General features: G+C 40.2%; 3 protein-coding genes across 3 annotated transcripts; 1 reads left to right on the top strand and 2 right to left on the bottom strand.

Annotated features, from left to right (window-relative positions):
* Positions 1-18432: 18432 nt before the first annotated feature.
* On the bottom strand, positions 18433-36701 carry smarca5 (SNF2 related chromatin remodeling ATPase 5). Its single transcript, XM_079811898.1, has 24 exons — positions 36427-36701; positions 34937-35059; positions 34659-34825; positions 32455-32555; positions 32239-32339; positions 30613-30792; positions 30360-30515; positions 30144-30275; positions 29906-29974; positions 29622-29731; positions 29244-29470; positions 29037-29158; positions 28727-28879; positions 28413-28545; positions 26769-26917; positions 26539-26658; positions 26335-26442; positions 26115-26228; positions 22433-22555; positions 22114-22246; positions 21912-22030; positions 19564-19776; positions 18970-19080; positions 18433-18868 (listed from the first exon to the last, which is right to left on the bottom strand). Exons 1-24 carry the CDS (start codon positions 36505-36507, stop codon positions 18803-18805), a joined length of 3111 nt encoding a protein of 1036 aa, XP_079668024.1. The 5' UTR covers positions 36508-36701; the 3' UTR covers positions 18433-18802.
* Positions 36702-38893: 2192 nt separating this feature from the next.
* Positions 38894-62577, top strand: patl1 (PAT1 homolog 1, processing body mRNA decay factor). The gene is made up of 18 exons (XM_079811453.1): positions 38894-38992; positions 39769-39871; positions 43735-44132; positions 45308-45382; positions 45464-45664; positions 46134-46235; positions 46443-46529; positions 46719-46912; positions 46997-47147; positions 47489-47603; positions 47760-47857; positions 49324-49383; positions 51180-51325; positions 51875-52034; positions 52221-52346; positions 52436-52527; positions 56156-56305; positions 59709-62577. The coding sequence occupies exons 1-18, from the start codon at positions 38978-38980 to the stop codon at positions 59728-59730; spliced, it is 2295 nt and encodes a 764-aa protein (XP_079667579.1). The 5' UTR covers positions 38894-38977; the 3' UTR covers positions 59731-62577.
* A 6346-nt stretch (positions 62578-68923) lies between these two features.
* LOC307123206 (uncharacterized protein) lies at positions 68924-72057 on the bottom strand. The gene is made up of 2 exons (XM_079811655.1): positions 71959-72057; positions 68924-70116 (listed from the first exon to the last, which is right to left on the bottom strand). The coding sequence occupies exons 1-2, from the start codon at positions 71971-71973 to the stop codon at positions 69439-69441; spliced, it is 693 nt and encodes a 230-aa protein (XP_079667781.1). The 5' UTR covers positions 71974-72057; the 3' UTR covers positions 68924-69438.
* Between the last annotated feature and the right edge of the window lie 32 nt (positions 72058-72089).

The raw sequence follows: 72089 nt of genomic DNA, 5'->3' as shown, positions 1-72089 counted from the left end.
GATGAATGGACGGATGGATTGACGGTTGGACAGATGGACATATGGATGGACGGCGATTGGATAGACGGATGGACGAGTGGACAAATGGATGGACGGATGGATAAATGGACGGATGGATGGACGGATGGACGGACGGATAGACAGATGGATGATAGATGAACGGACGGATGGATGGTTGAACGGATGGACGGACGGACATATGGATGGATGGACAGACGGATGGATGGGTGAATGGACGCATGGAGAGACGGATGGTTGGGTGGAAGGATGGATGCATGGGTGGATGGATGGTTGGATGGACGGTTGAAAGGATGGATGGATGGATGGGTGGATGGACAAATGGATGGATGGATGGACAAATGGATGGATGGTTGAATGGATGGATGGATGGATGGATGGATGGATGGATGGACAGATGGATAGGTGGATGGACAAATGGATGGATGGATGGACGGTTGAATGGATGGATTGGTGGATGGACAAATGGATGGATGGATGGTTGGATGGACAATTGAATGGATGGATGGACAGATGGATGTGTGGATGGCCAAATGAATGGATGGGGGGATGGATAGGTGGATGGACAAATGGATGGATAGATAGATGAATGGATGGATGGATGGTTGGATGGATGGTTGAATAGATGGACGGTTGAATGGATGGATAGTTGGATGGATGGATGGATGGATGGATGGGTGAATGGACAAATGGATGGATGGATGGATGGATGGTTGGATGGACAGATGGATGTGTGGATGGCCAAATGGATGGATGGGGGGATGGATGGGTGGATGGACAAATGGATAGATAGATGAATGGATGGATGGATGGTTGGATGGATGGTTGAATAGATGGACGGTTGAATGGATGGATAGTTGGATGGATGGATGGATGGATGGATGGGTGAATGGACAAATGGATGGATGGATGGATGGATGGTTGGATGGACGGTTGAATGGATGGATAGTTGGATGGACGGTTGAATGGATGGATAGTTGGATGGACGGATGGATGGATGTAGTGAATTTTAATGCACAGAGGTTGTTTTAAGATTCATGAAATACTACACAAATTATTCTGTCTATAATTCAATTGATTTAAAGACATATTTCACCCCAAAAATGCCAAATGCCATTCTAAATCTGTATACAATAATAGTCAATAGGATCTCTAAAACAGTTTTAATTGCATGGACAAAAACAGTTTAAATATTCTTAAATATTCTAATAACTTGCTTTAGCATTACATCCTTTCACAGTGTATAACTCTGGCATCCCAACTGCAAAAGGCAAAGTTAACCCGAGTGGAAAGCAGTCAAAATGACGTGTGAAACGCTACATTGCAATGGTGTTGAAATAAACAGGCTAAAGCGGTTTCTGATCATAAATTAATAAGGGTCTATGTGTACACTTGATGGGCAATTCTCAAATTTTAGGTTTCAAATCAAATGTTTTGTATTAAATGAGAAAAGAATGCAAATGAGAAGCATTGTGTGTGTGTACGACACTATCAGACTCTATAAATAGATGTAATTTCACACACACATTTGCAGAGCATTTCAATTAATCACTGAACAAACTGCGTGCATCTTAAATTAAGAGCAGCAGAGTTAAGACATGAACCAAGAACACGAAGCACATCGTTTATCAGCCAATGGCTATATGAGAAACCCGAGAGCTCATTAAAAAGTTTATTCATTAAGTGGACTCTATTCACTGTTTGACTGTTATGGCGAGTGTTGCGCTGGAGTGCTGCTTAACAGGGCATTTAATTATAGACGCGTCAGTAAGCTGTGAAATACTGTCACATCCACAGGAGTCCCGTCACCAGTTCACCGGCAGAGGTCTCTACCATCAGAGTGCAGATACCGTCCCATCTCATCACTGTCACTGCTGCGGTATTGCACTTTGTGTATTTCTAGCCCCCCAATTACAATCTTGTCAACAGTTTTCTCAGTAATTCTGGGCATTCACCCTGCGTTTATTCCCAATTGATAATTTTTCTTCACAATTATGCCTCTGCGTGCATGGATATCATAATAAACTTGAGGAACTCTGAAAGTTTGGAGGGTTTGAACTAAATCCTGAATCATCCACGCTACAGTTACACGCTTTCTACACGGTACACTTTCATATCTGAGTTAAATGTTACAATTTGCAGAAGCGTGAGATTAATAACAATGATTAGACAAGAACATTACAAATTGTCCATCTGTTAAATAAATAAATAAATGCCACATTACACTCAGGATGTTATAGGCCTATTTCACAAAATGTTCTGTCATATCATTAAATTCATTTAACATTCACCAAAAAAAAATTGTAATTCGGTCATCATTTACTCACCCTTGTGTCGTTATTAACCTGTATGACTTTCTTTCTTCGGTGCAGAACGGTTCAACATAATGTAATTGGAAAAAGTTGTTTAAATATTCTTCAAAATTAATGTTTCAACTGTTTTTGTCTATGGTGGTGGATAGGTGGACGGACGGACGGATGGATGGATGGTTGGATGGAAGGATGGATAGACAGACGGTTGGTTGGATGGGTGGATGGGTGGACAGATGGACAGATAGATGGATGGGTGGATGGATGGATGGACAGACATAAAATAAAGGTCAATCAGGTCTAATGCAGTTTTAATTGTACAATAAACGGTTCAAAATACAGACGGATGGTTGGACGGACATAAAATAAAGGTCTATGGCTGTTTTAATTGAACAATGTACAGTTCAACAAAATATAATTGGACAAAAATGGTTTAAATATTCTTCAAAATCAAAGTTTCAATTGTTTTTTGTCCACACAAATGAATGGACGGACGGTTTGATGGATGAATGGGTGGATGGATGGACAGATGGATGGTTGGATGGACAGATGGATGAATGGATGGATGGATGGACAGATGATTGGATGGATGGATGGACAGACAGATGGTTGGATGGAAGGATGGATAGATGGATGTCAGATGGACGGAGGGACAGATGAATGGACTGTTGGATGATGGATGTTGGATGGACAGATGGATGGACTGTTGGATGGATGGATGGATGGATGGATGGATGGATGGATGGATGGATGGATGGATGGATGGATGAATGGATGGATGGTTGGAAGGACGGATGGATGGATGGATGGAGGGATGGTTGGAAGGACGGATGGATGAACGGACAGATGAATGGATGGATGGATGGACAGATGAATGGATGGATGGACGGATGGACAGACGGTTGGATGGATGGATGGACGGACATAAATTAAAGGTCTAATGCTCTTTTATTGAACAATAAATGGTTCCACATAATATAACAAAAAAATTTTAAAAAATATTTTTCACAATTAATGTTTCAACTGTTTTTTGTCCACACAAATGAATGGACGGACGGTTTGATGGATGAATGGGTGGACGGACGGACGGACAGATGGATGGTTGGATGGACAGATGGACGAATGGATGGATGGATGGACAGGTGATTGGATGGAAGGATGGATGGATGGACAGACAGATGGTTGGATGGACGGATGGATGGACAGATGGTTGGATGTAAGGATGGATAGATGGGATGGACAGATGGACGAATGGATGGATGGATGGACAGGTGATTGGATGAAAGGATGGATGGATGGACAGACAGATGGTTGGATGGACGGATGGATGGACAGATGGTTGGATGGAAGGATGGATAGATGGATGGTTGGATGGACGGAGGGACAGATGAATGGACTGTTGGATGATGGATGTTGGATGGACAGATGGATAGACTGTTGGATGGATGGATGGATGGATGGATGGATGGATGGATGGATGGATGGACGGATGGATGGATGGACGGATGGATGGATGAATGGATGGATGGATGGATGGATGGATGGATGGATGGATGCATGGATGGATGGAGGGATGGTTGGAAGGATGGATGGATGGATGAACGATTTGATGGATGAATGGGTGCACGGACGGACGGACAGAAGAATGGACAAATGGTTTGATGGGTGGACGGACGGACGGACAGCTGGATGGTTGGATGGACAGATGGACGAATGGATGGATGGACAGATGGTTGGATGTAGGGATGGATGGATGGGATGGACAGACAGACTGATGGCTGGATGGAAGGATGGATGGATGGTTGGATGGTTGGATGGACGGATGGACAGATGAATGGACTGTTGGATGATGTATGTTGGACGGACAGATGGATGGACTGTTGGATGGATGGATGGACGAATGGATGGAGCAATGATGGATAGAACAATGATGGATGGATGGATGGAACAATGATGTATAGAACAATGATGAATGGATGGATGGAGGGATGGTTGGAAGGATGGATGGATGGATGGATGGACGGACATAAATTAAAGGTCAAATGCTCTTTTATTGAACAATAAATGGTTCAACATAATATAATTGGACAATTTTTAAAAAATATATTTTTCCAAATTAATGTTTTAACTGTTTTTTGTCTTTTTTTGTCTTTTTTTGTCTTTTGTATTGAATGTTTTTGTCTATATAGTGAAGACATTCACTCTGAAACTAAATACAGCCCGTAAAAGCATCTACGATTATACAAAGCATGTGAATAATTAATAAAGCAAGTATGGTTATGATCAAACATTACTGAGTGCAGCTGCATTGACAAGGATCTAATAAATTAATAAAAACTGGAAAAATGTAAGCAGAATACAGGGCAAAAATGTTAAGGAATATTAATGAGGTGGCATGCAAATATGGTCATTTATCTTGGCTGGGGGAACTAATTGGGGTTTATCTGATGCCTGTAGAGCAGTCCATCTCCAGAGACGGTCATTTAGATGATCTCCGAGTTTAACGACTGCGCGGTAAATCCCTCGAAACTTCCAGCCCATTAACCAGGAGACACGGCAGCCATGCTCTGAGGAATAGCATCACATGCTAAGAGGCCCTGAGTTACTATAGCATTCCTGAACATGAATGCCTAAAAGTCATTTGGCTATTTCATGGAATATAGAAACTGAATCAACATTACTATTAGTTACAATTCATAACGTTATTCCCATTTACAAATAAAGGAACCAAAGCAAGATTCTAAAACTGATTGCTATTCTAAATACTAATTGCTTTTATTTTGCACAGGGATGGAGTAATGTATGTCCTTGTGCAGAACTCATTATCATTCCCTCGGCATGCAGGGAAAAATACAGTGTGAAATTATGGATTCTACACATATCCTTTATGTTATTTCTTGCCTTCCATAGCCTAGATTGTATCATGTCAAATCCTTCAGAGTGTTTGAATACCGGTACAGAGTCATTTTTGCTGATGGGGACTTTTCCTCTTTCTTCCAAGCTAACTGCCTGAAGAGTGTGAACCTATTAGATGTATTGAAAAAATATGATTAACATTGAAATTCCCTATTTTAAATGCATAAATCTGACGGTGAAAGGGCACATATTGAGTTTTAAATCATTAAAATGTTCTAACTTTAATTCTTTAACTTTTTATCACTTAGGTATCTCTTTTAACGGATGACATCAAGTTGAAGTCAAAGAGGCGATGGAATTGACTGTGTTGTCGCCTTGCGTCGGCACCTCCGTGAAGTTGGCACCCCATAAAACAAAATAATGCAGGGCTGATTTGAGATACTGAACATTTGACGTCACTCTCCACCCCATGTCGTTCAAATCGCTCCAAACCGTTTGCCAGGTTATGTTTTGTTTCAGATGGGCACGTCCAAGCCTGATACGAGGACGGAGAATGTCATCGCCCGAGAGCCACACAGAGGGTCTGACCAGGTGTGTGAGCCCGCAACACTGCGCATCGCAGAGGGAGCGTTAGTGGAGTACGAGGGCTGGGAGGGAAGCCCTGCCCACAACCCCACCACTGGAACATTTATTGGATTACTGGAGGAGTTTGTGGTTTGTGGTCTAGTTCCGTCCAGCCGTGACTCTCCTGTTTCCCATCTGGTTCCATCCATCCCTGACTCTCCTGTTTCCCATCTGGTTCCATCCATCCCTGACTCTCCTGTTTCCCATCTGGTTCCATCCATCCCTGACTCTCCCTTTTCCCATCTGGTTCCATCCATCCCTGACTCTCCTGTTTCCCATCTGGTTCCATCCATCCCTGACTCTCCTGTTTCCCATCTGGTTCCATCCATCCCTGACTCTCCTGTTTCCCATCTGGTTCCATCCATCCCTGACTCTCCTGTTTCCCATCTGGTTCCATCCATCCCTGACTCTCCCTTTTCCCATCTGGTTCCATCCATCCCTGACTCTCCTGTTTCCCATCTGGTTCCATCCATCCCTGACTCTCCCATTTCCCATCTGGTTCCATCCATCCCTGACTCTCCCTTTTCCCATCTGGTTCCATCCATCCCTGACTCTCCCGTTTCCCATCTGGTTCCATCCATCCCTGACTCTCCCGTTTCCCATCTGGTTCCATCCATCCCTGACTCTCCCGTTTCCCATCTGTTTCCATCCATCCCTGACTCTCCCGATTCCCATCTGGTTCCATCCATCCCTGACTCTCCCATTTCCCATCTGGTTCCATCCATCCCTGACTCTCCCGTTTCCCATCTGGTTCCATTCATCCCTGACTCTCCTGTTTCCCATCTGGTTCCGCCCAGCCCTGACTCTCCCATTTCCCATCTGGTTCCATCCATCCCTGACTCTCCCGTTTCCCATCTGGTTCCATCCATCCCTGACTCTCCCGTTTCCCATCTGGTTTCATCCATCCCTGACTCTCCCGTTTCCCAACTGGTTCCACCCAGCCCTGACTCTCCCGTTTTCCAGCTGGTTCCATCCATCCCTGACTCTCCCATTTCCCATCTGGTTCCATCCATCCCTGACTCTCCCATTTCCCATCTGGTTTCATCCATCCCTGACTCTCCCGTTTCCCATCTGTTTCCATCCATCCCTGACTCTCCCGTTTCCCATCTGGTTCCATCCATCCCTGACTCTCCTGTTTCCCATCTGGTTCCACCCATCCCTGACTCTCCCGTTTCCCATCTGGTTCCATCCATCCCTGACTCTCCCGTTTCCCATCTGGTTCCACCCATCCCTGACTCTCCTGTTTCCCGGCTGGTTCCACCCAGCCCTGACTCTCCTGTTTCCCAGCTGGTTCCATCCATCCCTGACTCTCCCGTTTCCCATCTGGTTCCATCCATCCCTGACTCTCCCGTTTCCCATCTGGTTCCATCCATCCCTGACTCTCCCGTTTCCCATCTGGTTCCATCCATCCCTGACTCTCCCGTTTCCCATCTGGTTCCATCCATCCCTGACTCTCCCGTTTCCCATCTGGTTTCATCCATCCCTGACTCTCCCGTTTCCCAACTGGTTCCACCCAGCCCTCACTCTCCCGTTTTCAAGCTGGTTCCATCCATCCCTGACTCTCCCATTTCCCATCTGGTTCCATCCATCCCTGACTCTCCCATTTCCCATCTGGTTTCATCCATCCCTGACTCTCCCGTTTCCCATCTGTTTCCATCCATCCCTGACTCTCCCGTTTCCCATCTGGTTCCATCCATCCCTGACTCTCCCGTTTCCCATCTGGTTCCATCCATCCCTGACTCTCCCGTTTCCCATCTGGTTCCATCCATCCCTGACTCTCCTGTTTCCCATCTGGTTCCACCCATCCCTGACTCTCCCGTTTCCCATCTGGTTCCATCCATCCCTGACTCTCCCGTTTCCCATCTGGTTCCACCCATCCCTGACTCTCCTGTTTCCCGGCTGGTTCCACCCATCCCTGACTCTCCCGTTTCCCATCTGGTTCCATCCATCCCTGACTCTCCCGTTTCCCATCTGGTTCCATCCATCCCTGACTCTCCCGTTTCCCATCTGGTTCCATCCATCCCTGACTCTCCCGTTTCCCATCTGGTTCCATCCATCCCTGACTCTCCCGTTTCCCATCTGGTTCCATCCATCCCTGACTCTCCTGTTTCCCAGCTGGTTCCACCCAGCCCTGAATCTCCCGTTTCCCATCTGGTTCCACCCAGCCCTGACTCTCCTGTTTCCCAGCTGGTTCCACCCAGCCCTGAATCTCCCGTTTCCCATCTGGTTCCATCCATCCCTGACTCTCCCGTTTCCCATCTGGTTCCATCCATCCCTGACTGTCCCGTTTCCCATCTGGTTCCACCCATCCCTGACTCTCCCATTTCCCATCTGGTTCCACCCAGCCCTGACTCTCCTGTTTCCCAGCTGGTTCCACCCAGCCCTGACTCTCCTGTTTTCCAGCTGGTTCCATCCATCCCTGACTCTCCCATTTCCCATCTGGTTCCATCCATCCCTGACTCTCCCGTTTTCCCATCTGGTTCCATCCATCCCTGACTCTCCCGTTTCCCATCTGGTTCCATCCATACCTGACTCACCCGTTTCCCATCTGGTTCCATCCATCCCTGACTCTCCGGTTTCCCATCTGGTTCCATCCATCCCTGACTCTCCCGTTTCCCATCTGGTTCCACCCAGCCCTGACTCTCCTGTTTCCCAGCTGGTTCCACCCAGCCCTGAATCTCCTGTGTCCTCGCTGGTTCTGCCCAGCCCTGACTCTCATGTGAGCCCCCACAGCCTCCCTCTCCCTCCTCCTCTAACAGCCAGTTCCTCAGCCCGCCTCATCTGGTTCCCTTCAGCCCCTCTCCATCTCCTGCACAGAACTGTGAGGATCTGCATTGGTCCTTCAGGCCAGCAGCTCCACCTAGTCCAGAGGATCCCCTGGCTCTGCCTCCAGCCTATGAACCCAATACTCCACCGTGGCCTGTCGACCCATCGTCTTCGCCTTGGCTCCTCCCTCCCTTGGCTCCACCGGAAACCATCATCCTTATGACTTCACCAGGCTCCCTCGCCCCACTGGCTTCGCCTTGGTCAGACGTTGTCCTGCCTGCACCTTTGGCTCTGTCTGGCTCTGTCTTCCCCCTGGCTCCGCCTCTGTCCTCCGTCCCACTGGCTTCGCCTCAGTCTTCTGGTTTCCATGCTTCACTTCGGATGATTGTCACCGCGGCTCCACCTTGGTCTCCAGTTCCAGCAGTGTCACATTGGCTCTTCGGCTTGTCTGCTACACCTGGATCCCCATCTCCAGTGGCAACGTCTCCATCTCCAGTCAACACCATGGCTCCTTCCTCCCTCGACTCTGCCATGGGGCTTCATCCTGGCTGGTCTCTGGACCAACATCGGGCTCCTCCTAATCCAGGCTCCCCCTTGGCTCCTTCCACCCTCCACTCACCCATGGACTGTTTTGTTTTTTATCAACTGGTTTTGTCCCTCTCCTCTTCCACGTCATCCTCCAGAGCCTCCACCCTCCCTCCTCAGTTGAACACTGTATCTATTTCCTTTGTAGGCCACATAGGCCTATAGTTATTCAGGAGCTGTGACGTCACTCTCCACCCCATGCTGTCCAAATACTAGCAGCGCTTGCATACCATTATCAATAATGAGGAAATCAATGTAAAATTAGAACAGCCTTCAGATGGTGCTGTCTTGACTTCTTAGTCACTTTCATCACTTTCACTTTTACTCGCTCGCTAAACTGAACAGCCAATCAGAGCTCTCTCTCTCTCAACGAAGGCCCGACGCCCGAACTGCTGCCGACGTGAGCCCGACTAGAGCTGACGTGTGGAAGACACAGTAGAAACTAGCCTGAAATATGCCCACAGTCAGCTTGGTCTGTCACAGCCCTTATTCTAGACATTTTTCTGCTCAAAAGAGGTAATGGTTACATAGCTTACAGCAACAATCCCTATTCACACAGGGAAATTTGCTTAGTTGCTTAGTTGGGGATACTTATTCAACAATATTATTGATCTGGATTAGAACTGAACTCAGCTGGATGACGACATCACTCGTTTCTACATAGTTGCTTTATAGATTAAATGAACTAATTGAATTTACACTAGAACTGAATCAACTTACTTCAGCTGAACGATGACACTATTTTCTGCTATACAGCCGAATTGAACTATGTATGCATCATTTAATCATTTTCCTGTTATCACTGTAAAGCTGCTTTGAAACTGTATTGTATAAATCTCTATATAAATAAAGGTAAAAGAAATCCATCAAATTCATCAAAATTTCCAGTTCAAGTTCAATTTGTCAGAGCATTCTCCTACTATCTCATGTTGCAGGCTATTACAGATCATTTTGCTATTCGCCACACAATCTCTTTACTTTCAGGACCCTGGGGTCACTTGCTAAATCCAGGATGTGAATAAGTTGCATTAGATTTCACACTGTGCCAAGTCATACACTGCCAGTTTCTATAATGAATGGGATTGCAGAAGCCTGGTCTGCAGAAAGGAATCCTGAACATATCCTTTGAACATCTGTTATTATCAAATCCACTTGTAAAGGCAGTAATTTTAACCAATGTACAATTTCTTAGTGCCCTGGAGATTTGGGAGTTTTCAAGAAACTGAATGAATAAATGTGTTCTGCACATGTTTTTTTACATAACAGATCAATCCCAGCCAGATGATCAGGACTTGGAAGTTGTACAGTCAGTTTAAGGTCTTTCTCTAAAACCAGAGAAATACAGCGGAATTGGTGAGTTTATTAAAATAATACGTTTTAAGTTTTGTCCAAGCTGTGACAAAAATTTTATTCACGGAATATGAACCAATAAATTTTCATACTTATAAATAAAATAAATAAATATTTGTATTCCATCCATCCATCCATCCATCCATCCAATGTTTGCCATTCATCCAATGTCTGTTTGTCCATCCATCCATCCAATGTTTGCCATTCATCCAATGTCTGTTTTTCCATCCATCTAAAGTCTGTTTGTCCATCCATCCAATGTCTGTTTGTCCATCCATCCATCCATCCAATGTCTGTTTGTCCATCCATCCATCCAATGTCTGTTTGTCCATCCATCCAATGTCTGTTTATCCATCCATCCATCCATCCATCCATCCAATGTCTGTTTGTCCATCCATCCATTTCATTCCAATCGATCCGTCTGTCCGTCCGTCGTCTGTTTGTCCATCCATCCATCCATCCATCCATCCAGCCATCCATCCATCCAATGTTTGCCATTCATCCAATGTCTGTTTGTCCATCCATCCAATGTCTGTTTGTCCATCCATCCAATGTCTGTTTGTCCATCCATCCATCCATCCATCCATCCATCCATCCATCCAATGTCTGTTTGTCCATCCATCCATCCATCCATCCATCCAATGTCTGTTTGTCCATCCATCCAATGTCTGTTTGTCCATCCATCCATCCATCCATCCATCCATCCATCCAATGTCTGTTTGTCCATCCATCCATTTCAATCCAATCCATCCGTCTGTCCGTCCGTCGTCTGTTTGTCCATCCATCCATCCATCGTCTGTTTGTCCATCCATCCAATGTCTGTTTGTCCATCCATCCAATGTCTGTTTGTCCATCCATCCATCCATCCATCCAATGTCTGTTTGTCCATCCATCCATCCATCCAATGTCTGTTTGTCCATCCATCCATCCAATGTCTGTTTGTCCATCCATCCAATGTCTGTTTGTACATCCATCCATTTCAATCCAATCCATCCGTCTGTCCGTCCGTCGTCTGTTTGTCCATCCATCCATCCATCCATCGTCTGTTTGTCCATCCATCCATCCATCCATCCATCCATCCATCCATCCATCCATCCATCCATCCATCCATCCATCATCTGTTTGTCCATCCATCCATCCAATGTCTGTTTGTCCATCCATCCATCCATCCATCCATCCAATGTCTGTTTGTCCATCCATCCATCCAATGTCTTTTTGTCCATCCATCCATCCATCCAATGTCTGTTTGTCCATCCATCCTTCCATCCAATGTCTGTTCGTCCATCCATCCATCCATCCATCCAATGTCTGTTTGTCCATCAATGATCCATCCATCCAATGACTGTTTGTCCATCCATCCATCTAATGTCTGTTTGTCCATCCATCCATCCATCTAGATAGATAGATAGATAGATAGATAGATAGATAGATAGATAGATAGATAGATAGATAGATAGATAGATAGATAGATAGATAGATAGATAGATAGATAGATAGATAGATAGATAGATAGATAGATAGATAGATAGATAGATAGATAGATAGATGGATGAAGGCAGAAATGTTTATAACACACACAGATCACTCAGCAAACACTTACCAGCAAAAGGTCAACCCAAAGCTGCTGCCGTTAAAGCTCAACAGGTTCAGCCTGCAACATCAGAAGCTCGTGGCTGAACACCTCGGGGCTTTGGCTCTTCGCCTCCAGCCAGACTGGGATTAAAAATAGAAAGTGACCAGAGAGGATGCCAGAGGGTCCAACAGGGGAGTCTAAAGGCTTTTTACAGCTAAGGCACAAACTAAATGGACCATGTGGTCCACAAAAGATTTGAGGATGCTCTTGGCAAATAAGCTTTCAAAGCGAAGCACGCAACGGACACACTGCATTATTCACTATAGCGCAGGTGACTGTAAACAAGATAGCGAAGAGAACAGGAAGAAATGGTTCAGCCAGGACTAGGATAATGAGGGAAAAGTGCAGAAACAGTGACAGATGATACACACAGGAAGAGCGAGACTCTTTTAATAGCATTTACAATAACAGCGCTGACTAAAAGTTGCCCGATTCGACACCCTGACCCCATTACTGAAGGCCGGTGGAATAAAGATGGTGAAAAAGACATCTCTAAAACAAAAAACATGCCCTCTACTAAAAAGACCCACTTGATTTACCATGTTGGTCCAATGCTGGTCAACATTCATCACATTAATATCTCAGATTTTTCTTCCTAATCAACTTTATTAATCAACAATTGGCTCTTTCATTTAGAAGGTGGAGCTCATTCACCATATTGGGCGTTGCACTTTCTCCCATTCATAAGTAATCTGAGTTTTCCTATATATAAAGTCTTTGATTGTATCCAGTGTAGACAGCGTCAGTGATTTTAATGAGTTTTACCGATTTCGAATCCATTCAGCCGATCTCCGGGTCTGGCGGTAGCACTTTTAGCATAGCTTAGCATAGATCATTGCATCTGATTAGACCGTTAGCATCTCGTGAAACCAAAGAGTTTCGATATTTTTCCTATTTAAAACTTGACTCTTCTGTAGTTACATCATATACTAAGACCGACGGAAAATGAAAAGTTGTGATTTTCTAGGCCGATATGGCTAGGAACTATACTCTCATTCCTGCGTAATAATCAATGAACTTTGAGCCGTACCATGAGTGCAGCGGTGCAATGATATTACACAGCGCCTGAAAAGAGTCCCCAGTGCTCTCTGGGCAAGCAGGTTGTCACGTTGGTTGTGTGGATGGAATTAAGCCTATTTTCGAGTAAGAGTCGAGTTTTAAATAGAAAAAATATATCGAAACTCTTTGGTCATTTTTGAGCGAGATGCTAACGGTCTAATCAGATTCAATGATCTATGCTAAGCTTTGCTAAAAGTGCTCCCGCCAGACCCGGAGATCGACTGAATGGATTCGAAAATGCTGTTTAACTCTAGGGGAGCTGGAAAATGTGCCCATTTTCAAAAATAGTGGCGTGTTCCTTTAAATGTTAAAAGATCAAGACAAAGTTGATTTCTCATGTCATGACCCATGTCATAATGTTTGCATTAAAACATTTAATAGTCTTTAATACTTGTGTGCATGCTTTTGAAACATTTATCGTCATTACATGTCTGTGGGACTGATTTGTGTTGTGACTGATTTTTTATTTCTAGAACACCTACTTGCAAAGTGCGATACATTTTACTGGTGGACTGGCAGCTTTCTGGTGAAGCTGCTTACCTCAAGTAGTCTGGGTGGTTAAGCTAGTTAAAAGCTTGGTGGAGACACGGGAGACCGGATATAGCTGTAACACGGGGAGAGTTGTAACACTACCAATTCCACGAATCACGGATAAGATTCAGTCATATGGAGTCATATGACAGTTTCAGTTTCCTCAGGCTTCCTTTACGATCCCACATGGAGGTTTTCCAGTCTGTGTTGCTATATCTCCTGAAGCTACAGCAGAATAGCTAATTCTGAGGTAAGAAAGTAAAAAAAAGTAACAAGATAATATTTTGTTTAGTACTTCTACCGTTGTAGATTATGTTGTATGAGTTATATCAGGTCAAAGTGTAGTTTCTCTAGTAAAGAATGGTGTATCAACATCCTGCTAATTTCAGAGCACCATGCTAATACAGCTAGCTAAACAATGGGTGACAGTGGCGGGGTAGGTTGTAACACGTGTTTTCAAACAATCGTCCACTTACATACAACTAAGAACATCATTGTGATTTTAATAATACTACAGAATGCCTATGTTTATGTTAATTTGCTCTCGTTCACACACACGCACGCACGCACGCACGCACGCACGCACGCACGCACGCACGCACACACACACACACACACACACACACACACACACACACACACACACACACACACACTCATTTAAAATAAAACTGTTGTTGTGGCATTTCACTTGTTTTTTTTTTGCATTTTGTCTACCTGTTACAACTTACCCCAGTATGTGTTATCTACCCCACTAGTGGGGTAGGTTGTAACAAAGGACCAATTTGTATTTGTCATCATCTCACAAAGTCTGTGATATAGTTGAAGAAATTTAAATTGTTGCCATTTGTAGTAGACAAATGTGGGTTCTTTGCCTAAAAGTTTCAGACATGTAGCTAAAAAAAAGGGTAGTTTTAGGTGCTGAAGAAAAAAGTGTTACAACCATATTCCAGGTCTCCCCGATCCCATTCTAGGAATCATTTACATAATGGCAACTAACTTCAAAAGGGGCCGTATATATGAACTCATCCGGAGATTTTAAGTTCACTAAATATGCAGCGGGACATAAATTTTTCCTTTGAGTTTCTGGCATCAGCTTTTACACTCTGATATCCCACCACCAACAATATTACGAGGCAGAGCAAAATTGATCATGATTACTGTCTGCTGTCTTTTCCAAAATTGTGAATCCTGCTGTTTTCTTGTTCAGCCTCAGTTATTGCACAGAACACTGGCAGAAACAGACAAGCGGTCAGTGATACATTGCAGGGGTGTGTTTGATCAATGCGTCCCCTTTTTACCATTCACCGTGAGTTCTGTGCAGCATCTTTAATCTCATTCACTTCTTCAATGAGGAGCGATTGAATGGCTGCTGCTGGCTTTATTCAGCCATTCACCTCGAATGTAATGAGGGACAATGATGTACCACAGGCTTATTCGTCTGAACAGCCCAATCAATTCCTCGCGCCTTTAACGGGCATCGCCAAAACGGAAAAGATTGATAGCAAACCTCCTTTATTGTAGACATAAAGACCAGACATTTACAGATTTATTTACAGAGAGCATGCATCCATTACAGTTACAATTTAAAGAGTAAAAGAGCTAAAAGCAGGGTCACTCCGTGTCAAAACAACCACATTTCAGGAACATCCCCAGGTCCAATTTTTTTATTTCTTCATACTTTTTCTGAAGAAAGACCAACATAAATAGTGGTTAAAGCCAAAATATTAAATGTCATGGATGTATATTTAGTGAGTAATCCATTATTTTGTAGAGAGGGATCAAAATGACAATTTGAGATTTGGAGTCAAATGTATGGAAGCTTGTTTCCGCCATGGAATAAAACAATTTAAAAGATAACTGCAACTTTTTTATCTCACAATTCTGACTTTTTTTATCTTACAATTGCGAGAGAAAAAAGAATTTTGAGATACACCGATCAGGCATAACATTATGACTATATATTGTGTTGGTCCCTAGCCTAGAAATCTAGATGCACCCTAGCGGCAGCAGATGTAATTTGCAGCCAGGGTCGTCTAGCAACTCTCCGTTCGTGTGCGAGCTGAAAAAAGCAAACTCTGGTCAGGCCAATCACATCGTATATAGAGTCGGTGGACGGGCTTAATATAATGACGGCAGAGTTGCGGCGGTTCCATGTGCTACTCGTAAACAAAGAAGCTGGCGAACAGCGGTCTTTCGGAACGGCTTTGGCCGCAACTCTGGAAAACTTTGAGTTAAGCTTTTCTTTGAGAAAAGAACAAAGAACGACACTGAAGTCATTCTTAAGAAAGGAAGATGTGTTTAGAGTTTTGCCGACCGGATACGGCGAAAGTTTAATCCATCAACTAGCTCCGCTTCACCTTCTTCGTTGCTCTGGTTGGTTGTAGCGCTATCCTATTTTGTGCAGAGGGAATTTGAAAGACAACCATTTATCCCGCCCCTCGGATTGAGCCCTGCCATTGGTGAGTTCCCAGACCCAACATCTTGATGTGGGTCAGGCTTGTCAGGATAGTTGGTCCCCCTTTTACTGCCAAAACAGACCTGACACGTCAAGGCATGGACTCCACTAGACCCCTGAAGACCCCCATTGTGGGTCCTCCATGGATCGGACTTGTTTGTTCAGCACATCCCACAGATGCTCGATTGGATTGAGATCTGGGGAATTTGGAGGCCAAGTTAACACCTCAAACTCGCTGTTGTGCTCCTCAAACCATTCCTGAACCATTTTTGTTTTGTGGCAGACGCATTATCTGCTGAAAGAGCCACAGCCACCAGGGAATACCGTTTCCATGAAAGGCTGTACGTGGTCTGCAACAAAAGGTAGGTGGTACGTGTCAAAGTAACATCCACATGGATGCTAAGGTTTCCCAGCAGAACATTGCCCAAAGCATCACTGCCTCCGCCGGCTCGCCTTCTTCCCATAGTGCACCTGGTGCCATGTGTTCCCCAGGTAAGCGGCGCACACACACCCGGCCATCCACGTGATGTAAGAGAAAACATGATTCATCAGACCAGGCCACCTTCTTCCATTGCTCCGTGGTCCAGTTCTGATGCTCTCGGGCCACTGTTGGTGCTTTCGGCGGAGGTCAGGGGTCAGTATGGGCACCCTGACTGATCTGCAGCTATGCCGCCCCATACACAACAAACTGCGATGCTCTGTGTATTCTGACACCTTTCTATCAGAACCAGCATTAACTTCTTGAGCAATTTGAGCAATTTGAGCTCCAGTAGCTCGTCTGTTTGATCGAATCGGAAAACACAGGCCAGCCTTCGCTCCACACGTGCATCAATGAGCCTTGGCCACCCATGAGCCTGTCGCCGGTTCTCCACTGTTCCTTCCTTGGAGCACTTTTGATAGAGACTGACCACTGCAGACCGGGAACACCCCACAAGAGCTGCAGTTTTGGAGATGCTCTGACCCAGTCGTCTCGCCATCACAATTTGGCCCTTGTCAAACTCGCTCAAATCCTTACGCTTGCCCATTTTTCCTGCTTCTAACACAGAATAGTGAGATTAAAAAGTATTTTCATTGGCGGAAACAAGCTTCCATACAAATTACAGAGGGGTAAAAATTAAGATTTAGAATGATGACAGCATCATTATTTTATTTTTTACAGAGATTGTAAAAATGACTTTTCTGTTGACTTTAGCAATCTTTGTTGCATTATAGCCTATGCCAATGGTGACAGTTCAAAAATGGGAAGAAGCACTTGTTTGTATGCCTTTAACTAAAGTTTGAAAGATCTTTCAATATCCTTTTATATTTTGGTTTTCAACACTTTTTTTGGCATCCATATTTTAATGCCCTATATGGTTCAATTCCAGAGATAAATTGGATCTCAATATGGCTCTAAGATTAAATCGTTAAATTGTACACATTTTCAGTGCTCAAAAACCAAACGTGGGTCACTTTTCATAAAGCTGATACTTCTTGTCTGCTGTCGAAGAAGAACAGCTGAAGAATAAATGATGTTGAAAGTAGAAGCGTATCTTTTTTTCTGCTTTTACTGCAGGCCGTCTTCAGTGCTGCAGTGTTTCCATAAAAACAGAGCAACAGCGCCACCTTCTGCACCAACTACACACAATATCAATATCAGAAGAGATTATTTCCAATGGAATGCAGATATTACACAATGAATACGCACACACAAAAATACAAAGTTGCTCATTATTCATGACAATAGCTGATATTGTCCCTGATTTGAATGAGTTAAAAATGAAAAAAAAAAAAACTATTTATGATGTATGGTTAAAACAAGCATATTTAATACAAAAAAAAAAAAAAAACATTTGTTACTCCGTTTACTTTTTACCCAACTTTACCGGTTAAGATTTCTTTATGAACCACATTAGGTGAGACTTTTAGCAAGCATTTTAACCATTTTTGTTTAAAAAAAAAAAAAAAAAGCATTAACTTCTTGAGCAATTTGAGCTTCAGTAGCTCGTCTGTTTGATCGGACCACACGGGCCAGCCTTCGCTCCACACGTGCATCAATGAGCCTTGGCCGCCCATGAGCCTGTCGCCGGTTCTTCACTGTTCTTCCTTGGAGCACTTTTGATAGAGACTGACCACTGCAGACCGGGAACACCCCACAAGAGCTGCAGTTTTGGAGATGCTCTGACTACACGACTATACCAACACTACATCAATATACAAGCTGAAGATGTTACATTTATTTGGAGGAAATGGACTGAGCAGTGTTTATAAAAAACAACATTTATTAGTCACGTTCCAATTGACCATTCAACTGAGGGTACAGAGACGATACTGAAGATGCTAATAATGAGAGGAAAGACGGCAAATCAAATTGATACAAGCAAATGGAATGTGGTGTAAAAAACAAAAGTAGGCATAAATACAAAATACAACTGACAGCACAGCCGTAGTACATAATATAACTAAAAGAGAGATCTAATTTACAACTCTACACCTTGTTGAAAAGGTCAAGCTACGCGGAGGCGAGGTTCAGTGCTGCAAATCCATACAGTACATGAGTGGGACCCGTAACAACAAATGCAAGTATTGCTGTACTGAAGGTCCTCGCCAATGTGAGGTGTGACGCCTGGCTGTTCACAATTTGAGCTTTTTCCTGCGGCCACGTCCATCACTGGTCCCGTCCTGCTTGCGTTTCTGGGCCTAACGGGAAAAGAAGCACAGGTCATTAATATTACTCTCCGACTTATGAGCTCATCTTCAATATTTCCAGCAATTGTTGTGATTGACTGGCACAAGCTCACCGAAGACGTGCGAGGACCTCTCTTCTTCTTCTCTGCTTTCTCTCGCTCCTCCAGCTCCATGTTCTCACGTTCAATGAGCGTGATGAGTGTGTTACATCTCCTCTGGAGCTCCTGGGGTTACATAAACACATATACACAACCGTGTTAGGAGTTCTGAAAGATAGCGGGATTTCATACTTTAATAGGAGCAGAATATGACATTTTCCTAAATGTATTAAACCAGCATACCCTACCCTCTAATAAGTTCCTGTTTTTTTCTTCATTTCTAATTTTTTTTGTGTAAATACATGTATGCCACCTTTAAACAGTCCATGTAGATAAACACAAATGCCAAGTCAGGTGCAGCTTCTGTCCCACCTTTGCAGTTTCAAGATAACTTTTGTTAATGCGGACTCTGATTTTGATGGTTAGTAACAAGTCTATAGTATTGTGATTGTTTGATACAACTCGTTAAATTTAAAGTATGTGACATAAGACTACACAGATGCATTTAATAAAAGGTAATTACATTTTTTTTTAATTGCAAATACCACTTATTGCATTTATTGCCCCTCAAATGGGAAAGGTAAAGTAATGAAAAATGCTAAATCTCACCATGGCCGTGCGGGACTTGAGGAACCAATCAAAGCGAAACTGGGGCGAGTTGCGTATGCACTGGCGCAGCTCATCATAAACGCTCTCCTTGTCAAAGCCCAGTTTGTGCAGCATGCAGATGAGAAATCGATCCTCCTCCTCTGTGTAGTTCTTCCCTTTGTTTGTGCCATACGAGATCCTGAGCTGATGGAACGGCGCCTTATAACGGCCAATCTGGAGAGAGAAACAATATAGATATTAACAGCTAAAGCTTTTAGTCACTTTATCACTTAATACTAAAGTAATATTGAGTGCCATCCTCTAATTTAAAATTAATACGTTTCTTACAACTAAAATAATGTTTTGCTGCATTTAAATGTTCAACGTTAAGTAAACAAATGTTTAAAGTGCAAAAGAACAATACAGAATGAGAACCTTTTCAGACATCTTTTCTGGCATGTTTTAGAACAGATTAAAATATTTGTTTAAGCAAATGTTTAAACATAAATATTAAGTCTTTAAAAGGAACACGCCACTTTTTTTGAAAATAGGCTCATTTTTCAGCTCCCCTAGAGTTAAACAGTTCCATTCAGCCAATCTACGGGTCTGGCGGTAGCACTTTTAGCATAGCTTAGCATAGATCATTGAATCTGATTAGACCGTTAGCATCTCGCTCAAAAATGACCAAAGGGTTTCAATATTTTACCTATTTAAAACTTGACTCTTCTGTAGTTACATCGTATACTAAGACGGAAAATGACAAGTTGCGATTTTCTAGGCCGATATATAATAATCAAGGAACTTTGAGCCATACTATGGGTGCAGGAGCCGCACTGATATTAAGCATCACCTGAAAATAGTCCCCAGCAGCTCCCTGTGCAAGCAGGTTATGTTAACAAAAGTTAGCCTATTTTCAGGCGCTGCCTAATATCATTAATATCGTAATATCAGTTTTAAATAGGAAAAATATGGAAACTCTTTGGTCATTTTTAAGTGAGATGCTAACGGTCTAATCAGATTCAATGATCTATGCTAAGCTATGCTAAAAGTGCTCCCGCCAGACCCCAAGATCGGCTGAATGGATTCGAAAACGGTAAAACTCAACTGTTTAACTCTAGGGGAGTTCGAAAATGAGCCTATTTTCAAAGATAGTGGAGTGTTCCTTTAAGAGCTTTTATCAAATACAAAAATCTGAATGGCTATTTAAAAACATGTAAATGACAAGCGGTAGCAGAAACAGAAAGTAGCAGCCTGTTTCGTTTATTTCTGTTCCTCTAAGCGCCACCTACTGTCTAAAACTCAATATGCATTTTAATTCAACCAGTCTCCACTCGTTTCACCATCGTCCGCATCCGCATATGCCTACTTGCATACTATATAGTAGGTGAAAGACTAGTATGTGACCCAAGTAGTATGTCTTAATTCATAGCATTCGAAAAACAATAGGCGAAACTCGGATGAACTTCTACTGGCACTTTTCCACTGCATGGTATGGCTCACTTTTCAGCAGTTTTCCACTGTGTACACTACCGAGTACTTTTTTTAGTGCCACTTCGGTTGAGGTTCCAAGCGAACCATATGGATACTAAAATGTGATGTATAAACACTGCAGATTACTGATTGGTCAGAGAGAATAGTCACTACCAGCGTCATTGGATTTGACACAATTGACACCAAACCCACAACATTTAAATAGTCAGCAACAGCCACCACAGTATACTTTGTTCACACGACTTTCAATGATTTGCTTCAAATTATATTGCATTTAAAAGAAATGGCTGTATCGTGGTCAGTAGATGAGTTGGTGGCGCAACAATAACAATCAAGTCTATAACCCCACCCACTTTGAAGCGGTACTAAACTGCAGTGGAAAAGCAAACAGAGCAAAAGTAAAGTGAGCCGAGCAGAACCATGCCGAGTCGTACCATGCAGTGGAAAAGTGGCTTACTTCCCGGAGAGATTCTGAAGTGCGCATTCGATGGACGCTTTACCATCTCATGAGGCCATGGGAGAGGATTTGAATGGCAGTGAAGAAACGCAACTGAAGCCGTAGGTCACATAACAGTGACAACATGGCAGATGTAGTACGTCCGAATTTCATTTACAGAACACACACTCATACTATAACCGATGCAAAGTTTCAAACAAAATGTAGTACCAACTAGTGCATACTTCACATCCAAGTTGAGGATAGAGTGTGCATGCCTCCATTATACAGCATACAGACAGTGTTGGTAAATTTAACCGCGTTGATGGAAAAGAGGCATCCAAACCATTTGTAATAAGGTATATCTATAATACCAAGCATGTTCATCACCGTGATATATCAAGCTACCAAAGACTACGTCTAGACAGAAGTGTGTGCTCACTTTAGAGTCCAGTGCTTTTTTGATGCTGATTCTCCTCTGGATTCTGGCCTCTCCTCTCTCGATCTGAGCCATGATCTTCTCGATGTCCTGCAGCTCATTGCAGCGCTCCCAGAACACAGCTGCACACAAACACAACAGACCTCAATCATGCGTTTCCTGTATGTGCTTCAGCGGTATAAGACGAAACAGCATTTCAACATACCAGAATATTCCATGACCTCCTCTGGGGTTTTGCCCTCCACCTCCCGGGCGATGTTCTCGATGTCATCTCTTCCCCACTTCTCATTGGCCTTGATGAACTGGTTGAAGTCACGCTTGGTCCAAATAGTAAAACCCTGGATATAGATGACACATCGAATGAACATCAGTACACGAACAACATGAGCGCAATTTAGACTGGGATAAGAAGTTTCGTGTTACTGCAGTGGGATTAATTATAGTTAAAAGGTGGCATGCAAGTATGAAAAGATAGGGAAGTACACTCCACTGGGTTGGCACATGAAGTCCCAGAAGGGATTTACCTGTGAGAGGAGGTTCTCCTTCTCCTCCAGCTCTTCCTCATTAAGCGGTTCAGCTTCATCGATCTTGGCCTGTTCCTCTTTCTGCATTTGGGCCGAGTTGGGCAGATCGGGGTTTCTTGGCACCTGTTAGCACAGCGACATTACACATTAGGAACGTCAGAAGGGACGATTGCTTCCCATAACATTATTCACAGCTTCACTGAACTGCATGTTAATGTGTGGACATACTGAAAGTCAACATGAAACTTCATCTGCAATCCATTTTACTTTTATAACATGCCATATGTACAAGTAGTTTTTTATGTTGAATAACTGATGAATCATTAGTCGCATTTCCACTGCCACTTCCGGGGCTTGATCGGGCCTCGTCGGGGCTTCCTCTGGGCCAACGGACAGGGTTTATACCTTGGTGCAAAGTGGGCCAGCTCGGGCTTGAGGAGTGTTCATGAACAAAGCTGTGGTTTATCTGAGTCTGGAGACGCCAGCGCCCCGTATGATTTCATATACCAGCTAACATCAGCATTAAAGACTTTTAAACACATTTTAGCTCAAATCTCAGCGAGTGTTTGACAGGCATGAAAACGGGTCAGGGGTAAAAAAGGTGAGAAGGATATTACCCTTCTTGGGGGGTACGGGGGCATGCACCCCCTGAAGAACATTTTTAATATTCCATATTTTAAAGCATCATTCTGATGCATTTTGAGATGCTTTTTTTGCCAACCTGGGGATAGGTTGCATATAATGTGTGCTGGTCAACTAGTCTAAAATTAAGAAGCCCCTAGGAAACAGTAAAAAACAAAAACAAAGCAACATTGTGTGTACATTTAAGATAGGCTCCTTAATTTATTATTCCAATATCCTATTATGATACTAAATACCACAGGGGAAAGGGCTTCTATTTGTGACGTGTTGTCTTTGCATTCAAACATTGTAGGCCTAAATTTTAAACAGGACACGCATTAGCTGAATAAATATTTGAATACATATTTATAGAAAACAATTGACAATGAATAGACAGGAGTCCAATAATAGCAAAACGAATCACTTCTTCTAAAAAGAATATCAAGTATAATTTAGACGAATCCGACATGTAATGAGGGCTGTGTTAACAGTAAAACGTCCGCATTTAACTAATTTTAAAAACACAGATGGATAATACAAAATGCTTTCTGACATTTTGACAGAAAAAAAACACAAGCAAGAACAAAATTTAAACTTTTTAAAAATTTTCATTTTACAATTATCTTATGTCTGTGTGCGCACGTCTGTGTTTGTGAGAGACAGCTCGCGCAGCACTGATACAACGGTACTTTTTAATCCATAAGTAGTTACATAAGTAGCTAGTTTTCATACAAAATAAATATGTAACAATTAGGCACTTTAGTTATTATTAACACAATAACGCAACACATGCAGACTACGTTGCTCAACACTGAAAATGAAAAAATGTACGCCTGTTTCTCCAGACTCGCGCTTATATTATATAGTTCACTGAATCGCAGTTCACTGAGGGTGCGTCTCAATCAGCTCCCTAGTTCAGTAGTCAGGGCACTGATCAGGACATAAGTCAATGGGCTGACTCAATGGATCGAGACTGCCCCTGAATCTCGTGCTCCCTTCTGGCATGCGCACCTGTTCAAAACGGCAAATTTTGCCGAAAGGTGAGGGATTTTCATGTATGGTTTGAAATGACTTATTTGGTGATCAGAATCCACATCGGATCACAAACAGAAGGCAGAAATATTTATATGTGATGCAAAAGACTATGCACTCTATAACCATTACTATAGTAAACATGGTAAATACGACTGCTTGAAGAAATCAGACAAATCCTATAGGCTCTCTCAATCTTGAATTTATCTGTCAGTATGTCTCATCTCTTTACACCGGACTGTCTGATATCCATACTTAGCTCCGCATGTCATAAAATAAAGCAACTTCGTTTTTTCGAGAGCTTCCTCGGTTTCTCTGACTGATTATTAATTGTACTGGGACGGTCACTGGAAAGAGTGCTAAAACTCCTCGGGTCATATTTTTGAAGGAAAAATGTGTAGAAATGACTGTTCTTTCTAAATGTGATGTAATAGGCTACTCTCCTGTGACTACAAATAAACAGACGCAACTGAATAACGTGTGTCCTTTCTTTTAAAGGGTTAGTTCACCCAAAAATGAAAATTCTGTCATTAATTACTCACCCTCACGTCGTTCGAGACCCGTAAGACCTCCGTTCATATTCGGAACACAAATGAAGATATTTTTGTTGAAAGCTGATGGCTGAGAAAGGCCTCCATTGGCATTCAGTACACTTATACTCCCAAGACGGATAAAAGGCACTCAAAACATCGTTACAAAGTCTCTCTCACCACAGTGACTCTACAATAATCTTACGATGCGACGACAATAGTTTTTGTGCGCAAAAAAAATTAAAATAACACCTTTATCCAACTTGTTATTGCCTTCCGTGTATGCCTCCACAACGTATGCGCGAGAATATGACGCAGATCCGGCGTTCGGACAGATGACCCAGAAGTGATTTGTTTACAATCAGAGGAAGACGCGCGTATCTCAGCTGTTGGATTCGACATTGATCGTGCTTTAGATCTCGGTGTAGTGCTCAAAATGGGGCTTAAGTGTGCATTTCATGGATTCCCGAGCCCCGGCGCTACGTCATATTCTCGCGCATGCGTCGTGGAGGCACACACGGAAGGCAATAACAAGTTGGATAAAGGTGTTATTTTGATTTTTTTTTGCGCACAAAAACTATTGTCGTCGCATCGTAAAATTATTGTAGAGTCACTGTGGTGAGATGGACTTTGTAATGACATTTTAAGTGCCTTTTATCGGTCTTGGGAGTATAAGTGTACTGAATGCCAATGGAGGCCTAACTGAAGCCTTTCTCAGCCATCAGCTTTCAACAAAAATATCTTCATTTGTGTTCCGAATATGAACGGAGGTCTTACGGGTCTCGAACGACATAAGGGTGAGTAATTAATGACAGAATTTTCATTTTTGGGTGAACTAACCCTTTAAGCATTGATACCCATATCCAACCTGACGATGGAAACACAGCATGGTTTTGGGCTCGGTGCTACATGTCCGAGGCTATTAACCCAGCCCGACCCATTGAAAGCCCTGGCTCGCACTGGTACGACAGTGGAAACGCAGCTATTCACAATTAGACCCGGAGTGTGCATTAAGAATATAAAATACCGTTCAAAAGTCATTAAGATTTCATTTTTGAAGAAGAAAAGCTTTTACTCAGCAAGGACAACATTAAACTGATACTGATCAGAAATGACAGTAAAGATATTTATAATATTTCAAAACATTTCTATTTCAAATAAAAGCTGTTCTTCTGAACTTTCTATTCAAAGAATCCTGAATCCAATCACCGTTTCCACAGAAATATAAAGCAGCCAACCGTTTCTAACATTGATAACTGATCATATTAAAATGATTTCTGAAGGATCATGTGACACTGAAGACTGAAGTCAGGATGCTGAAAATTCAGCTTTGCATCATCAAAATTAACCAACCAACATTTAAATTGTAATATTTCACTATATTACAGTTTTTACTGTATTTTTAAACAAATGCAGCCTCTGTGAGCAGAAGAGACCTTTGAGAGGTACATTTGAATGGTAGTGTACCTTGACCCCAACCTGAACTTCAACAGACATACCTTGTAGCCAATGGTCTTCCTGTAATACAGGATCTCCTTCTCCAGCAGCTCAAAAAGCCGAGGGGGAAAGAACTGGAAGTCTTGGACATTGGGCTGTTTGGGAGGACGGGGAGCCTGAGGGAATCAGATGGAGAAAAAAAGTCAGCATTAGGAAAGCTCTAGAGAACAGGCTTTGAATTGAAATGCCTATTACGGTCAACAGTGTCAGGGCTAATAATACCTTTGGTGCTTTGGGCTCGCTAACACGCAGTGCCTCTCTGAAGTAAGCATCCACAGCGTAGTTCGCCTTGCGCTCTCTCTTGGGTGGCTCAATCCAGTTAGTGATGACCTGAGGAGGAGGAGGAGGAGGGGTGTTCAGATCAGTATATAAACGTTAACCATAGAGTATAATGACAAGAACTTGTTGCAGTTTTTAATGCATTACCTTTTTCTTTTCTCTGTAATCTTCACCCTCAAAGTTGTACACGCTGTTCTCCGTGTCCATGGTGAAGTTTTTCAGCGAGCTTTCTCCGAGATTGGCCAGCTTTTCCTTCATCTCCATGGTCTAAAACAAACATCAGAAGTGTCATTGCAGCATTGCTCTGAATTAACTTTTCATTTTCATACTTCGGTTTAGCTTTGTGAGGCAGCTTCCCCGAGATTAAAAGGCCATACCTTCTTCTCTCCCCTCTCCAAGATGGCATCGATGTCTTCATCTGTGATCTCACTCTCCTTAGAGGCGAACACATGAGTGGCACCATGCCGAATGATGGACAGCATTTCATCTTTACCCAGTTTGCTCATGTTTGGATCAACCAGCCTGCCTGTAGGGAAGCAAGGGTATTAATCAAGTTTAAAATGAATAACTAAAAAATGAGAAAGAAAAAAAAATGTAATTATGAAATGTAAACACATCTATCTATCTATCCATCCAGCATCCATCCATCCTCCATCCATCCATCCATCCTCCATCCATCCATCCATCCTCCATCCATCCATCCATCCATCCATCCATCCATCCATCCATCCATCCCTCCCTCCCTCCCTCATCAATCCATCCATCCCTCCCTCCTCCCATCCATCCATCCCATCCCTCCTCTCATCCATCCTCCATCCATCCATCCATCCCATCCCTCCTCTCATCCATCCTCGATCCATCCATCCTCCCACCTATCCATCCATCCTCCTATCCATCCATCCATCCATCCATCCTCCCATCCATCCTCCTATCCATCCATCCATCCATCCTCCTATCCATCCATCCACCCTCCTATCCATCCATCCATCCCTCCTCCATCCATCCAGCCATCCTCCCATCCATCCATCCTCCCTCCCATCCATCCATCCTCCATCCATCCAGCCATCCTCCCATCCATCCATCCTCCCATCCATCCATCCTCCCATCCATCCATCCATCCATCCATCCATCCATCCATCCATCCATCCATCCATCCATCCATCCATCATCAATCCATCCATCCATCCATCATCCATCCATCCATCCATCATCCATCCATCCATCCATCCATCCATCCCTCCCTCCGTCCCTCCCTCCCTCCATCATCAATCCATCCATCCCATCCCTCCTCTCATCCATCCATCCTCCCACCTATCCATCCATCCTCCCACCTATCCATCCATCCTCCTATCCATCCATCCATCCATCCTCCTATCCATCCATCCATCCATCCATCCTCCTATCCATCCATCCATCCTCCTATCCATCCTCCTATCCATCCATCCATCCTCCTATCCATCCATCCATCCTCCTATCCATCCTCCTATCCATCCATCCATCCTCCTATCCATCCATCCATCCTCCTATCCATCCATCCATCCACCTACCAACCCACCCACCTATCCACCCATCCACCCATCCATCCATCCATCCATCCATCCATCCATCCATCCATCCATCCATCCATCCATCCATCCACCCTCCCATCCACCCTCCCATCCACCCTCCCATCCACCCTCCCATCCATCCATCCATCCATCCATAATTATTTAAAATAATAAAAATGACAATAAAGAATATGTCAAATAAATAATATTGAAGTATATGAAGTAATAATAATTAAAAAAAAAAAAAGCGATTACATTAATTATAAAAAAAGTTGTCACTAATCATTTATAAATATTTATAAATTTAATTGGAAAGCAATAGTAGTAATCATGTTTAAAATCAATATATAAATTTATGAAATATATAGTATTATGAAAAAAAAAAATGATTTTTCAAAAAGTGATCAATTAGAAAAAAAATGACATAAAATATGAATAAATTAAGTGGCTGATTGTGTTTGTTTCAGGTCTTACCTTGCTGAATGACAATGGAGTCCAAGCGGAGCTTCATTTCAGCACGCTCCACAATTCTTTCCTCAACTGTATTTTCCGTGATGAATCGGAACACGCGGACCTGTTTCTTTTGACCAATCCTGTGGGCACGATCCTGAACAGAGAAGATGAAAATTAATTAACATTCCATTCCAGATGAGGTTTGATGCTTCTTCAGAGAGAAGAACTTTTTAATAAACTTCTGATGAAAGGAGAATGCAATATGCTAGTCACGAGTCCAAATATCAAAGCAATAACAAATCCATTGAATAAAAGATGCCAGCATGAACACGGACCATAGCCTGAAGATCCACTTGAGGATTCCAGTCAGAGTCATAGATGATGACGACATCGGCGGTGGCCAGATTGATACCTAGACCTCCTGCTCTGGTGCTCAACATGAACACAAACTTGGAGCTGTCGGGCTCATTGAAGGCATTGATGGAGACCTGAGGAGATGAGAAGAATGTTACTTTATCATCAATCATTGGTGCTTATTTACTACTGAGCTGCTCTGCTGTACAATGAGAAAAGCTAAATACTTGAAATGCATGCACAAATACACACTTAAGATAGCATACCATATGAGAAAAATCCCTTTCATACCTGTCGCTCCTCGTGAGGAGTCTGTCCATCCAGACGACAGTAACCGTAGTTACGCCACATACAATAATCCTCCAGAATGTCCAGCACCCTGGTCATCTGACTGAAGATCAGCACACGGGAACCTGCAGGATAAGAAAACAGCCATGTTAAAAGCCACATGTCAAGACAATTCGAACGTTTACATTTGCAAAGGACAAGAGTGGTCACCTTGCTCATTCAGCTTGGGCAGCAGCTTGTCCAGCACCACCATCTTTCCGCTGTTGACCACCAGGTGGAGGTCAGTGGTGTAAGGTGGGCCCGGCTCCGCTCCATCAAACAAGTAGGGGTGGTTGCAGCATTTCCTGAGCTGCATCAGCACGTTCAACAGACGCATTTTGTCCATCTTACCCGCAGAGTTCAGAATGTCAATATCCTTCATCAATATCTTGGTGTACCTAAAGGGAATAATAAAAGGTCATTATTTGACTGTTGATTCTGACACTTTGTCCAATACATCAAAAATGGGTCATATTATTGCCTTTAACAAATGGCTAGTAAATAACCAAAAAGCATATTTTTTAGGTATTTATCATTATTCATATTTACCATTCTCTCTGCATCTTGCTGAGCCCAATATACATCTTGATTTCCTTTTTGGGGAGGAGAGACTTCTCCACATCGGCTTTGATACGCCTCAGCAGGAATGGACGAAGTACCTGTACCATTGTGACATTTATTAGTTACACTGCAGAGCAAAGAAATTGCTTTAAAAACAAAAATCATGCTTTTTCTTTAATATAATGCAACTTGGAGTTGTGAGAACTATTTTTGCTTGAAATGCCCATCCATTCATATTTTCTCAATACATTTTGACTTTGCATCGTACTCACAGTATGTAGACGTTCCACCAATTTTGTGTCACCCAGACAGTTATTGGTGTCAAACCAGGAATCAAAATCCTGCACAAAGTGGAAAGACAAAAGAGCACCTTCAATATCAGAGTTACATTTATGATTTCAGTTTCAGAAAATGTAGAAATTTCACAGAAAGTTAACCTTACCCAACCTAAACATTAACCTTTAACAACGTTCAAAGAACACAAAAGACAGAATTGAGTGAAAGTGGCACCTCTGAGGAGTTAAAAACGTCTGGCAGCAGGAAGTTCAGCAGCGCCCACAGCTCATGAAGGTTGTTCTGCAGTGGGGTTCCAGTCAGCAGCAATCGATTTGTAGTCTTGAACTCTCGCACAATCTCTGAAAGCTGAGAGAAAAACGTTAACATTAATATTTAAGTGTAGCTTTTTTGAAAATGTGCTGCAGTTGGAAGGCAGAAGCAACTGCAAACCTTCGATTTCTCGTTCTTGATACGGTGAGCCTCGTCAATGACCAGGTATCTCCAGTTGAACTTTTTGAAGACGGCCCTCTCGATAATGACCATCTCATAGGAGGTAACGCACACATCCCATTCACCCGGCAGCAGCGTGTCACGGACAAAAGCAGTCTACAACCAGAAGTGGGTTATTAGACGGCAAGATGTTTAGAAAAAGGATTCAATCCAGCCCTACTTCACAATACAGTCATTTGAAATCCCTACTTACTCTTTCATCCCTGTCCCCAATGAGGCAGACTGCTCGTAGAGAGGGAACCCAGCGCTTGAACTCATTCATCCAGTTATACAGGGTGGATTTGGGTACCAGAACCATGTGAGGTCCAGGAATGTTTCTATAGTGCTTCATGTAGCCCAGCAGAGAGATGGTCTGAAGAGTCTTACCAAGACCCTGATGGCACAAGAAGTGCGAGACATTTGATTAGAAGAAACTTCCAATTTCTGATTGCTGAAATATTTTACAGCTAATCATAACTACAAAAAAGGACTACAGGAGTTTCCAGAACATTAAAAACAAAGATATTATTAGGGCTGTAACGATTTGCCCAAAAATAAAAACCTCGATTAATTGAACATTTTACCTCGATTACGATTAATGAATGATTATTTTGCTTTTTCTTTTTTTTCGTTCACAAGGTTTTTGAGTAAGTTCACTGATAAGGTTTGTACTGTAAATATGTTCTACATATTTATATATAGAACAGGTGGATTTTTTTTTCTAATGAAAAAGTGAATTTCTTTGTGATTTTAAAATACTTGAAGAAAACGGTTCATTTTCAGCAGTTATTGTCTATGGGGCAGATTTGTGCTTGTTGTACATAAGATACAGATAAATTAGTAGGCATAGGCCTACATTACATTTATCTGAATGCATTAATGAGAGAGAGATTGTGTGTGTGAATTACTCATACCGTCTCTATTCATTATGAAGCTGTGGTTTGTACTTCAAAGGTATTAAAATTTATGACTATAACGGTTGAGTTTCTAAGCTACTTTAGTGACTTTACTTTAGTCACAGGACAGCGTTGAGACTGCGTTTCTGCGCGTGATCTTCACATGATGTGCGAGCTTCTGTCTGAGTGTTCGTTTGTCACAATATATCAGCCATTAGTTCAACATAATACACATCTGATGGACATCTGATAATACACATCCGAAACTCGCTTTAATGTTCAAACTGGCAGGGCTTAAACCACATACAAATGACAAGCTTTGTGAGGATAGGTGAAAGAGGTCTGCCTTCAGGGCGCGCGTGTTGTCAGAGATGCGATCGGCTCGGCTCTGTGTCACAGAAAAAAGCTGAGCACTGAACGGATACGTTTTCCGTATTGTTGTTTTTGAATAGTGCACAATCGCTATACATGTTGAAACTGGCAAGCCTTTAAACGCATGTACTTGACAAACTTTATGAGCACGAAAGTGAAAGCGATCTGGCTTCAGGGCTTGCGCGCGCGCCGTCTGTGTGTGTGTGTGTGTGTGTGCGCGCGCCGTCTGTCTGTGTGTGTGTGTGTGTGTGTGTGTGTGCCGGTAGGCTGTATGAAGAATGGCAATTAACTTACCTGTACAAACTGTGTAAAACATGCAGTTACTATAGTGATTCTGGGCATCTATAAACACAGATAACTGCTCCTGCATCTCTGTGTGCCTGCAAACTGCACTTGATGTGACTGACGGGGCGGAGTCACGTGAAAACCGAAATAACCGACATGGGAAAAATACGTCGGTTAGAGGTTCTGAATGTCGGTTTCGGTTACTTTTCGATTAATCGTACAGCCCTAGATATTATCTTTGTTCATTTTCTAATAAAAGGACAATGAGTTGATGGGCGGAGTCATACCATTTCATCAGCAAGGATCCCATTGATTCCATTCTCATAAAGGGAAATGAGCCAGTTCAGTCCACGGACCTGGTAGTCTCTCAGTTTGCCGGTTTTCACATCTGTCAATAAAATGTTCATTGGCCATTATAAGTTTTTTTTTTTATTACCAAGAGGCCATGTGGTGCTACATCGACATTGTGTTTATATAAGTGTTTAATTGTGCGTATTACTCACAAGAAGGCGAATCGTCAAAACGTGTGCAAACACTGGTGGTTTTGTTGCTCTCACTTAGCAGCTCCTCATCCTCCTCCTGCTCAGTCCGACGGTGGCGGTTACTAAAACAAATCATTAAAACATGGCATTGACACTATTAGAGTTATAAGCTAAACAAAATAATAATAATAAATGTTAAAAACTGTGATAGCAATTAAACAAAACAAAAAAACTCCAGGTTTGTAATGCTTGTTTATGTAAAGCTAAACAATTTGGCCAAAAACTGTGTTATATAATAATAATAGTTATTATTACTAAATAAAAATTAGCACTGTCAAATCGATTAATCACATCTAACATAAGTTTTATACACACACACAAAAATATCAAACAAAAGAAATATTACTATTGTAATTTCACAGTAAATATACTCTTCTAAAGTATTTTTACAGTATAAATGCTCTAAGACATCAAAAATAGGGCTGGGTAAAATTTGATATCGAAACCGGTTCCTGAATGATACCTTTTTCGAAAACCAAATTTATTTTTCTGTTTTAACAAGATTACATTACCTCAAAAAACCCCCCCTCTTTTTTCAGTTTGTTGACTTTTTTTACAGACTCAAAGACTCGGTACTGGGGGCGGAATATATGCAGAATATATTAATATATAATATATATTCACCTTTCATTTGGATTACATAAAGTATTTGTTTTTCGATTTGAATGGTTTGTTTAAACAGATATTTCAAGCTTTCTAAAGGCCTATTTCTCATGTCTGTGAGGAAAGTATATGCTGAGTTTCGGTTCGTTTATGTGACGCGCTGCAGTTCTTCTTGCAGTCGAATACAGAGAAACGTTCTGCTCTTTAGTTTATTCCGTGCACTGTCAAGTGCTTCAGATTTGTTGTGTTGTCGTTCTTAGTAGCAATTCTCTTGTCGTGAATATTGCATTACCCGCTATTGGCATCGAGCCTGGTGAAATGTTTCCACAATTTATTATCTTTTCCACATCTTTTACATCTATAGTCGTGTTTCCACCGCAGGAATTTTCCCCAGGAACTAGGAACTTTAGGGTGGTACTCTGTGTGTTTTTCGACCGCAAGAACCAGGGTCTAAATTAAGTTCCGGGTAAATATTTCCCCCTCTGAACGGCCCTGCTCCCAAGGTAGTACTTTTACAAAGTTCAGGAACTTTCGGGGGAGGGACACACTACAGCCTCACGTGCGAGTCGCGTCCCTGGGCGTAATCGCCGTAAACTAATGTTTTTTTCACCACAGCCAATCATTCTGCATGCTGTTGACAAGATTAACCCCTTAGGTATTGAAATTTGGTATACGACCTTTTACAATACTCTATTGTGTCGAGGCAATTCGGTCGGTATCTAAAAAGTATCAAACTCCAAGCTAATTAAAAACACTGGATCATGAGATCCTCATGTAAAAGAAGAGTGCCGCATGAAACAGGCATTGTATACATTTATCATATAAATCGCAGCATTTGCTAAGCCATATATTGGTTTTATTTCAATTAGGGCTGTGCGATATTGAAGAAAAATGTGATATCCTTGTTAAATAATGCGATATGCGATACGATATTGCTTTGTGTGCAAAATCTATTTCTTTCCCCAACTGATATCTTTCACTTAAAGCATAACCGACTGTGTTTACATGAATACTCGTCAAGACAGCCATTTTTGACATAACTGTGTGTGTATTTGACAGTTCGAGTGTGTAACAAGACACGAAAAAAGAACGGCTTGTGCGCACGTTTCGGTGTGCGTCAGACAGCACGAGACTGCAAGAAGTTGTTTTCACAAGTTATTGCGTTTAATAACTTTTTAACGTCAAGCAAGTCGTAAGTAACAGTCATGTGCTCAGTCTATTCTCTGCTAAATGCGTTGACCTAAAACGTACACTTTTCACAATGTTGAAGTAGCCTATTCAAATCAATCAGATATTGCGTGCCCTTGCGTTATGCATATTGCGATATGTACATTTGCGATATTGCACAGCCCTAATTTCAATTAATCATGCAGCAGTTGTATTAGTACCGTGTGCTACATGCTGTTTAAATACACATTAAATATCAATAGAGCACCACAGATTTTAGTGTCAAGTAACATCTTAACCTTTCAGGACGGACCTACAATGATCTCTGCGGTTGTTAATCAGTGGCATCACTGGCAGCATGATTTTTATGGAGAAAACAAATGGGGAAAACTCACTCTCCAACAGAGAGTAGGTTCTGCTTCTCGTCTTTTTTGATGCGAGGGCGCCCAGGCTTCATCTTCAGAGGTGAAGTTGGGGTCTTCTGGGCAGCCGGTTGGATGAAATGAGCAAACACTTCCGTCTGCTTCAGGAGGTACTCGAATCTGTTGGTCCGGTCTGTTTTCTGTTTAAACAAAGCAGTTAATATCAACAATAGATATGTCACATCTACTTACAGATCCACTTTCTTGCGTAATTAGTAACTTTCATTGTTATGGAAGGCTAAATGCATTACCACTTTTTCTTCATATCCACCGGGCGGCTCCTTCTCCTTTGCTGAGGAAGGTGAGGACGAGTGCGCTTCACTATCCATTGCTGTATCCGATGCTTCGTCAGGACCATTTTCTGAAGCATCATCCTTAATGAGAAAGAAATTATGTAATTTATGCATGAACTGCAAGAGAAAAAAAAAAATGTAAAGCCAAGATTGATGGATGCAGGTTTTTCCCTCCTATATTTACATTTTCTAAATGATACAGGAAGTTTCATAAGGAGCTCCTAAAGGGACATGGTAAAGAAACAAGTAAAGAAATTTGGTAAAACTTTTACATTCTCTCGCAAATGTTTTGTGCTCCCCCAAGAACCTTTGCGGTCGGAACGCAAAACATTTGTGAGACGAGCGCAAAAGCATCGACTTACTTTCCCTCCCATCTTATATTTTAGAGTTATTATGACATGGGTTAAAAATTCTGAGGACAAGATTATAAAGAAAGAGAAAAGTAACATGCATGGATGAATCAATCACAATAAAATCTATAACATGCCTTTAAATATTAGGTTGACGGTTTCATTCTGACTCTAAAGGGAGGGGACATTTTCACTCGAGACATTTGATTGGACAACATTTTGGATACACCTAAGAGGACAAAATTATGTCATTTTTTTTTTTTAAATGTGCGTTTCTGAAAGCTCAAACAAAGCATTAAGTGTGTGTATATTGGATCAAAGATAATTGTCAACTCAATATCAACAGAGATTTGCTTAGGAAATATCATATTGTTATAATTTCCAAAGCGTCGTTCTTTGACAACCGTTACACGCTCAACCCAAACTTCTCTTTTACACAGATACAAATAGTTCGGTTTGATATCAAATGTAGTTATCAACATTGCTTTAATAAATACTTCTGAACAACAACCAAGTAAACAAAACATGCATAATTAACGTCCTAGTATGGTGGCTTTTGTGACATCACTCAGTGGCGGGTAATTCCTCGTTCAGCGTCACACAGGAAGTCTCACTTAACCGAGCTTTTATTTTGAATTAAATCTACAATAACAAGAGTCCAAATGGATAACTATATCTTAAGCGATACAAAAAAATATGTTCCGTCTGACCCATATATCAAAATGTGCTTAATTCAAAAGTAAATCTAACGACACCACCATTGCGTGTCATATTCAGCTAAGTTAACGTTAATTCATACGTTAACAACACATCAAACCGGACATCTCTCTAACGCCATCCCTAAATCTGCCAATTAACCAGGGTTAAAGGTGATCAAATGTTGTTATGAATGTGAAAATGGACGACGATCGCCGAATCTATTCATCTAAGCCGGAACAATACATGCTAACAAAAACTTTCAGCTGCACTCTCGCGTCTCGCGCGCGGATGGCCGTCGACGCTTTGTTTCCAGCTCCATCCGTCCGTGTTTTAAAGTCCCGAACGAACTGGGGTGTAATTATGAGTGGGATATGATGGAAATGAGTCGCTTAACGTTACCTCTGCCGGACCGGCCAAGTTCAGTTGGGTCGGCTCTTCCCGCTGCGGCTCCTGCTCCATGCTGCTCTCTGTTTGGGACATGCTTGGCTGACTAATTCCGTTATTTCACTATAGACACGAGTAATTCCGTTAACATTAAGTCCGAAAAGCCGAGAAAGTATATAGGTTTGATTGGAAAGTTTCAAAATATTGCCCAAATAGAGCAAGCACACCACGCGTCATTCGCGGCCCCCGGCTTTTCTGTTGACACTGTTCCCGCAAACGGGCCTTGCTATAGATATCGCGAGATTTCCGCCGAGCGTGACGTCACCGCGTGCACTAAAACAGTACACGAACAGCAAATTAATCGGTGTATGTTATTACTATTCCTTGCAACAACAACAACAACAACAACAACACAAAAACATTCATATGTTCTTTTTTTACGTTTAAGAAAGATGTTTAATACATTCAGTTTCTTGTAAGACTCTTCTATGGTGTAATAATAGCATGAGATTTGTGACCCTGAACCAGTCATAAGGGTTAATTTTTTTAAATTGATATTTATACATCATCTGAAAGATGAATAAATAAGCTTTCCATTGAATATTTGGCCGAGATACAATTATTTGAAAATCTGGAATCTGAGGGTGCAAAAAAAAAAAAAAACGAAATATTGAGAAAATCGCCTTTAAAGTTGTCCAAATGAAGTCCTTAGCATATTACTACTAATAATACATGTGTATTTTACATATCCTAATTATTTTTGGCATAAAATAAAAATGTATAATTTTGACCCATACAATTGTTGGCTGGTTTTGTGGTCCACGGTCACATAGAACGTCATGTATTGTAACCAGTGTTTGGGGGAACAGATTACAAGTAACGCAAGATATGTAATCAGATTACTTTTTTCCAAGTAACTAGTAAAGTAATGCATATAACATATCGAGTTACTTTTTAAAATTAGTAACGCAAGTCACTTAGTTATAGACTAAATGTGAGCATTTACTCATCTCACTTGCAACAACAAATTAATTAATTAATAATAAAAAAAAAAAAATATATATATATATATATACCGGTATACACTCTAAAAATGCTGTGTTAAAAATAACCCAAGTTGGGTTGAAAATTTACTAAACCAGCAATTGGGTTGTTTTAACCCAGCAATTGGGTTGTTTTAAGCAAACATTTAACATTTAAGTTAAAACAACCCAATTGCTGGGTTGGTCCATGTTCAACCCAACTTGGGTTATTTTTAACCCAGCATTTTTTAGAGTATATATATATATATATATATATATATATATATATATATATATATATATATATATATATATATATATATATATATATATATATATATATATATATATATATATAATATATATATATATATATATATTCCTCAAAATGACTAAAAGCAGGGAAATGCAAACTCTGAATATTACACAAGTCTGCAATAATGGATTATTGAGTTTTAAATTACACAGATATACTTTATTTATTTAATTTGACTTTATTAATCAATGTATTTGCTAACACTCTTCGGTGATCCAACTCAACCTTATGAATAAGCAAAAAATTACGTTAGATAAGCATCACTTTTGTGCTTCATTTTTTGTTTTTATTGCTGAAGTGTTGAAGATTATTTTCCTCCCAAATGTGGAAAGATGTTTGTTAATATGTTCGTGAACATTTTCTTGTTTTGTTTTTGTTTGTTTGTTTGTTTAAGTTTGTTTTCTAACTTTACAGAATCAAAAGTGAAGGAGTGTATTTTACCGTTACTTGCCCAATTCCATTCTGAACCTAATTTAGTAAACAAACCCCCTTTTTTTAATTCTTTTTTTTTAATGGAACTGTATATCTAAACAGTTCCTGACTTCTACTTAAATTAATACAATTTAAAGCTGCTTAAGAGCCTGTGGTTTTTAATTATTTTACTAATGTGCTGATATATTTTCTTAATGTGCATTATTTAATTTATATTTATTTCATTGCACTTTGTGTTTAATTCTCTTAGCATTCTTTCTCCAACTTTGCAGGCTGGCTACACATTAAACTGTTATTGCCAAGAAATGTTTTTATTAATTGAAGTCACTTTTAGCATTTGCTTAACTTCATTCTTGTGTGAATGCATGTCAGTGTGGTCACCAACATGTTTTGAATAATGGCATTGCTATAATGCCATTAGGCTACAGGCTATACTTTTAAAATATTTTCTTAACTTTCTCATTCTTAAACCATAATTCATATTATGGCATAGGTTATTTCAAATACCTATTAAACCCCTGGAATGTGAACAGGATTCCTTTCTTAATGGAATTTCTATTATAACTTGAAATACATGTAATAATAGGATTTCAATAGGATACAGGAACTGGATATTTTAAATAGCAAATACATAATATGATGGTTACTAATAGAATTATGGTGATTTTACTTCACCCATGTCGCGTGCCATGATCTCTTTAAGCTCGCGCGTGAGGAATCTTGTGCCGTGTCAAGCGCGCGCGGCGTCTCGCGCAGCAGCAGAATTAAACGAGATCATTTTTTAAAACACAGATACATGTTCCGTTTTCAGGTAAATATGTCCTTTCTTTTTATGGTGTAAGTCGAAATCGCCCTGTTTAAAGAAAGCTAATGTGGAAAGTGCGGTTTAGAAGATTTATACTCAGATTTTGATGGAAAATTACGGCTTTGTTTTTCGACCCTACAGTTAGCGAGCTAAAATTGTTAGTGGAGCCTAACCGTCGGGTGTCTCTGGTGCTGATATTGAATTAAACGTAAAAGCTTCACGGAATCTAACGTTATAATAGCCAACTGTCCTTGGAATATACCCGCCGTTTTGCGTTCAGGGTCGCCCAGATGTGTGATATTAAGCATTTGGCCTTGTTAGCATGTTAGCGAGGCCGCGCTAGTCAACTAACAGGAGCAATGTAAACGCACTGGGATGAGTTACATTTTCCAAGCAATATCACTTTATCTGACGACTGTGAGCATGATTTTTTATCAGGGCAAACGGGTTTCTGCGAGATTTCTGATTATCCGGGGTGTTCTTTAACATCAGGTGTTATTGCGCTTAGCAGTTTACATAACTAGTATTGGCGACTAACGTGTAAGTTATAAGTTTACGAATCTCTAGTGCCTCTAGTTTTAATGTGTGTGTGTGTGTGTGTGTGTGTGTGTGTGTGTAAATGATTGAGAGTAATACACCCCAACACTGAGCATGTTGGTTTGGGGTGAGCACTAGCAGTGTTATAACCGTGCAGCATCTCTCCATGAGACCACTGTTTTCCTCCTCCCTTACCTTTCCATGATTTATTGCAAATAAAAAGTTGTTATTGTGCTGTTTTGTAGTCTCTTGACGATGACTGCACCCTGGAGGAGGAGGAAGGGTTGGTAGAGGAAGAAGATGAAATTGACCAGTTCAATGATGACACTTTCGGTGCAGGGGCAATCGGTAAGTTTGTCTGCAAATCTTACACCTGGATATATGGATTTACCCTATAAAGCCTAGGCCTGGTTTCACAGACAGGGCTTAGATTAAGCCAGGATTAGGTTTTAGTTCAATTAGGACATTTAAGTAGCTTTTACAAACGTGCCTTAGATAAAAACGTTACTGGTGTGCATCTTGAGACAAAACAATGGCACTGACATATTTTAAGAAATGCTTGTAGTTAAAACGGCTCAAACATGCATTTTAGTCTGGGACGAGCTTAAGCCTTATCTGTGAAACCAGAGGTTTATGTATTGATTGTATTTGATAAATTAATTTCTATGGCCTCTAGATTACCAATATAATCCAAACCTTGCTGAAAAACCTGCCATACACAGTCGTCTAGGGCTGGATCAGAATATACGTTCGGTGTGTTGGTATTCGATTTTTAATTTTGGGATTTTAATATTCATTTTGTTTGTGGGGGGTTTTCTCGCACACCTGGCATCCCCCTTGAATGTAGTGCGGGGCGTTATGACCAAAAATTTATATCATGGTATTTTTCTAAATTACAACGGTTTCACAGTATATGTCGGTATTTTTCCCCCCTATGAATGACCAGGTGTTAACCACATTTTCTACTGATTGTGAGAGGAAATACTGCTGGAGATTGACTAGAAATGCCCAATTTTACTGTCATGATGAGTGAATATTGTAGAAAAATTCCACACTAGAGTTAATACACGCTCATTACAGACCCCTGAATATTAAAATATGACCATTGGAGAGAGAAAAAAACTGAGTTGAGGGCACCTTAAGCATTTTAAAAATCTAACCCTAAATAACAACAAACTGCCAAAACGAGGGAGAAACGCGGAAGAACATTTAAAAAAGTCTAAGGATATTTTCAATACGTTTAAGAGCACTACAGTCTCTGAACAAACAACACACGTCAGTTTAACACAGAAAGAATAAAGCAGTTACTTTTTTAATAGCCCATTCTTCTTTGAATTGTCAGTCTATTTGTCTAATTATCTAATTGTCATCGCGGTCGTGATCAGACGTACAGTTGTATCAGTGTCCTTTGCATACATTTCATTTGAAGAAGACGTGATGAAATATGTGCGCATACACGCTGCTGGTTCATGTTTAGAGCACTAAAGTATAAGAAATAGGTCCATAAAAAACTTAAACGTGCTCACTCCGGTCTATATATGTGCTATATGATCCATGTGGAGAGCGTTGTTAATCTCATCACAACCGCTCTCTCTCACGCGCCGTTTGTAGTTTGATTTCTCCGCTGTAATCAAGGGCTGAATCCGAAATCGCCCCCTATAACCTGAAATAGGGCATTATTTGAATGGACAGCCATTTGTAGTGGTGAACGAAAACATAGTGAGTGCACTCATTCAATCTCACATTGCAACTGCAATAACGAGTGTGCAGCCGATGTACACACAACGGCTGTCCGAATTCACTCACTCGTTTTCATTCACTCCTTCAAGTGAACAATATAAGTGGATAACGAACGGGAATAGTGAAGAAGTCTTTAGGAGGCGATTTCGGATTCAGCCATAGGCTGTAATGCGATCTCAGCTGTGCTCTGACTGCGCTCTCACTACAGTGCAACAGTGAAGCGGGACCCCTCTCAAACAATGACGCGCTGTGCCACGTTCCGAACGTTGTTTAAGTGACATATACCGGTATTGCGGTATAATCAAAATTCATACCATAACAAAAATAAATACCGGTATTCGGTATGAACTGGTATACTGCCCAGCACTACTCGAAACGTTTCTCATTCGCGCTTGAATGTTTACACTATAAAATCTGGCGAAATACAATACTTAAAAAAACAAATTTAGCCTAGTCGTTTTTAATAGGATGGACAGTTGAATAGGAACCCAACCTCTTAATAAATGTGTAAATGCCTAAGTGTTCCCTGCAAGGCTTTAACTGAGTATTCTCTGTCTAGAGCGCACAACTGCATTTTTGGTTAAGCTGCGTTGCTTTGACACTGTGGAAAATAGATTCAACATGTATTAGCCTTTTTACCCATTAGGGATGTGAAATTTTCCCTCACCGTCACATTACAGTGCTTGCTTACTGTGCGGCATTTTACTTTCGGTTTAGAATTAGCACCAATTATTCGCTGAATATTTGGTGTTGATTACTACCAAAGCTTCGAAGCCCTACAATCTGCTAAAGGCTTTCTGCCCACTAATTGATAGCTTATACTTAAAAGGCTGTTTAATATCTTTTATAAAAAATGTCCACCTTCAGGTCGTGGTACACGTGTTTTTATTGCGAATTCTTTAATGATTTTGATAAAGTAACAAGAGTATCTTATTAATATTATATTATATAGTTAGTAATGTTAAGATTTAAGAGTTAAGAAGAACATTTACTGGATGGAAGCAATAAAACCAAAAATTGCAATATGGCTTAGTGTGATTATTGAATAACTAAGACTGATGTAATAAAATATAAGTAGCTGTTTCAAAGCAAAACTGCAGTGGAAATTTGCATTTACAGGTCACCTGGCATACATTAAAAGTTGATCATTTGGTATGTTTGGACAAAAGACGAGAGAGTTCTTTATTAAACTCATAAAAGACAATTACAGAATTACAGGAATACTGATTCTAAACAAATAAATGCCACATTATCATGAAGACCTTGAAGCAGATATGAGAGAGAAACACCCACAAACACCTCATACGTGCCTACGTCTCCTTCCATTAATAATAAAGGCCAGTGCGGTGGCTGGGATATACATAAACCCAACATGCATGGCATCATTTTTGGAATAATTTATCGCATGACATTGGTTAATGGAAATGCTGTCATCTTGCAATAGTTTATTTATCGACATTAAGAAAATATCGCAAATCTGTAATGGAAACGCGGCTACTGTCTCAGAGCAGCTTGATTTGTAATTTTCACAATTGTGCTATTGTTTTTTGAGTGTTAATTTTTCTTAACTACTCAATTTTTGTTTGCAGTAAAATTACCAGTTTAATGTTTCTTGTAGTAATATTTCCCCCCACAGATAAACTCTCGCAGTATTTGGGAGAATAGTATGGGCTTCGGTCCTGTTAGTGTTAGATCCAGTTAGATTTCAAGAAGCACATTAGCTGGACGGAAGCATTTTAGGTTTACTTAATTTAGAAAAAAATAATCTATAATCTAAATGTAATCCATCAGGCTTTTGAGGAGCGTTTATTTGTTCATCTCTCACTCATTATTATATTGCATCCAGTCCTCAGTGTCACATGATCCTTCAGAAATCATTCTAATATGATGATTTGAGGCTCAAGAAACATTTATGATTATTATCAATGTTGAAAACAACGTTTTTCAGGATTCTTTGATTAATAGAAAGTTCGAAATAACTTGAACGGTAAATCTTTTATAACATTATTAATGTCTTTACTGTCACTTTTGATCAATTTAATGCATCATTGCTAAATAAAAGTATTAATTTCACTTGTGGGACAACGCTGTCCTGCATCGCTTCACACACAGTGAGTCGAAAGAGAGTTTTAGATTGACACTACAGTCACTTATTATATTCAACAACAACAGCTTGTTCCGTCTGTGCATCATTCGTCATCATGCCATTTTTACATCATTGTGTATGCGCAAAACTTTCCATGTCCTATTAAGGGATTAGAAAAGCCCCCCCCCCCCCCCCCCCCCCCTCATCCTGATTGAAATTTCAATGGGTTTGGGCATTTTTATTCCCATTGAGGTGTTTAAATGGAAGATTTTCATTTTGGATTGGACTTAAAACCGTTTGTAATTGGTATACAATGCTCCATGTAAAGGCACCTACTGACATCAGATAGTATCATCACCTCATTAAAATATATTTTCCTCTCTAGATGATGATTGGCAGGAGCAGCACGCCCGCCTCGCAGAGCTTGACGAGCTTGTGCGAGATGAGCAGCCGGAAGCGGGCGATGCCTCATCCGGTGACCTCCCTCCTGCTGGCAGCAATGCCAACCCTTCGGCCCTCCCCCCACCCTCCTCTTCCTCCCGGCTTTACCCTGATTTAGATGAACGTGCTGGCGGTGACCTGGCGGAGTCATTGACTCGTCTCATCTTGGGCTCGGATCCTGCTATTGCTGGAGTGGGCACCGCCAGCTCGGACAGATCTCACCTTCCTCCGAAGCTGTCCGGTCAGACTCCTCATCCCTCAGCGTTAGTTGGGCAGTCTCTGATGATGAGCTACCAACATCACCAGCATCTCCTGCACAGAGGGCCGGCTCCTCTTTCACAGGTTTGTCTGATAGTACCTCAATAATATTATGCCATTATTAACAGTGTTGGGGGTAACGCATTACAAGTAACTTGAGTTACGTAATATTACTTTTTCCAAGTAACTGTAAAGTAACGCATTACTTTTCAAATTTACAACAAAATATCTGGGTTACTTTTTCAAAAAAGTAACGCAAGTTACTCTTTCACATTAATTTGACTGACAGCTCTCCTGCCCCCATGTTGAGAAAAATAACTGCAGAGGCGATGTGTGTAAACATGATGGTTATTGTAGTTCTAGACTAAATGTGAGCATTTATTTATCTCACTTGCACAATAAAGATTCTGTACTCCTCAAAATGAATAAAATCAGTCAAATGCAAAATCAGAATACTATGCAAACCTCCAATAATTAAATGTTAAATAAAACAACTATTTTTATGAATTTAATCAACCTTTATATTTAATTTACCAATGTCTTGCTGCTGACCTTTGATGATGAAAATTACTAGATTTTTTTTATTGGTAAAACTTTTCTCCTGCATCCTATTCTCCCATTATCCACAATGGCAGCACAGCAGAGCTGCGCCCTCTACTGTTCATGCGTGAATTTGCATTTTTACCTCAAACTGGGGCTTATTATTTAAATTTTGGTATGAAGAGGTCTTTACTGTTGCACAAAAATATAACTTTTGTTATAAAAAAACAAAAACAATCCCAGCCCAGGTGACAAAAAGTAACGCAAAAGTAACTTAACGCATTACTTTTCTTAAAAAGTAACTAAGTAACTCAATTAGTTAGTTTTTAAGGGAGTAACGCAATATTGTAATGCATTACTTTTCAAAGTAACTTTCCCCAACACTGATTATTAATATGAATTAGTTTGTAAATTAGATGAATGAAAATGGCATCATCATGGTGTGGTCATTTGCAGGTAACTAAAAAATGTCTGTTTTATAGGGTTTGGCAATATGTCACGTTGATTAATTGAAATAAACCCAAAATTGCAATATGGCTTAGTGCAATTATTGGATAGCTAAGACTGATTTAGTGAAATATAAATAGCTGCATGTTTCAAAGTGTTTCAAAGCATGTTTTCAATGTCTCAGAGTGGCTTGATTTTAACACAATTGTGCTCATTTTTTACAGTAAAATTACAATAGTAATGTTTCTTGTTTTAATACTTTTCCCCCATAGATAAACTCTCACAATATTTGGGAGAACAGTATGGGCTTCGGTCCTGTTAACTCTGGACTAGTCACTCAAAAAGAGGTAAAACACTTAGAGGTTTCTTTAAGTTTACTATAAAGTATTTCTGTGCTGTTCTTCTAATCTTCTTGATTCACTGTTCAGGACAAGACACTTATGTCCATTATCAAAGAGGTCGGGCTTCCAAATCGGCCTCCTACACTGAGCAGAGAAGAAGGGCGAGATTTGTCCGAAAGGGTTCCGCCTCCTCGGTCCAGCTCACCTGTGATTGGAAGTCCACCTGTAAGAGCTGTGCCTATTGGAACACCTCCAAAACAGCCCATGAGTCAAATCCTCAATCAGCAGGTTAGATGACATCCTGACCAAGCATATGTTCTATTGTATTATATTTTATATTACTTCTCAAAAGTATGGGGTCACATGTGACACTTAAGACTGCATAATGATGCTGACAATTCAGCTTTGATCACAGGAATAAATTGCATTTTACAATGTTAAAGTTAAAACAGTTATTTTAAAATGTCATATTTCACAATATTATAGTTTCAACTGTATTTTTGATCAAATAAATGCAGTCTTGGTCACCAGAAGTGACTTAAACAAAATCTCACAGACCCCAAACTTCTGAATTGCAATGTTTTTTTTTTCAGTCAGAGGGAGCATCATTTCAATGAAGCGACTGTTGCATAAAGTAAACATGCTTGAAATGTACTAAATAATAAATTAACCCAAGGAATGCTGATGTGTATGCTCTTAATTTTTATGAGTGATGCAAAAGATTTCAATTGAATTAACGTGTTTATTTTGTCTTTAGAATAATCACCCTTCAGCCATTCACGTGAGAGCCTCAGTGCCACTGCGCTACCCACCTCCCTTCCCTGAGCGTCTGTCTCCCAACAACCTCCTCAGCATCGCTGTGAGTCCCAGATCAGTTCACAACTTCAACTACCTGCTATAATACAGTGGAAAACAAGTTTTGCAGTTTGATGCCTATTTGCTCAACCTAGAGGTGTCTCTCTTTAGGGGACATCTAATGTATGACTTACTTTTGCAACATGGTTTAATATCTATTTAGAATGGTTTTGAACATTATTTGAAAAGACTGTTTGTTCTACTCATTCAGAACTCGCCGTTGTCTCATTCTCCATTCCCCGCTGGTGTTGGTCCCGTTTTGTCTCAGATACAGAGAGCCCAACTGCTCAACTCTCAGGTGAGTGAATCCTCAAACCAGTTTCCAAGCGTTTCATTTAACATTTTGTTCTTGAATGGTTAATTCTAGGAGAGGATCAGAGAATTTCTAGACGTGGCATAAACTGCTTTAAGATTAGACTTATACAGTGTAGTAGACTGCAATAATATATACCATAGAAACATAACCGACTCTGTTTTTATCTTAAAGTTCCAGCGTGGTCCAGCGCCTCCATTATTACAGGGGGGTGTTGGGGGTTTCAGGCCGTTCTTTGGGCAGTCTGGTCCTAGAATTGGACCCCATGGGCCCCCTCTCGGCCATGCACCCATCCGACACAACACCACCCACCTGCACCCGCAGCACCGCAGGATGCTCAACCAGAGGATGCAGAACAGAGGCTTGGGGTGGGTACCATCAGCTGTTTCCCTGGATCAAGCACCACTTTGAAATTCCCCATGTCAATTTTTCTGTGTCTCTCATGTGCTCAGTGATCACGTCGGCGGAAGAGGTGTTGGAGAGAGGAAAAACAGAGATCCTTACAGCAATCTAATGACTCAAAGAGAGAAGGAATGGGTAGCGAGAATCCAAATGATGCAACTTCAGAGCACCGATCCATATTTGGATGACTACTATTACCAGGTAATCACTCTTTTACCCTTTGTGATTTTGCAAATAGCATATGACGTGCTACTAACATGCATCTACCTGAAACATGCTAGAAACTGCATAGCAACTCTCTAGCAGTCACTTAGCATCTTATCTAACCTTCAAACTTCAAGCTTTTAAAACTATTTCAATATTAAATTCTTCAAACGTACTCCTTGTTAAACTGTTTTAAACTTTCTCAAGCCAAAATCAAAGTTTGTCTACATTATTTTTTGAATACTGCTGTAATTAGTTTTATTTCTTGTAATATCATTGTAAATATATTGTGTATTTCTATTTCTGGTTGATGATGCTTAACGATTCTTATTTTGCAGAATTATTATGAGAAAATGGAGAAGCGTCAGGAGCGGGACAGCGACAACAGGAAGGAGCACACCACCAAACTCATCACTCCTCAGGTGGCCAAACTGGAGCACACTTATCGGCCAGGTAAAAACGATACACAGCACAGTGGCCTTTATAAAAAAAAAAAAAAAACAGGGTCCAAAATTAAAATTGTTATTGGCAATTTAATTGTGCAATTTTTATCAGGACATGATCTGTTCGAATGGTCTAATATTCTGTGTGATTGTGTTTGGTTCACAGTGCAGTTTGCCGGCTCGTTAGGAAAACTGACCGTCTCCAGTGTGAACAATCCAAGGAAAATGATTGATGCCGTAGTAACCACTCGCAGTGATGATGAGGTCAGAACTCGAAACACCCGTCCCTTTTACATAGACTCTTTTATTTAAAAAAACACTTATGAGGCTGTTCTCTTGATATGTTGTTTTTTTTTTACTTGCAAGTGGACCCACAAAATGATGTTTGCATAATTTTTTTTTAGTTATGACAACTGAGTGAAATTACATTCAGGAACTTAATTTGTAGCATAAACACAATTTTTTAAAGTAGAATTCTCAAAGAAACGAAGTCGCTCCAACCAAATTGAGTTGTATCCCTGGAACCAAATAATCTTACCCATTTCAGGTCAGTCCACAGCTATCATAGCACATGCTTAATGTAACTTATTTGGCATGTATTTTTAATGAACAAGTAAGATTATATTGTCACTGGCATTAGCACAATCATTTATTATAGAGTTAATGTAGTGTTTACCTTCATGTCATCTACTCTTCAGCACAATGGTGCCCACAAAGTCTTCAACATAACAGAAACCCTTTTAAATGTCAAACATTTACATTTTACATTTACATTTATGCATTTGGCAGACGTTTTTATCCAAAACGACTTACATTGCATTTAAGGTACACATTTTACATTTTGTCAGTTCTTGCTTTCCCTGGGAATCGAACCCATGACCTCGGCGTTGCTAGCGCCACACTCTACTGTTTGAGCTACAGGAAACATAATAGCATTAAACACTAACTAACACAAAAAACACTTAATTTCAACATTTATTCTTCTTATCCAGTCAAAGCATGCTGGAAACTAGAAATCCACTGGCTAATTTCCAAAGTTATCAAGACGATTTTATTGTTACTACAACATAATAATAATAAAAATCCATTAATGCAGAAATTTGAGTTTAAATTGCACACAATATTAAGTTCATGCAATGATCAACATTATTATTTCAACAGGATTCAACGAAATAATGTTTGCAACTTTAAAGTCCTCATGAAATCAAAATCGATCTTATTTACTTCGTTAGCCCACATTACAGGTCTTAGGGTGAACAATTAATCTGTGCAAGTTAATACACATAAAAAAATTGTTTGCCTTGGTAATCTTTAATCAAAATCTGAAAAGTAACTTCCGGTCTTGAATGGCGTTCCCTTTCCGATGACGACTATGCGCCGGCTTGGGTTTGAATATCCTTAACCACCGCCCTCCATCCGTTAGACTGCTATGAGCGTGAGATGGAGAGGAGGAGCGCTGAAATAAAACCCTGCCCTCTATTCAATATTACGTTTCGCTTGGAAATGCGTCACAGCACTGAAATTAAAATCAACTTCCGGTTCACTGGGACTTTAAATAAGAGTTTAATTTAAAAAAATTTTTTAAAAATATAAAATGTTAACTTTACCCATGAATTAGTTTTAGAGTGTACTTGAAGTAAAGTTTCTTCATGAAGGCTTTATTCAAAGGTTTATGTTAGGTAATAATACAGGTTTTTTGTACCAATGTTCTCATTTTTTTCATTTTACAGGAAAAACGAGAGAAGCAGGTGTGGAATAAAAGACGACAAATCCTTTACACTGTGGAGAAGGTAAGAGTGTAAATAAAGAAATAAAGCTTTTTTTTTTTTTTAGCCATAGTATTTTAATAAAAAATTAGGCGTGCGCCGATTGATCGGCAACCGATCTCTATCGGCAGATAATCGCTTTGGGATGATTGATCGGCGGTCTCTAAAAAGGCCGATCTCATGAACCGATCGCGTGCTGACGACACATAAAACCCGCGCCTGCCGAGAGCTAGGGCATGATATGCAGCGACACCGTCTCATTCTCTTTCCAGCGCGGGTAAAATAATTATAATGCTGAAGGTGAGGTACAATTCATATTTCTATATTAAATAATTTACGCAGTCATTTGAAAACTTTCTGTGAGACGTAAGTTCACAAACAGCGCGAGTGAATCACCGCGTGCGCGCGCTCCCTCTTTCCCTCTCAAAATGCTCAAATGGCTTCACATCAGCGCATCGCATCTGCACTAAAATCGAGCTGCACAGTTGACACAGGATTTGCCACTTTGCACAATCGAGGCAGTGTCGCATCGTCACTGAAGTTTATCATTTGCTTTTATTTTTAAGTCTTGCCAGTGTTCAAACCGTTCAGCAATCGCGCGCTCTCCAGACCGCGAGCGCGCGCGCACACACACTTACTTACACACACACACACACAGGCCATCTCACAAAAAGCTTGCGAGTACAAATTGCGCTGAAATGGTCAGATACACACAAATGTATGTACTAAATTACCGTCTTGACGAGTATGCACGTAAACCCCGTCGTGACTCGCGAGTGAACGTTTGTGCAACTGCATGTAACCGTATCCGTGTTCGCTCTTAAAGTGACAGCAGTCGAATAAACTGCTGCTGTCTCTGAGTTTCTCTTTGTCTTGTGTTGTTTGATTTACCTTTTATGACACTCACTGCTCTTGAATGACTAACTTTTGCAACCTTAAATTTAAGGATTAATCTAATTTAATTTATTCAGGGAAGACCAATATTAATTTACATTTGATTTCTTATTAAATGTCTTTAGTATTTCTTACCTCAATACTAATGTTAGACCTACCTGAAAATTTGTCTTTAAAAACAAAAATGCACTGCATGATCTAATATTTTGGTGAGATAATTATATACATTTATGTGACAAGAGTCACCTAAGGGGGGGATTCCCCCATTATCAGAAATAAAATTCAGGTCCTGAATGAATGTCTGTAAAATACCCTATAAATAATTCTACATGATAAAAAGAAGGCTTCAAATAGATCGGTATCGGTGATCGTATCTGCAGATACTTCTGCCTGTGATCGATGATCAGCTCCAAAAATCCTGATCGGAGCACCCTTAATAACATAGTGCCATAGTTTTGTCCTTTGTGGCAGTAGCCAGTTTTGGTGTAACAAGTTTTACACATAGCTGCCAATTATTAAATGTAATCAGTGTTTTAAGTGGCTACATCCCATTAAGCTGATCTGATGTGTGTTGGTCTGCCTAACCCCTCTTTGTTTGGAATAATTTTATGTTACTCTGCCTTATTTGGGAACGATGGCCTACAGTAGCCTTAAGTTATCTCATTTTCTAAAATAAACACTTGGTGGCTCTTCAAGATCTTGACTCTAGCCTATTTCTACAGTTTTTTTTCTCAATACAGTTAATTAAGAGTTAGTTTCATTTCTACAAATGGTGCAAACTCTGCAAGATTATAGATAAAAGATTCCCATTCCCCTGCCATTCCATTCCCGGCAATCGGCAGATCATGATCTTGGTGATCGGTGATCGGCCCCAAAAATGCTGATCGGAGCATCTCTATTAAAAATCTGTGCATTTTGTTCTGCAGATGTACAGTCTACTGCTAGAAGTGCAAGACTTTGAGAAGAAGTTCTTGCAAACCCCTGAGCACCAAAGAGATGCCCTGCTAGAACAGCATAAAACCCACACGCTGCAGCTCTACAACTCCCTCCGAGAAAAAGAGTGGGACGACCGGTGAGTGCCACAGAAGAGCCACATGAGTATAGGCATGCGCTCGCTTGATTGAACAAAACAAAGCCCAGTCCAAGATCTTTTGACTCAAATTCTGGACTGTTTTGGCAATTTTTTGAATGCGCAAAAAGTAAAACCTGAAGCAATGTCTACCTAATTGAAAAATACTTGAAAATTCCATTGTTGTAATAAGTGTATAATCATACATTTTTATAAAGTCCTGGTTTCACAGACAGGGCTTAGATTAAGCCAGGATTAGGCCTTAGGACATTTTAAGTAGCTTTTATCAACCTGCTTTAAAAACATTACTGGTGTGCATCTTGAGACGTAACAATGGCACTGACATTTTAAGATGCGTCAGTGCAAGTTGCTTTTTTAAAACCTCTCAAACATGCTTTTTAATCTGGTACAAGGCTTCAGCCTTGTCTGTGAAACCGGGGGCAAGTGTGTTAAACAGTATATTTTTTTGTCAAGAATTGTGTGAAATCACTGATAATAGTATTGACTACTCTAGGTTTGCGATCATAACACTTACTCCCCATCCTTCTGCAGAGTGAGCGATGAGCAGTGCTTGATGATCATGTCTGTGCGTAAGGGGAAACGCCTCATCTCCAGACTCCTCCACTTCCTGCCACAGCCACAGGCTGCTGCTGTTGTCATGGGAATAGCCAGGAATCTTCCAGCCCTGGCCAAGAAAGACAAACAAGACCAGGTATAGTCACAGGCAATGCATCTTAGTTTGAGACAGATGCTGTAACTAAAGAGAATAAGATGTGGAAACCCTTAAAATACTGTGAACGCAATACAATGTAGCAAGTCTTATAAATTAAGATTAGCATTCAGAAAAAGGATTGTGCTTTTTAGCTTAAATTTCCTCATCTGCATGTTTTCTCCTTAGGTACTGTGTTGGTTGGTGGAGCCAGTCACAGCAGTAATCCAGTCCATGTCGAGTACTTCCCTCACTGATCTCCTTCAGGAGCTACAGGGCAGGGAAGGACAGCTTCCCCTCGTGCTGCAAAATAAGGTGTCACTGGCAAATTCATTTATGTTTATAATTGCATGGTGCATCAAACTTTTTTGACTGACTAAACCAAAGATTCTGTTGTTTGTTAGTTCGGCGTGACGCTGCTGTATCTGATTCTGAGTGAAGGAGAGAGGATGCAGAGCTCGGATCCCAACTGTCAGCTCATGGATGATAACCGCTGGTGAGCATCTGTCTATTAAACCAGTTAAACACTTATAAGTGTTAGTCATTTCACAGGCTTTCTTTTAAAGTTTCTTGAAGTGTTGCAGTATTTTCATTAGTTTTTGTCAGTGTGGTGTTTATCAAGTCTTGTCTTTTACTTTTTGTCCTGTTCTTCTATGAGAGAAATATTACTTTCCATTGTGCATTCAATCAATACCACTGCTTATGATTAATTTTTTTTATTTTTGCATGAGATACAAACAGGCCCGGGGCCGCAAGGGGGCAAAAGAGTGTGTTGCCCCCTCAGATATGTTCCGTTCCCCCTCCACTCACAAAACACAATCAATTTGAACCCTTTGACGTGTATGATCACACCGGTGTGATTAGAATGCGCAATGCATCATGTGATCAACTGCTGAATTTAAATGTGCTTTTGCGCCAGAGACAGACGTGCTCAGAACTATTCAGTGTTTTCAATGTTTATTTTAGGTTTCAGACAAGTTATAGCAAAAAAAAAAAAAAAAAAAAATAAGATTAAAAAAATAATAATAATAATATATATATATATATATATATATATATATATATATATATATATATATATATATATATATATATATATATATATATATATATATATATATAATATAATATTATTATTATTATTATTATTTATTATTATTATTATTTTTTTTTAATCTTATTTTTTATTTATTTATTTTTTGCTATAACTTGTCTGAAACCTAAAATAAACATTGAAAACACTGAATAGTTCTGAGCACGTCTGTCTCTGGCGCAAAAGCACATTTAAATTCAGCAGTTGATCACATGATGCATTGCGCATTTAATGTGTATATATATATAATGTGTATATATATGTATTTTTGTTTGTTAAATACACACTGATGTCTATGGAAGCGGCAATAATAATCCTTTCAATTGTAATTTGACATATTGTTTTATCCATATCAGATACACATTGTATAGATAACTATAAAGTTTACTCTATTCTTCACCCAGGTCGAAAAATGTAATTCTGACAGATCCGATTCTCTGAATTGCGGCGCAAACTAACATGGCGGCCATCACACGTTATAGATTGATTAACATAATCATCATAAAGGTTTTTAAACGACAAAACCTGATATAAGTTAATGATATAGTTCAGTCATGTCAAACTAGTATATAGCAATTAAGCTTGCTTTATAGGCTTGTTATGAAGGACAACACTGTATGAAATTTTATATCGGATTAAAGGAGAAACATGAAACTTACTTGACACAGTTTCTATATCAACATCCTAACGAAGAGATTAAGATTTAAAAAAAAATTGGCCACCCGTCATGTGTACAGGTACTTTTCATACATGAGAAGAGCATTTAAACCTGGACACGCATGTGTTTGCCGTGGTAACGAGCAACAATAACGTGCTGACTTATGTGGACTAACTTATTTGAGAAAATCTGTTTAGAATATAGAGACTGTCTCCGGGAATTTCCTTCTAAATGTTAATGAAATTAGTCATTGCGCACATCCCCACCTACCTTGCATAAGCAAAGATATTTTGTTTATGACATGCATGACAGTGGATTTAGGGGAGGAGGACAAAGTAATTGCTTCTAGGGAATGTTAACTGCTGTTTAAGAATGTAAGGGGACGAACTGAAGGTTTCAAGAGGGGCACTGGCCAACAGAGGTCATGCCGTATATGTAAATTACATTTTAACTGAGATGCATGGAAATCCTGTAAGTTATCTAAGTTATCACACTCTTAAAATTGTTGCGGCAAAAATCAACTTAATGACATCACTGAATAAGAGACAAACCTTTGCCAATTGTCTTTTATAAAGATTTATTTTCTTGCAAGAAAGCAGTCACAGTCATACAGGATGGCAGCAGAGTGTGCACTAAGTAGACACAACATCTTCTGCTCTCTTTTATAGTTTTCTCTAACTCAAGGTCTCAACTGTTCCCCTTCTGTAATTTTCCACGCTCCGCACACAAATAACATAATTTGTCTTTTGGTGTTAACCCCAGGCCCTCTGAATTAGATCTGCTGACCCCAGGGTCAGGAAAACCCTCAAGTTAGGTGTCCGGTTACCTCTTATGGTGCATTCACACCGGACGCGAATGAAGCGCTTCGCGTCTGAACTTTGGCGGATATTTGCGCCGCGATAACCAATCAGGAGCTTGCTCTAGTAGTGACAACAATGAGGAGAAAATCTGGTTTATATTATTCATATATTAATATCTGGTTCAGACAGGTGTGCATATGATTATCACTGTGATAACATTAAATGACATGAAACACAACCTAGTCTCTTTTTGTTAAATGCAAGTTTATGTATGATCAATAATACAAAAGTACAAGTAAAAGGTATAATAAGCTATACATGAAATAAAGCAAACAATTCAGCCAAACATTCAAAGTCCGTGCTAGTCGGCTACAACGGTAACATACAGTTAAATAGCCTAAAAATAAAAAAAGTAATGAAACTTCACTTTGCCCTCAGCCTAAACGATTTGCCAGGAAACAAATTATAGATCCATAAGACCAAAGATCGCCCGTTACATAAACACAAGACGAATTATAGCTCGGGACACCACAGAGACATCAGAGCCAGCGGCAGACGGCAGAAGGACTGGCCGAGGAAATGCTGCTCTCACCGGGGTTAATGAGCGCCGAGCTCACAACTCCAAAAACGCCAGATACAATTTTCAAATAGGCACTCTTTTTATAAATAAACCACAGATTTGAGCTTTAAACAACTACATTATCGCCTGAAAAAGTCTTAAAACTATGTTTTGTCACACATTAACAGTAGATTCAGTAGTCAGCCATTTCTCAACGAGACGAACCGCCTGGCAGAAGCCCCTCCCATGACGCAAATTCGCTTCTGTTGTGAAGTGAATGTCACGCACAAATGAAGCGAGTAAACTCAAAATGTTCAAGCTTCCAACTACGCGCAAAAAGTGTGATTTATTTGCGTCATTCATGTCCGGTGTGAACGCACCATTATGGTCTCAAGCTAATCATTGGGTCTGTTAGAGTTTAGAGAAGGGTCTTTGTGGCAGAATGTTAACTCCTAAAGATGAACTGTAGATGAACACACAATTATGCAGTGCATAATTATTAATCTCCTTCTATGATTAATTTTTTCACCACAATAGATATATTGTTTCTTTTATCTCTCTCTCTCTCATGTTTCAAGTGTTATCTGCAAATACTGTCATGAAGAACTAGTGACTAATGCTTCTTTCTGTAGTCAAGGTCAGTAAGCTTAGGGAGAGTCTAGGAAGTCAGATCAAATGTTTCCAATTAAAAATGCTTTGTGCATGAGGTAAGCATGGTATGGGATGTTGAAGACCAGTGGATGAAGATGAACCAGAGGAGTACATGCAGTGTATGGTGAAAGGAAGTCAGAGGCCTTGTGATGATTTGTTTATTTGTTGTCCAGTCAACTTTGAATGAATATGTATGATTTTACTGCTCTGTAATTTTAGAGCTAATATTTGTAACTCTGAGGGGACACCCTGGGTCGCCATCTCAGACACATCATATTTGTTTTTTTTATCATTGGGTGGCCTGACTGTAATTTTGCAGGTGAATTTCCACCACACTTCCCAGTCTTTTCTTTCTGTTTGCAGGACCGAGTTGGTGTTCTCTGTGACTCGGGAGCTTTTGAAGGTCCCGTCCTCTGCGCTCTCATCACCGCTGTTCACTCCCCCAAACCTTGTGTCGCTGTTCTCTCGATACGTGGACCGGCAGAGGCTCGAGCTCCTGCAGGAGAAGCTACAGTGAGTTTGTCCACAGAAACACGCACAAGGGATTTGGGATTTTCCTTAGTTGTCAGTTATAATCATCAAAATTAAAAGAAATAAACATTTGAAATATATCAGTCTGTGTGGAATGAATGAATATAATATACAAGTTTCACTTTTTGAATGGAATTAATGAAATGAATCAACTTTTTGATGATATTCTAATTATATGACCAGCACCTGTATTTAGAAAAATGCCCCTTTCTATAGTTATTTTTCTAGCTGACTTCCGAGTTTGAGCATTGAATACCTTTTCTGACGTTACGTGACATGATTGCTCTTAAGCTGTTTTATGCAAGCTCTTTCCAATGTCAAAATGCTGAGTAAGCGATCTATCAGGCCACATTAAAGAGAGCCAAAAAGTTACGTTGTTTACTAAAATTAACAAACAAGTTAAAAAAAGGTGACAGTTAAAGGAACACGCCAACTTTTTGGGACTTTAGCTTATTCACCGTATCCCCCAGAGTTAGGTAAGTCCATACATACCATTCTCATCTCTGTGTGCCATAACTCTGTCTGACATACTCACTGCTAGCCTAGCTTAGCACAAAGACTGGAGGTAAATGGCTCCAGCTAGCCTACTGTTCAATTAGTGACAAAATAACGCCAACATTTTCCTATTTACATGTTGTGATGTGTATAGTTACATCTAGGGATGGGCAACAGTGGTCGAGTAATCGAGTACTCGAACGTGACAGCGATCATCGATCATGAGAACGATGATCGCCCTGAAAAAAAAAATGTGTTTATTGGTTATTGCGTCGTTTTGCGCGGTACCTGAGGTCTGAGTGGTTAGCGTTATACAGCCTCCAGACCGCGGCGAAATAAAGTGAAACTGAGGTGTGCACTGCAGTGATGTCTGGAATCACTGTGATCATTAAATGGTTAGTGCAAGATGTGCAGCGCCAATCTGTCATAGCCTACATAGCATTATAATGAGAACACCGTGGACAATGCTGTAAATGGTCTGTGGTTAGTTCCCCGTGTATCAGCTCCGCTGATCCACAGAGAAACTAGCGAGAACACTCAGACTAGCGCGTGAAGTTCATGTGCGCATTCGCGTCCTTTTCTGCAAAAGAACGTTGTAAGATTACTTTTATGTTGTCTATATCTGATTAATCTAAGAAGCGTTTGGTTGAGCTTAATAAGCTAGCACAGCGCTGCCGTTATACCGGCTGTTCATTCTCTTCAGTTTCAGCTCAAATGCATTAATGCTCGAGCTCGACATGGTTTAGAGACAGATATTCTTTTCAGATAGGCTATTTCTTTCTCAGAATCATTGATATTAGTAATGCAGCAGTGCTATAATGTTCTCGTATTTTTTAACAGTAGACCTAGTTTATTTAAAGCTGTTTTTCGTTATGAGTTTGAAAACGCCCAGTGATGTCTGTAAACACTTAGATCATGAATAATAAAATGAAGTGCATGATGTGCAGAGTCAATCTGTCAAATAATTATAATGAGAACAGGATTTTAATAAACTGTTGTTTGTGTGCTTTCGTTGTCCGTGTATCAGCGTTGTTAAGGGAAGAGCGCATTCAAAATGTTCTGTTTCAAACCCTTCGCCTGTAAAATCTAGCACGCTGAAGTTCACGTGCGCATTCACGTCCTTTTGTGTTGATTTAAGTTGTAATAGGTTCCTATTAATCTTCATATTAATATTGATATAGGGTGCGTTTGGTTGAGTTTATTCACCAGCTAGCAAGCTCTGCAGGGTGGTGTTATTTCACAGTTTCAGCTCAAAGGCAATGCTCGATATTACTGACTTTGTTATTTGAGACGGTCATTTTATAAAGATGTTTCTTTTTCAAAGACATTTATGCATCATAATCTAGCAGTTATTTTTTGTTTTATATGTTCATGTTTTCATATACCTGTTTTCATGTCACGTTTGTATTTGTCAACAACCATTTTCATAACAGTTTTCATTATCTCAATGACGGACATGCCCCGCCCCCTGCACATGCCCCGCCCCCGAGTAATCGAGTACTCGTTTTTGAGACCTATCGATGATCGAAATGAGAAATTGACAAAAATGCCCATCCCTAGTTACATCGTGTACTAAGACCGACGGAAAATGAAAAGTTGCTAGTTCTAGACTGATATGGCTAGGAACTATTCTCTCATTCCTGTGTAATGATCAAGGAACTTTGAGCTGTACCATGAGTGCAGCGGCGCAATGATATTACACAGCGCCTGATAATAGTCCCCAGCGCTCTCTGGGCAAGCAGGTTGTCACGTTGTGTAGCTGACCCTGTCCGAATGATGGCCAGACTTTACAGATGTATCATGGAGTTTATTGAAACCGTTTGATCTCCAAAAAATCACTGTAAGAGCTGAACAAATAAAGCAAAGAAGTGCGCATTAACACCTCGTACACAAACTCTCTCTCTTCATAGCATAATCATTAACATACAGCGAAATACACAAAAATACAGTAAACAAGAACATACACACCTTATGCCTTTTCGGGAGGTGCTTAACAAACTGCAAACTTTAAATCTGCCAAACCACTCCAATGAACCGCGAGCTCTCACTATCGTTCCGTAGACTACAACATCCGTCAAAATAAAAGTCCCTACTTATTAAGACAGATAATGCAGACCTTAAACCTATTTAAACCCACAGAAATGTCAAAAATGTACACAAAAAATGATAAGATAAATCACAATGACACGTTGGTTATGTTGTCGGAAGTTAGCCTATTTGCAGGTGCTGCATAATATCATTGCGCCGCTGCACTCATGGTACGGCAGTAAAATTCCTTGATCATTACGCAGGAATGAGAGAATAGTTCCTAGTCATATCGGTCTAGAAAATCACAACTTTTCATTTTCCGTCGGTCTTAGTACACAATGTAACTATACACATCACAACATGTAAATAGGAAAATGTTGGCGTTATTTTGTCACTTATTGAGCAGTAGGCTAGCTGGAGCCATTTACCTCCAGTCTTTGTGCTAAGCTAGGCAAGCAGTGAGTGTGTCAGACAGAGTTATGGCACGCACAGAGATGAGAATGGTATGTATGGACTTCTCTAACTCTGGGGGATACGGTGAATAAGCTAAAGTCCCAAAAAGTCGGCGAGTTCCTTTAAGTACAAATCTTCCTGTGATTATGGATGGCTGCGCTACAAATAACGTGAAGTTCAGGCAGTAACAGAAAACGGCAATGATTAAAATATATTGAGAATAAGAATCTATAAATCTATAAGTTCACTGGAGCCCTGACATTGTGCTTGGGTCTTCAGTCGACAAAGTTTAAATCCTGTCTGGCTAGAGCACTTCCCATAATGATTACGCATTAGGTAAGTAGACGGAGACACTTGTGATCCAGTTGACCTTTTCATTTATATTGACTTATTTTGTTGTTTTTTCCAGGATCACATCCCTGTCCAGGTAGAAGTGACTTCAAACGTGGCAGTCGCTGAGAGACGGACTGTTCGTGTATTTGTGAATGAGCAGTTTTATGTGTGACCATGTGTTGGCAGGTCAGGCCAGGTCACTTTTCCTTTCATGTTATAAAAGTCACAATAGCGAAGAATAATGTTTAAATGGTAATCAAACTGTTGTCCATAGGTTTGTCAATAAAGGCGTTCAGGTATGTGTATTTTAGCTTCTGTTAGGGTCAGGTGCCAGGACAGGGACCTCATCGTGTGGCGACATTTCCCTGTGAAATGGCTCAATCATGACAACATCAGACCTTATTTAACACATAGGTTTGAGGAGAAATTTACTGTACAATAATATCTTAATTTTTCTTATACACTGCAGCTTGAGGTATGTTTGCAAAAGAGTGACTGTGCAAGTGTGTCTGCGAGTTTAAATGAAGGTTTAAACAAAGTTCTTCTTCATTTTTAAGTATCTTGACATGATGCCGGTGTTAAAACATGAAATTAAAACTTTCTATTATACAAAGTTTGGCTTGTGGTGTTTGTGTCTCATCAGGTTCAGTACATCTGGAAAACCTGCACTTTATTAATGCACAGAAAAACATTTCTGCACATGACGGCGCATCAAAATATGTAGCATGATATATTTTCAACTATTACAGTCATTTCTGCATGATACCTAGAAAACAACTGAAGAACTTCTCCATGAGTAAAATAAAGCCTGTTTTTAGGATCATTGGTGCACATTTTCATAATTAAATTCTCATTACTAAAATAAAATGCATGATTTATTGAGTACTTTTCCATGTTATATGCCACTTTTGTAATTACCATTGTTCTCTTACAGTAAAAATCACTGTCATACAAATTAGTTTTACTCTTAAAGGGATAGTTCACCCAAAAATGAAAATTAGCCCATGATTTACTCACACTCAAGTCATCCTAGGTGTATATGACATTCTTCTTTCAGACGAATAAAATCTGACTTATATTAAAAATGTTCTGGCTAATCCAAGCTTTATAATGGCAGTAATAGTTGCTCTGTTTTTGAAGTCCATAAAAAATGGATTGGTCTGTTGAATAACTGCTCCACACAACTCTGGGGTGTTAATAACCCTGAAGCCATCTTCTGGACAAATGAGGGCAGAATCGTTTTTTATTTTATTTTAATACTTTCCTTAATCTGAGCGGTACAAGACTTGGCTACTTTTCCTAAGTTTGCCACCTGAACACACAACAAAAAAAACTGACTCGATTCTACAATATTTGGTCCTTTAAAAAAAAAAGTCCTTAATCCCGCCTTTGTGGACAAAAATGGGCACCCATAGGAATGAATGGAAAAAACTTATTCCGAGCATATTTATTTATTTTTGTCAAATAAAAAGCAATAAATCCAACACAGTGCAGATCATACATACACACAAATGAAGGAGTGAGCCTATGCAACATTCTCAATGTGGCAAACACTCTCACACACACGTACTCAAACACACACATCCACAAAAGCATTGGTTTAAAAGCCATTGAATGAGCCTATAAAAGAGTGAGTTTTATTTTTTTTATTTTTGTCAAATAAAAGTGACTCACACATACACAAACAAAGGAATTAAATGAGCCAATAACTGGGCAATAAAAAAATTGTTAAAACATTGGTTTAGTTCAGCCCATTTGCAGCCATTGAGTTCTATTGCCATCTACTGGCTATTGATATTTTAGCTTTAAAAAGAAATTAATACTCTGGACTTGCTGATATGTTTTTTTTGTTTTTTTTAACTGAAGTATTAAATATATCATAAAAAGAAGCATATTTTACATAAAAATATGGTACTTTTAGAGGTAAATAAATTCATTAATACCTCAAAAATCACAAAAAAGGCATAAATTGATAGAATTTATTTAATCAAAGATGGCGATATAACAAAAACATTTTGGAATCACACCTGTGACCTTCGTGCCCAAATGTGTCCACGAGGGCGGGATTAAGGGCTGTTATGCGAGGGTGGCCTGAGGGATAAAGGCCTTCTGAAGCGAATCGATGCGTTTGTGTAAGAAAAATATCCATATTTAAAACTTTATAAAGAAAAGTTCCAGCCGTTCGCCTTCCGTGGAAAAGTGTTGACAGTGCCTTCTCCCAATTCAAGATGCGTACGTGACGTCTGGCGAGCGGACCTGGTCGCGTTTGTCTTTCGATCGGCAGAGGCACTTTCAACACTTTTTCCATAAATTGAATACGGAAGGTGATCGACCGAAAGTTTACTTGATAAAGTTTTAAATATGGATATTTTTCTTACACAAACGCATCGATTCGCTTCAGAAGGCCTTTATTAACCCTCGGGAGACTCGTGGAGCAGTTATTTGATGGACAGATGCATTTTTTTATGGACTTCAAGAACAGAGCAACTATCACTGCCATTATAAAGCTTGGAAGAGCCAGGACTTTTTTAATATAACTCTTTTTATTTTATTCGTCTGAAAGAAGAATGTCATATACACCTATGATGACTTGAGGGTGAGTAAATCATGGGCTCATTTTCATTTTTGGGTGAACTATCCCTTAAGTACAACACACATGTCCGTAATGTGTAATGGTGGCAACACATTTTAGTTTAAAGGTTAGATAAATTTAAATCAAATTTAAATAATTTTGCCTTAACATTCTAGACTTGTCCAACTTTATCTCCAAAAAGTGACAAAAATTGGAAATTTACAGGAGGATGGCTGAGGTGACCTTGCTTGAAACCAACTATAGGAGCTGCACTTTTGTTATGACTTGCAGGCAATGCTCTGCAGACATTAAGAATGGCTGTACGACTGTTGACTCTTCTTTTGCAAAAGAATAAACAATTTTAATAAATTATTAAGACGTGTCTCTTATTCAGGGTTGATTGGAAAATTGCAGCATCCATTTCCATTCCTTTTGTTTACACCTCTTGTTGAATGTGCTTTCATTCAGATGAAGTCAGGGCTTGGATGAAGACACAACTAAGATTATCCAGTATCACCGCTCATTTCTTATCTCCGTCTCGTCTTACTCTTGTAGACTTCATCTCATCTGCCCCTACTGGCTTGGTTTGTAAAAACGAATAGGATCACATTAGAGAAATCTATAACAAAACATACAGCATTTAACAATACATCAGCACAAGGTATTATTTTGGGAGAAAATTGCATTTTCATTCTCTACATAGTCGGTGTGCCAAAGTGGTGTTTTATAATGAGAGCACAAAAGGGAGGAAAGCTTCCAGCCGCCTTATCAGCTGACCTTAATACACACATTCCTTCAGAGAATCCACATGCACTACAAGTGTCTCTTCATAACTCAAAGGTTAGTTACATGATTTTCACAAAAAAAAATGTTTTATTCATTTTTTAAAATATTTATTCTGATAATATTATTAAGTAATTTAAAGGTATACTGTGTACCTTTTTTGTTCAAAAGAACACAATTTAAATGAGTCATAAGTCAATTCTTCCAACATGTTTTTGTCTTACCCTAATTCACTATGGTAAGTCTGTGTTTATATTTTAGACCTGTCTGGATGGTTTTCGCGGGAAATTCCGTACATGTGTCCATGGGTGTCGGAAGCAAAAAAAAAAAAAAAAATGGGTCAGTCCTCTCAGAAATTTTTTACTGGAGTAGATGCCATTTACATTAAAGCTGCACTATGTTACTTTTCCGTCCGCTAGAGGTCGCCTATTCAAAACAAAGACGTAGTTTGATGACGCCAAGTTTGAGCGCAGAATCTTGGGACATGTGGTCTTCACCTCACAGCCGCTGGGAAAGAATCGGGATAGGACTCGGGCAGTAATCATGTTCATGGATGTGATTATTAACGTTACTGTAGTTGAAGCAGAGCAGGACCGAGTGTTGTGGAGCTGAGCAAGGCCGCTGGAGCGAGTGTTAATGAGATGAACGCAACACACGCCTCGCGAGCAGCGGGACTTTTATTATGACAGAGTCGCCGGTGGGACATTTATTATGCCACAGTCGTCACTTCCGGTCATGAGTATGAGGTAACGCAGCTTTGTTTATCATATTAGATACCTGAGTATGTTGAAAATTATGTTATGACGTTACTCTGTGCGTTCGCTCGGCGGCTGCTATGACACTTGTTTACACTGCAGTGAGAGTAAAGCGTTTCTGCAAAATAAAACCGAAAACAGAGGGTAACGAATAGGATCACATTAGAGAAATCTATAACAAAACATACAGCATTTAACAATACATCAGCACAAGGTATTATTTTGGGAGAAAATTGCATTTTCATTCTCTACATAGTCGGTGTGCCAAAGCGGTGTTTTATAATGAGAGCACAAAAGGGAGGAAAGCTTCCAGCCGCCTTATCAGCTGACCTTAATACACACACATTCCTTCAGAGAATCCACATGCACTACAAGTGTCTCTTCATAACTCAAAGGTTAGTTACATGATTTTCACAAAAAAAAATGTTTTATTCATTTTTTAAAATATTTATTCTGATAATATTATTAAGTAATTTAAAGGTATACTGTGTACCTTTTTTGTTCAAAAGAACACAATTTAAATGAGTCATAAGTCAATTCTTCCAACATGTTTTTGTCTTACCCTAATTCACTATGGTAAGTCTGTGTTTATATTTTAGACCTGTCTGGATGGTTTTCGCGAGAAATTCCGTACATGTGTCCATGGGTGTCGGAAGCAAAAAAAAAAAAAAAATGGCTCAGTCTTCTCAGAAAATTTTTACTGGAGTAGATGCCATTTACATTAAAGCTGCACTATGTTACTTTTCCGTCCGCTAGAGGTCGCCTATTCAAAACAAAGACGTAGTTTGATGACGCCAAGTTTGAGCGCAGAATCTTGGGACATGTGGTCTTCACCTCACAGCCGCTGGGAAAGAATCGGGATAGGACTCGGGCAGTAATCATGTTCATGGATGTGATTATTAACGTTACTGTAGTTGAAGCAGAGCAGGACCGAGTGTTGTGGAGCTGAGCAAGGCCACTGGAGCGATTGTTAATGAGATGAACGCAACACACGCCTCGCGAGCAGCGGGACTTTTATTATGACACAGTCGCCGGTGGGACATTTATTATGCCACAGTCGTCACTTCCGGTCAAGAGTATGAGGTAACGCAGCTCTGTTTATCATATTAGATACCTGAGTATGTTGAAAATTATGTTATGACGTTACTCTGTGCGTTCGCTCGGCAGCTGCTATGACACTTGTTTACACTGCAGTGAGAGTAAAGCGTTTCTGCAAAATAAAACCGAAAACAGAGGGTAACGAATAGGATCACATTAGAGAAATCTATAACAAAACATACAGCATATAACAATACATCAGCACAAGGTATTATTTTGGGAGAAAATTGCATTTTCATTCTCTACATAGTCGGTGTGCCAAAGCGGTGTTTTATAATGAGAGCACAAAAGGGAGGAAAGCTTCCAGCCGCCTTATCAGCTGACCTTAATACACACATTCCTTCAGAGGATCCACATGCACTACAAGTGTCTCTTCATAACTCAAAGGTTAGTTACATGATTTTTACAAAAAAAGAATTTTTTATTCATTTTTTAAAATATTTATTCTGATAATATTGTCAAGTAATTTAAAGGTATACTGTGTACCTTTTTTGTTCAAAAGAACACAATTTAAATGAGTCATAAGTCAATTCTTCCAACATGTTTTTGTCTTACCCTAATTCACTATGGTAAGCCTGTGTTTATATTTTAGACCTGTCTGGATGGTTTTCGCGGGAAATTCCGTACATGTGTCCATGGGTGTCGGAAGCAAAAAAAAAAAAAAAAATGGGTCAGTCCTCTCAGAAAATTTTTACTGGAGTAGATGCCATTTACATTAAAGCTGCACTATGTTACTTTTCCGTCCGCTAGAGGTCGCCTATTCAAAACAAAGACGTAGTTTGATGACGCCAAGTTTGAGCGCAGAATCTTGGGACATGTGGTCTTCACCTCACAGCCGCTGGGAAAGAATCGGGCAGAAATCATGTTTATGGATGTGATTATTAACGTTACTGTAGTTGAAGCAGAGCAGGACCGAGTGTTGTGGAGCTGAGCAAGGCCACTGGAGCGATTGTTAATGAGATGAACGCAACACACGCCTCGCGAGCAGCGGGACTTTTATTATGACACAGTCGCCGGTGGGACATTTATTATGCCACAGTCGTCACTTCCGGTCATGAGTATGAGGTAACGCAGCTCTGTTTATCATATTAGATACCTGAGTATGTTGAAAATTATGTTATGACGTTACTCTGTGCGTTCGCTCGGCGGCTGCTATGACACTTGTTTACACTGCAGTGAGAGTAAAGCGTTTCTGCAAAATAAAACCGAAAACAGAGGGTAACGAATAGGATCACATTAGAGAAATCTATAACAAAACATACAGCATTTAACAATACATCAGCACAAGGTATTATTTTGGGAGAAAATTGCATTTTCATTCTCTACATAGTCGGTGTGCCAAAGCGGTGTTTTATAATGAGAGCACAAAAGGGAGGAAAGCTTCCAGCCGCCTTATCAGCTGACCTTAATACACACACATTCCTTCAGAGAATCCACATGCACTACAAGTGTCTCTTCATAACTCAAAGGTTAGTTACATGATTTTCACAAAAAAAGATTTTTTTATTCATTTTTTAAAATATTTATTCTGATAATATTGTCAAGTAATTTAAAGGTATACTGTGTACCTTTTTTGTTCAAAAGAACACAATTTAAATGAGTCATAAGTCAATTCTTCCAACATGTTTTTGTCTTACCCTAATTCACTATGGTAAGTCTGTGTTTATATTTTAGACCTGTCTGGATGGTTTTCGCGGGAAATTCCGTACATGTGTCCATGGGTGTCGGAAGCAAAAAAAAATAAAAAATGGCTCAGTCCTCTCAGAAATTTTTTACTGGAGTAGATGCCATTTACATTAAAGCTGCACTATAGCCGCGTTTCCACCGCAGGAACTTTCCCCAGGAACTAGGAACTTTAGGGTGGAACTCGGTGTGTTTCGACCGCAGGAACCAGGTTCTAAATGAAGTTCCGGGTAAATATTTCCCCCTCCAAACGGCCCTGCTTGCGAGGTGGTACTTTTCCAAAGTTCGGGAACTTTCGGGAGTGGGGCTGGGGCGCTGAACATGCTGATTGTTTGAGCTCTCGCAACATTTTATTTCAACCGCCATTTTTAAAAGTCTTTTGCGAGGTGGGTTTTGCATTCAGTAAACATTTTGTTTGCAATGGAGTTCGACAAAAAATACGACCGATGGACCAACGACGAGGTTCAGGCTTTATTGAGTATATACGCGGAGGAGGACATCCAGCGGGAACTGGAAACGGCGACCCGCAATGAAAAGGTATACCTGAAGATATCCAGTCGGTTATGCGAGCTGGGCATTCTTCACACTGGAAATCAATGCAGAGAGAAGTTAAAGAAATTAAAACAAGATTACAAGAAATTAAAGGATCATAACAACCGGAGTGGTTCCGACCGGCGTACCAACAAGTGGTATGACCGCCTGGACGCGTTGTTGGGACGCACAGACCCTCCTTTTCTGGTGCAGCGGTGACGAAAGACTCGGCTAGTGCGTTGTTGGAAACCATCCAGGAATCCGAGTGGGTTGAAGGTAAATATCTCATCTTAGTATCATCTATTAAACTCGTTGCAGTGTTTGAACATGTTGTAGTAACTTTTTTCAGACGTAACGAGTGCCCCCAATGAATTGCAGGCAACGGAGATCAGCGTGTTTTCCCCCGCGGTCACCAGTAGCCCGCGTCCCGTGTCTCCAGCCGAAACGCACACATGCCGAGGTATAAAGCTGACAAAAATGTGTATATATTTAAAAACTGATTCGTAATCCTTAATGGTTTTGAGTAGTTTTGTTGTTTTAAATTGTAAACTTAAATTGCCCATGATAAAAATTGCACACTTGGAAAAAGAAAAAGTTCCTGGGAAAAAAGTTCCTGGTACAAATAGTTCCGGGTAATTTCGGTGGAAACGTGGCTTATGTTACTTTTCCGTCCGCTAGAGGTCGCCTATTAAAAACAAAGACGTAGTTTGATGACTCCAAGTTTGAGCGCAGAATCTTGGGACATGTGGTCTTCACCTCACAGCCGGTGGAAAAGAACTTGGGCAGAAATCATGTTCATGGATGTGATTATTAGCGTTACTGTAGTTGAAGAAGAGCAGGACCGAGTGTTGTGGAGCTGAGCAAGGCCACTGGAGCGATTGTTAATGAGATGAACGCAACACACGCCTGGCGAGTAGCGGGACTTTTATTATGACACAGTCGCCGGTGGGACTTTTATTATGCCACAGTCGCCACTTCCGGTCATGAGTATGAGGTAACGCAGCTCTGTTTATCATATTAGATACATCTGAGTGTGTTGAAAATTATGTTATGACGTTACTCTGTGCGTTCGCTCGGCGGCTGCTATGACACTTGTTTACACTGCAGTGAGAGTAAAGCGTTTCTGCAAAATAAAACCGAGGGTAACGCGGATATGACGCAATTGACAGGCGACTTCTTCACATGTCCCAGTTCTTTGGTTAAAAGAGCAATTTTATCAAGATTTACAAATAGTTGGAAACATTTACTCAACTGAACAAAATATATAACACTGGCCTAGTGGTTTTTGGATATTTTACTGAAAAAAGTTTACTTAGTGCACCTTTAAGTACAAATACACCGACTTGTTTGCTGAATGTCTGGTTGGGCAAGACAAAATTACGGAAATCACCATATCATTTAGAGCACCAATAGTGTAGGGTTAAGAAGCATGGCATCAAGTTTTGCCACAAATCAACCCGAGGTTCGAATCCGCCTTTTGCCGAACTCACTCTACTCCATTTTCCCATCACATATCAGAACGGAAAGGTATTTATTTTCAAATAAAAATGAAGAAAATATTAGAAAAGTGGAAATAAAGCGTCTAACGTGTTTAATAATAAGTGTTTATCGGTTAGGGGTAAACAGACGTGCTGAATTAGAGACAATAAAAGTGAGTGGGTCAAATATCATTGCTCGTAAAAAGTGGGTGGGTTTTGTCCCACCCACATACAATGGTTCCGACGCCCATGCATGTGTCACTCGGCCGCGTGTGTTGTCATATCCATAAATAGAGAAAAGTCGCTCCTGCTATTTTGACATGTTTATGGTGTGGGAGTGGCTTAAGTAGTTAAGCCACTCCCACTCCCTGACATGGAGCAGCTAAATCTCAAACATCCGGGTAATCACCCACATATTTTATTGAACAGACAAATACTCATACCAGTTAATTGTAAAGAATCTGTTATGAAGGGTCATATATCACATTTGTACAGTCACGCAGAGCCAAAGCACATCCAAAACAATGTTTTTAAAATCATGCAATTTTATTTTCAGCCTTGGATTGATCTCTGCACATTTAACAAGCATCAAGTGTCCTTTTACAGCAAATACCCAAACAACACTACAGTTTTCTCTTTTGCTTGCCTTAATTCACAGCCAAGAGAAACAAAGCGACTCGATATCCAAAAATCACATGCATATTTATGTCAAAAGAATTCACAAGAAAGGTTAAAGGTTACCTTGGACTACTACAGTTCGTAGATGAGCACATAGTTAAGCAGATAAATCTAATACTGTCAGTGCAGCTAATCTACTAAATCAAACGTGAACTGCCTCTAGCTGGTTTTTCCCCGTGGGTTCAGGCGGTCAGCTGAACATCTCAGACTTTTCCTCACAAAATGATTTCACAGTATAGTACAACTACAGACACAGTTTCGAGATGGTGTATCATTATCTACAGAGACATCACTTCTCTTTTTAGAAGTCGCTTTCTTATCAATATAATACATATCTGGTTCTAAGGCAATGTGACACATCATATATGCAACATTCTTTGTGTCAGGTGACTCCTGATACCCAACGGTCTGCAGAAAGTCCTCTAGATTCGGATATGATTTGATGGTCTTCAGGAGGCTCCTGGAGATATGAAATGTGGCGTATGGGTCATAACTGGACTGATTTTTGTGCGTGGTCAGGTAAATGTTCCCAAATTTCCTTTGTCTGTGATCAGTGACGATGATGCGGTCCGCATTGTTTACGCCGTGGAAGCCGGTGTTGTGTTTCTTGATGTAGTCCGGCAGCATCTCAGCTCCTGGTGAGTGCAGATTGCCCAGCAAGTAGTAGGGAAAGTCCACATCTGGAAGAAGTTTCTCATTACGATTGGTGTATCTGTTCTCAAAGAGGTGAAAGCCAAAGACTCCCTTTGCCGGGTCACACGCCAGGAACATGTCGTCGTCATTAACCCAGATACATTCATTAGCAAACCAGTACAAGAGCTTGAGTCCATGTCTGGGCCAGGGCTGACCGAATCCACACTCTCTTAGGTCGTCTACAGTTTGGATTTTGTCCAGCATGGTCTTCATCTGATGGAGAGATGAAGATCAGATGCCCCATTTACTTGTTTTTATGTGTGCTCTCATCATACCTGTTTGGTTTGAACAGCTATTGCAGACATATTAGGAACAGTTGTTGTAACACTTTCGGCTTTTTTGCATTACCACATAAAAACTAAAAGTCATTTTTTCATGTGCTATTTCTTTCAACTGTCTCCAAATAAAATTATGATCAATAATATCTACAAATAGCTTATATTTTTCACAATTATATATGCATTATAGATATGCAAAATATGCATTTCAGTATATAAAAATAGGATGATTTGTATTTGCCACACTTCCTGCTACCAGCTGGTGGCGCTATGACTATAACAAAATTTTGGCATGTAGATGTCCTCAGTCCTCAGTGAATGAAAACAAGAGAGTGAATTCGGACAGCCGGTGTGTGTACATCGGTTGTATACTCGTGCAATGTGGGATAGAATGAGAGCACTCAATAACGTCCACTATGGTTTCGGACACCACTACAAATGGGTGTCCCCTCAAATAGTGCCCTATTTAGGGGTATAGGGGGGATTTTGGATTCAGCCATTGAATTTTGTCAGGCTGCCACGGACACGCCCTTCAGGAAAAACTCAAGATCTTCGCAATTTAACATCGCTAAGGCCTTTAGATTAGACTGACTAATGACCGATGACTGATGTTGATCTGATTAAATCTCTAGGAGGAGTTCGTTAAAGTACAACATCTGGAAATGGCAAAAACTTACATTTTGCAGAGAAAATTCGAAATATCTCACTTCCTGTTGGGTTTTCAGATTTTTCTCCCAAGGGCTTTTTTGTAGGTATTGGGCTGTTACATGTGTCTACCTAATTTCAACAACGCTTAATAGATATTTTGTAGGTGGTGGTATCGAGCCCTTTTGCCACATCTAATTCTGAATATCATATCAGAAGTAAATTTTCACCACTTTTGACGCACGTGCAAAAACTCGAACAAGAGTTTTTGAGCATGTTTAGGCCCTCAAAAATGCGATGCATTTCAGAGAAGAATATTATGGTATTCCCCTTGAAGAAGAATGGTATTCCCTTTGATTGGTTTAGATTGTATTTATCAGGTCAGACTCAGTTCATCCAAATTAAAATGTTCAAATCACAAATTTCTTAGATTATTAATGGTGTGCCTCAGGGCTCAGTTTTGGGCCCTCTTCTATTTATTATTTTTCTATTGCCTTTAGGACAAATTTTCCGTAAATTCGGTATAGACTTTCTTTGTTATTCTGATGGCCCCCAGCTCCATATGTCTTCAAAGCATAATTCACAGTTACCACCTTCCTCTCTTTTGCTTGTCTGAAATCAAATCATGGTTTACATGTACTTTTCTTAAGGTTAACAGTGAAAAGACTGAAATTCTATTAGTAGGCACTAAATCAAAATTGACAATTGACTATTGACAGTTCTGTTATCTCTCCTTCTCTTAAGGTTAAGAGTCTAGGTGTCATCCTTGACAGCACTTTATCTTTTGAGGCACATGGAAATAACATTACACGGTCAGCTTATTATCATCTGAGAAGTCTTCGACCATCTCTTTCCGCTACTGCTGTCCTTGCATTAGTCTGTCTGCATGCATTAGTTACATAGGGTCAGTTTGTTCTTTTCTCTTTGTGACAATTAACTAGCCCCTGGTTCTACATTTCTGAACTTTATAAACTGAAAGCTTACTGACGACAGCATTTCGTGCAGGTACAATACATCACACATGACCGATCTTGCAAGAATCAAATAGCAAAACTTTAGCTACAACTGAAATAGGCCTAATTCTTTTAGTGTGGACACAAATAAAAGGAATAAAGCCCAAAGGCTACTGTACCTCTTTTTTAACCATAGTTGTAGTTGGAGAAATCTCCTCAGTGTTGCTGTTTTCTGGAAGAAGAGAGGCTCACTCACTGCGGGTGAAACGAAAGGGAATGAGGCTGGGCGTGTTTTTGAGACTTTTTGACT

Source organism: Gobio gobio (assembly GCF_949357685.1).
Source record: "Gobio gobio genome assembly, chromosome: 3".
NCBI classification, from domain to species: domain Eukaryota; kingdom Metazoa; phylum Chordata; class Actinopteri; order Cypriniformes; family Gobionidae; genus Gobio; species Gobio gobio.
The sequence above is the reverse complement of the archived record's forward strand: the minus strand, read 5'-3'. Positions and strand labels throughout refer to the sequence as shown.

Excerpts from the sequence above, each read along its gene's own strand:
- smarca5 (XM_079811898.1), bottom strand. The coding sequence starts at position 36,507 with ATGTCCCAAACAGAGAGCAGCATGGAGCAGGAGCCGCAGCGGGAAGAG. Across the intron at positions 29,732-29,905 it reads TGGTGGAACGTCTACATACT|GTACTTCGTCCATTCCTGCT; the intron begins GTGAGTACGATG and ends ACAATGGTACAG. Across the intron at positions 26,229-26,334 it reads GCGAGCCCAAAGCACCAAAG|GCTCCCCGTCCTCCCAAACA; the intron begins GTATTATTAGCC and ends TGATTCCCTCAG.
- patl1 (XM_079811453.1), top strand. Across the intron at positions 52,035-52,220 it reads AGAAAGACAAACAAGACCAG|GTACTGTGTTGGTTGGTGGA; the intron begins GTATAGTCACAG and ends TTTTCTCCTTAG. Across the intron at positions 56,306-59,708 it reads CTCCTGCAGGAGAAGCTACA|GATCACATCCCTGTCCAGGT; the intron begins GTGAGTTTGTCC and ends TGTTTTTTCCAG.